Genomic DNA, 72,089 nt, shown 5'->3' with positions numbered 1-72,089 from the left:
CATCTAGAAGGCCATGGAAATATCTGGCACGATGGCCGCTGCCGGCGCCGTCCACCCCCAATCTTGGTGTTCCGTGCAATGCACGGGAATCTATGCACGGGAAATTATGTCGAACATGGCTAGTTGTAAGCAGGCTAGCCCTACAGCCATGATGATAGTGACTGCAGACGGTGAGGCTGACTATGGTATGCCGAACACGACGCCTATACTCAGGTGTCATCTCCGGCGCAGGATCTTGTCACTTCACTGTGAGGAGCAGCACATAATAATTTGACCAACGGGTAGTACAGTGCTACTACATTGGTAGTACTACTACTAGTACTACTAGCACCACCGTCTGGATTTAGGAGTACTACCACGTCCATCTGGATTTTAGTATTTGACTAGCAATATCTAGTAATGCATGTCACAAAAAATGTACTACTCCCTCTGTAGATAAATACATGGTGTATTGTTTTATTCCTATCGGCGAGAGAACTTAATGTCTTTTTGCTAATTAATAGGATTACATGCAATGAACTAAACACTGCATGTCATGTTTGGTAGTCTCAAGTTATTGAAAGCATGCATGGCCCACATCTCTCATTGGTTGATATGTCACGAAATAAGAAACAAGGAAGGATTTACTGTACCGTACCTAAGTGTTTTGGGATTATTTGGTTTTTGTAAGGTGACTTACACAACATTTTTGTTTACATGCATTAACATTTTATTAGTTAAATCAAAGGTCAAAACTTGGCACAAAATGCAAAGGGGACCAATAATCTAGTAAACATCAAACTTCTCTCATCTGGCCCCAACTAAAGGTCCGGTGAGATGACTATACTGCACCGACACGGAGAGGGGCGCAACTTCATTAACTTACTGCAACTGCCTTTGGGTGAATGACACGTGGGCCCAACGGCTGGCTGGCCCACTTGTCATATAGCCAAAGGCAAGTGCAGTAGAGGGCCAAGGAGTAGATGGCCAACACGCACCTGAATTCAACGCAGTCTACACTTCTCATATAAAGGCTCCCCGCCAGTCCAATCTAGTACGAAATCCTACACACCTACTCACGCTAACCAAGGGCAAGAGTGATCACTCGAATCGCAAGATCAGTTGACTAGAAGCTAAGCTAGACCCATGGAGGCAATGAGCGCGAGCATCAGCCAGTTGTGCCAGATGGTCCACGATGCCGGCCTGCGGCCCGGCACCAAGGAACGTCTCCAGGTAGTGCTTGAGGCCGCCAGGGCGAGGGGCCGCTTGGATGACAGCTTCGTCTCCTTGTTCGACGAGGTCCTCGTCGGTTTCCTCGACAAGTTCATCGTAGTCAAGAAGCTCGCGGACGACCTTGACGTACGCCTCCAGCCAACGCGCCCAGGCTCTGCGATGCCCACCACCCTCAACGGCCACTATGGTGACAACCTCTTCGATGCACTGGTGGCCCTGCGACTGCCCGCCGTCGCGCCGGAGAATGTCCACCTCGAGGTCGTGCTCGCCGTGCAGCGCCTGGCGCAGCAAGACACCATTGACATAATCACCCACGTCTACGCGCAAGTCATCCACGAGGACTACTACATGCAATAGGAGGACGATAGGACGCTAGCCTTCTTGGACTGCAGGGCAACCTTGGACGACATTGTTTAGAAGCACGTTGAGCTTGCCGCCAACGCCGGTGCTCCTCACACGTCGGTTGGTGAACCGGCGCACTAGGGCGTGAGGATGTCGTTGATGGATCCGTATGTATTTTTATCTTTTTGTCAAATCCATGTAGTAGTATATGGTACTACTAGTAATTATATTACCTTTCGCATCATAATCTCCGTATGTACTCCATGCATGAATCGCGCCAGAACCAAACTTCTCATTACTCTAGGGAAAATCGTTATTTCTATCTATTGGTCGTGCCATGGAGCAGAACCAAATTTTACAAGTTACAATTTCAAAAGGAAAAGCCTGCCATGTTCGCGTCGCACCCCCACACGGTTGGTCTAGCACGCCACTCAAGGGGGAATGCATGCGGTGTTGCATTTTCAATTACAAGTGGGACCGCAGTTGAGCAAACCGACTATCGGCAAACCCCCACCCCGCCCACCGCATGATGGCTGAGAAAACAGGAGGGAGAAGAGATGGTTGTAGCATAGACTCCAAGAAAATTGGTGTCGGATGGGACTCGTGTGGGTGGTGTGTGCCGTACTGCTAGATGTGAATGCTAGTTATGGCCCATGCCACCCCACTATATCGAGCCTATATCAAGGTGTTGGTTACGTAGAACAAATTTCCTGGAGTCCGTGCTCAGCCCTCGTCTATCTCTCTTCTCAGCCAGCCAGCGGACGCACGGAGCCCATCGTCTGTTTGCTCATATGCAGTCCCACATGTCAATGAAAACGCAAGAGGACCCACTGAACCTGCACATCTTTCACCTCGACGTGCTGGTGATGATAAACAAATCCAATAAAGATCTTCCGTGGCCGCTTTTGGAGTTACTCAAGAGTAGTAAGATTCTATTTACAGTTTAACCCAAGATGCACATCACGTGGCTTCAACTACCACTCTATTTTCTTGCATGACACGACCTGGATGCTGGATGTCCCACGTGTCGGCAAAAGGAGGAAGAACCCGACCAAATCTTGGGTTGTGCTATCAGATTAGACTAGTTGTGCTAACTTACTTTATTGTGTAGAATGGATGCAAGTTTTGGTATTGGGAAGAAGAGTACATCGATATATTGATAGAGCGCAATTTAGTAGATGTTCTAGCACTTTTAGCTAGCATAGAGGCTAGAGATGAGACTAGTGCACTTGTTGATAGAATAGAGGTTAGACATGAGACTAGATGCGAGGAAGCAACGTCTACTTCTTTACACTCTAAGAAGAAAGAAGCATGCAAGATCGAGCCTCCGCAGATCAACAATGAATGCATCGAGAAGGCACTAATCCAACTTACAGGAGCAGTTATGGAACTTGGATATCTTCTAAAATGTATTCTGGTGGTTCATGTTTTCTTTGGTCTTGCTTTTCTAGTCAAAATTTTGGTGATGTATTTCCATGTACCAAAAAATCAATGATGAAAGAATGATATGTGTTTGCAAAGAAAAATGTACGCGACCGGGATGCGTCCGCGAGTTCGGCGCACGGCCACCGCATCCGAGAAATGGCCCGGACACGACCCCATTGCCCTACCCAAACAAACAGAATCCGGGAAAAACTGAGGTCCGTTTGGGGTCGTGCGTTGGAGTTGGCCTTACAAGTGGGACCGCAGTTGAGGAAACCGACTATCCGCAAACCTCCACCTCACCCGTCGCGCGATGGCCGAGTTAGAGAAATGACGAGGTTGAAGAGATTGCTGTAGCATGGACTCCAAGAAATATGGTGTCAGATGGAAGTCGTGCTAGTGGCATGTGCCATACTCCTGGACATGAATGCTTGTTCTGGCCCATGCCACCATACTACTCCTACTACTTATAGTAGTAGTATCGAGGATTCGAGGTGCTGGTTACATACAGCGAACACATTAACATCTGGCCCACCTCACATTATGGCCAAATTTCCTGGAGTCTGTGCTAGGTTCAAAAGTGTTATTTGTGAGTGTGGGTGGCTGGTCTCATGTCTAAAATGTGTTGTATTACGTATATGTAGACGTAGAGATAGTGTAGCAGTTCTGGAAGTTTGAACCCAAACATGAGAATGCAATTTCTACTGGACTCATCCGAGGACCTAGGATGATGGGATTCGCAGCTACAGTAAAAACACCCGCCTGACGCATGAAGCATGTGAAGCTAGTACAAATAGTGTACTATTGTTGATTGGCCTCATCCGATAACCTGTTGCAATGCACGTACAATTATGTACTATATGCTCCTTCTCGCTCATCGGGAATCTATGTTCTTCCACTCTTTTGTTTAAGACATGAGCTTTGTTCATCCTTTTGCCGACACGCGGGACATCTATATGCCTCCATTTTAAAAAGCATACTATATGCCTCCATGACACATGGGACATCTAGCATCAAGGTGGCGTGTCATGCAAGAAAATGGAGATATGCAGTGCGTAAGTGAGTCGTGTTGGAAATATGCCCTAGAGGCAATAATAAAAGGATTATTTTTATATTTCCTTGTTCATGATAATTGTCCTTTATTCATGCTATAATTGTATTATCCGGAAATCTAATACACGTGTGAATACATAGACCACAACATGTCCCTAGTGAGCCTCTAGTTGACTAGCTCGTTGATCAACAGATAGTCATGGTTTCCTGACTATGGACATTGGATGTCATTGATAACGGGATCACATCATTAGGAGAATGATGTGATGGACAAGACCCAATCCTAAGCATAGCACAAGATCGTGTAGTTCATTTGCTAGAGCTTTTCCAATGTCAAGTATCCTTTCCTTAGACCATGAGATCGTGTAACTCCCGGATACCATAGGAGTGCTTTGGGTGTACCAAACGTCACAACATAACTGGGTGACTATAAAGGTGCACTACGGGTATCTCCAAAAGTGTCTGTTGGGTTGACACGGATCGAGACTGGGATTTGTCACTCCGTATGACGGAGAGGTATCTCTGGTCCCACTCGGTAATGCATCATCTTAATGAGATCAAAGTGACCAAGTGTCTGGTCACGGGATCATGCATTACGGTACGAGTAAAGTGACTTGCCGGTAACGAGATTGAACGAGGTATTGGGATACCGACGATAGAATCTCGGGCTAGTAACGCGCCGATTGACAAAGGGAATTGTATACGGGGTTGCTTGAATCCTCGACATCGTGGTTCATCCGATGAGATCATCGAGGAGCATGTGGGAGCCAACATGGGTATCCAGATCCCGCTGTTGGTTATTGACCGGAGAGCAGTCTAGGTCATGTCTGCATGTCTCCCGAACCCGTAGGGTCTACACACTTAAGGTTCGGTGACGCTAGGGTTGTAAAGATTTTAGTATGCAGCAAACCGAAAGTTGTTCGGAGTCCCGGATGAGTTCCCAGACGTCATGAGGAGTTCCGGAATGGTCCGGAGGTAAAGAATTATATATGGGAAGTCGAGTTTCGGCCATCGGGAAAGTTTTGGGGGTCATCGGTATTGTACCGGGACCACCGGAAGGGTCCTGGGGGTCCACCAGGTGGGGCCACCCATCCCGGAGGGCCCCATGGGCTGAGGTGGGAGGGGAACCAGCCCCTAGTGGGCTGGTGCGCCCCCTGCCCCCCCCCCCCTCTGCGCCTAGGGTTGGGAACCCTAGGGGAGGGGGCGCCTCCACTTGCCTTGGGGGGCAAGTTTCCCCCCTTGGCCATCGCCCCCCCTAGGAGATCCCATCTCCTAGGGCCGGCGCCCCCCGGGGTCCCTATATAAAGAGGGGGGGTGGGAGGGCAGCCGCACCTTGACACCTGGCGCCTCCCTCCCCCCCTTGCTACACCTCTTCCTCCCGTAGTCGCTTGGCGAAGCCCTGCCGGAACCCTGCTGCATCCACCACCACGCCGTCGTGCTGCTGGATCTTCATAAACCTCTCCTTCCCCCTTGCTTGATCAAGAAGGAGGAGACATCACGCTGACCGTACATTTGTTGAACGCGGAGGTGCCGTCCGTTCGGCGCTAGGATCTCCGGTGATTTGGATCACGACGAGTACGACTCCCTCAACCCCGTTCTCTTGAACGCTTCCGCTTGCGATCTATAAGGGTATGTAGATGCACTCCTATCTCTTGTTGCTAGATGAACTCATAGATTGATCTTGGTGAACGTAGGAAAAAAATTATTTTATGCAACGTTCCCCAACAGTGGCATCATGAGCTAGGTCTATGCGTAGTTCTCTATTGCACGAGTAGAACACAAATCTGTTGTGGGCGTAAATGTTGTCAACTTTCTTGCCACTACTAGTCTTAATTTGCTTCAGCGGTATTGTGGGATGAAGTGGACCGGACCGATCTTACACGTACGCTTACGTGAGACAGGTTCCACCGACTGACAAGCACTAGTTGCATAAGGTGGCTAGCGGGTGTCTGTCTCCCCCACTTTAGTTGGAGCGGATTCGATGAAAAGGGTCCTTATGAAGGGTAAATAGAAGTTGATAAATCACATTGTGATTATTCGTAGGTAAGAAAACATTCTTGCTAGAACCCTATTGCAGCCACGTAAAAGATGCAACAACAAGTAGAGGATGTCTAACTTGTTTTTGCAGCAATTGCTTTGTGATGTGATATGGCCAAAAAGTTGTGATGGATGATGAATGATATATTGTGATGTATGAGATCATGTTCTTGTAATAGGAATCACGACTTGCATGTCGATGAGTATGACAACCGGCAGGAGCCATAGTAGTTGTCTTAATTATTGTATGACCTGCGTGTCAATGATTTAACGCCATGTAATTACTTTACTTTATTGCTAAACCGTTAGCTATAGTAGTAGAAGTAATAGTTGGCGAGCAACTTCATGGAGACACGATGATGGAGATCATGATGATGGAGATCATGGTGTCATGCCGGTGACGAAGATGATCATGGAGCCCCGAAGATGGAGATCAAAGGAGCTATATGATATTGGCCATATCATGTCACTACTATATAATTGCATGTGATGTTTATTATGTTTATGCATCTTGTTTACTTAGAACGACGATAGTAAATAAGATGATCCCTCATAATAATTTCAAGAAAGTGTTCCCCCTAACTGTGCACCGTTGCTAAAGTTCGTCGTTTCGAAGCACCACGTGGTGATCGGGTGTGATAGATTCCTACGTTCACATACAATGGGTGTAAGACAGTTTTACACCTGCAAAAACACTTAGGTTAACTTGACGAGCCTAGCATGTACAGACATGGCCTCGGAACACAGAGACCGAAAGGTCGAACATGAGTCGTATGGAAGATACGATCAACATGGAGATGTTCACCGATGATGACTAGTCCGTCTCATGTGATGATCGGACACGGCCTAGTCGACTCGGATTATGTAACACTTAGATGACTAGAGGGATGTCAAATCTGAGTGGGAGTTCATTAAATAATTTGATTAGATGAACTTAATTATCATGAACTTAGTCTAAAATCTTTGCAAAATATGTCTTGTAGATCAAATGGCCAACGCTCATGTCAACATGAACTTCAACGCGTTCCTAGAGAAAACCAAGCTGAAAGATGATGGCAGCAACTATACGGACTAGGTCCGGAACCTGAGGATCATCCTCATAGCTGCCAAGAAAGCATATGTCCTAGAAGGACTGCTAGGTGAAGCATCCATCCCAGAGAACCAAGACGTTATGAACGCTTGGCAGTCACGTGCTGATGATTACTCCCTCGTTCAGTGCGGCATGCTTTATAGCTTAGAACCGGGGCTCCAAAAGTGTTTTGAGCAACACGGAGCATATGAGTTGTTCGAGGAGCTGAAAATGGTTTTCCAAGCTCATGCCCGGGTCGAGAGATATGAAGTCTCTGACAAGTTCTATAGTCGTAAGATGGAGGGAAATAGTTCTGTCAGTGAGCACATACTCAAAATGTCTGGGTTGCACAACCGCCTGTCCCAGCTGGACATTAACGTCCAGGACGAGGCGGTCATTGACAGAATCCTTCAGTCGCTCCCACCGAGCTACAAGAGCTTTGTGATGAACTATAATATGCAGGGGATGGTGAAAACTATTCCTGAAGTATTTTCAATGCTGAAGTCAGCAGAGGTAGAAATCAAGAAGGAACATCAAGTGTTGATGGTCAATAAAACCACTAAGTTCAAGAAGGGCAAGGGTAAGAAGAACTTCAAGAAGGACGGCAAAGATGTTGCCGCGCCCGGTAAGCCAGTTGCCGGGAAGAAGTCAAAGAATGGACCCAAGCCTGAGACTGAGTGCTTTTATTGCAAAGGGAAGGGTCACTGGAAGCGGAACTGCCCCAAATACTTAGCGGACAAGAAGGCCGGCAACACTAAAGGTATATGTGATATACATGTAATTGATGTGTACCTTACCAGTACTCATAGTAACTCCTGGGTATTTGATACCGGTGTCGTTGCTCATATTTGTAACTCACAGCAGGAGCTGTGGAATAAGCGGAGACTGGCGAAGGACGAGGTGACGATGCGCGCCGGGAATGGTTCCAAGGTCAATGTGATCGCCGTCGACACGCTACCTCTACATTTGCCCACGGGATTAGTTTTAAACCTCAATAATTGTTATTTAGTGCCAAGTTTGAGCATGAACATTGTATCTGGATCTCGTTTAATGCGAGATGGCTACTCATTTAAATCCGAGAATAATGGTTGTTCTATTTATATGATAGATATGTTTTATGGTCATGCCCCGATGGTCAATGGTTTATTCTTAATGAATCTTGAACATAATGTTACACATATTCATAGTGTGAATACCAAAAGATGTAAAGTTGATAACGATAGTCCAACATACTTGTGGCACTGCCGCCTTGGTCACCTTGGTGTTAAGAGCATGAAGAAGCTCCATGCTGATGGACTTTTAGAGTCTCTCGATTATGAATCATTTGACACATGCGAACCATGCCTCATGGGCAAAATGACCAAGACTCTGTTCTCCGGAACAATGGAGCGAGCAACCAACTTATTGGAAATCATACATACTGATGTGTGTGGTCCAATGAGCGTTGAGGCTCGCGGAGGATATCGTTATGTTCTCACTCTCACTGATGATTTAAGTAGATATGGGTATGTCTACTTGATGAAACACAAGTCTGAGACCTTTGAAAAGTTCAAGGAATTTCAGAATGAAGTAGATAATCAACGTGACCGAAAGATAAAATTCTTACGATCAGATCATGGAGGAGAATATTTAAGTCACGAATTTGGTACGCACTTAAGAAAATGTGGAATCGTTTCACAACTCACGCCGCCTGGAACACCTCAGCATAATGGTGTGTCCGAACGTCGTAATCGCACTCTATTGGATATGGTGCGATCTATGATGTCTCTCACCGATTTACCGCTATCATTTTGGGGATACGCTCTAGAGACAGCTACATTCACTTTAAATAGGGCTCCGTCTAAATCCGTTGAGACGACACCGTATGAATTATGGTTTGGGAAGAAACCTAAGCTGTCGTTTCTAATAGTTTGGGGATGCGATGCTTATGTCAAGAAACTTCAACCTGAAAAGCTCGAACCCAAGTCGGAAAAATGCGTCTTCATAGGATACCCTAAGGAAACCATTGGGTATACCTTCTAACTTAGATCCGAAGGCAAGATCTTTGTTGCCAAGAACGAATCCTTTCTGGAAAAATAGTTTCTCTCGAAAGGAGTAAGTGGGAGGAAAGTAGAACTCGATGAAGTAATACCTCTTGAACTGGAAAGTAGTGCAGCTCAGGAAAATGTTCCTGTGGTGCCTACACCGACTAGAGAGGAAATTAATGATGATGATCAAGGTACTTTGGATCAAGTTGCTACTGAACTTCATAGGTCCACAAGGACACGTTCCACACCAGAGTGGTATGGCAACCCTGTCCTGGAAATCATGTTGTTAGACAACGGTGAACCTTCGAACTATGAAGAAGTGATGGCGGGCCCAGATTCCAACAAATGGCTTGAAGCCATGCAATCCGAGATAGAATCCATGTATGAAAACAAAGTATGGACTTTGACAGACTTGCCCGATGATCGGCGAGCGATAGAAAACAAATGGATCTTTAAGAAGAAGACGGACAGGGATGGTAATATTACCATCTATAAAGCTCGACTTGTCACTAAGGGTTATCGGCAAGTTCAAGGGGTTGACTACAATGAGACTTTCTCTCCCGTAGCGAAGCTGAAGTCCGTCCGAATCATGTTAGCAATTGCCACATACTATGATTATGAGATATGGCAGATGGACGTCAAAACGGCATTCCTTAACGGCTATCTTAAGGAAGAATTGTATATGATGCAGCCGGAAGGTTTTGTCGATCCTCAGAATGCTAACAAGGTATGCAAGCTCCAGCGATCCATTTATGGGCTGGTGCAAGCATCTCGGAGTTGGAACATTCGCTTTAATGAGATGATTAAAGGGTTTGGGTTTATGCAGACTTATGGAGAAGCCTGTGTTTACAAGAAAGTGAGTGGGAGCTCTGTATCATTTCTCATATTATATGTAGATGACATACTTTTGATGGGAAATTATATAGAACTTTTGGACAACATTAAGGCCTACTTGAATAAGTGTTTTTCAATGAAGGACCTTGGAGAAGCTGCTTACATATTAGGCATCAAGATCTATAGGGATAGATCAAGACGCCTCATAGGTCTTTCACAAAGCACATACCTTGATAAGATATTGAAGAGTTTCAAAATGAATCAATCAAAGAAAGGGTTCTTGCCTGTATTGCGAGGTGTGAGATTGAGCTCGGCTCAATGCTCGACCACGGCAAAAGATAAAGAAGAGATGGGTGTCATCCCCTATGCCTCAGCCATAGGATCTATTATGTATGCCATGCTGTGTACCAGACCTGATGTAAACCTTGCCGTAAGTTTGGTAGGAAGGTACCAAAGTAATCCCGGCAGGGAACACTGGACATCGGTCAAGAATATCCTGAAGTACCTGAAAAGGAAAAAGGACATGTTTCTCGTTTATGGAGGTGACGAAGAGCTCGTCGTAAAGGGTTACGTCGACGCAAGCTTCGACACAGATCTGGATGACTCTAAGTCACAAACCGGATACGTGTATATGTTGAATCGTGGAGCAGTAAGCTGGTGCAGTTGCAAGCAGAGCGTCGTGGCGGGATCTACATGTGAAGCGGAGTACATGGCAGCCTCGGAGGCATCACATGAAGCAATATGGATGAAGGAGTTCATCACCGACCTAGGAGTAATACCCAATGCGTCGGGGCCAATCACTCTCTTCTGTGACAACACTGGAGCTATTGCCCTTGCCAAGGAGCCCACGTTTCACAAGAAGACCAGGCACATCAAGCGTCGTTTCAACTCCATCCGTGAAAATGTTCAAGATAGAGACATAGATATTTGCAAAGCACATACGGATCTGAATGTTGCAGATCCGTTGACTAAACCTCTTCCGCAAGCAAAACATGATCAACACCAGAACTCTATGGATGTTCGATTCATCACAATGTAACTAGATTATTGACTCTAGTGCAAGTGGGAGACTTTTGGAAATATGCCCTGGAGGCAATAATAAAAGGATTATTATTATATTTCCTTGTTCATGATAATTGTCCTTTATTCATCCTATAATTGTATTATCCGGAAATCGTAATACACGTGTGAATACATAGACCACAACATGTCCCTAGTGAGCCTCTAGTTGACTAGCTCGTTGATCAACAAATAGTCATGGTTTCCTGACTATGGACATTGGATGTCATTGATAACGGGATCACATCATTAGGAGAATGATGTGATGGACAAGACCCAATCCTAAGCATAGCACAAGATCGTGTAGTTCGTTTGCTAGAGCTTTTCCAATGTCAAGTATCCTTTCCTTAGACCATGAGATTGTGTAACTCCCGGATACCGTAGGAGTGCTTTGGGTGTACCAAACGTCACAACGTAACTAGGTGACTATAAAGGTGCACTACAGGTATCTCCGAAAGTGTCTGTTGGGTTGACACGGATCGAGACTGGGATTTTTCACTCCGTATGACGGAGAGGTATCTCTGGGCCCACTCAGTAATGCATCATCATAATGAGCTCAAAGTGACCAAGTGTCTGGTCACGGGATCATGCATTACGGTATGAGTAAAGTGACTTGCCGGTAACGATATTGAACGAGGTATTGGGATACCGACGATCGAATCTCGGGCAAGTAACGTACCGATTGACAAAGGGAATTGTATACGGGGTTGCTTGAATCCTCGACATCGTGGTTCATCCGATGAGATCATCGAGGAGCATGTGGGAGCCAACATGGGTATCCAGATCCCACTGTTGGTTATTGACCGGAGAGTAGTCTTGGTCATGTCTGCATATCTCCCGAACCCGTAGGGTCTACACACTTAAGGTTCGGTGACGCTAGGGTTGTAAAGATTTTAGTATGGAGCAAACTGAAAGTTCTTCGGAGTCCCGGATGAGATCTCGGACGTCACGAGGAGTTCCAGAATGGTCCGGAGGTAAATAATTATATATGGGAAGTCGAGTTTCGGCCATCGGGAAAGTTTCGAGGGTCACCGGTATTGTACCGGGACCACCGGAAGGGTCCCGAGGGTCCACCAGGTGGGGCCACCCATCCCGAAGGGCCCCATGGGCTGAAGTGGGAAGGGTACCAGCCCCTGGTGGGCTGGTGCGCCCCCCATGGGCCCCCCATCTGCGCCTAGGGTTGGGAACCCTAGGGGAGGGGGCGCCTCCACTTGCCATGGGGGGCTAGTTTCCCCCTTGGCCGCCGCCCCCTAGGAGATCCCATCTCCTAGGGCCGGCGCCCCCCCTGGGGTCCCTATATAAAGAGGGGGGTGGGATGGCAGCCTCACCCTGACACCTGGCGCCTCCCTCCCCCCTTGCTACACCTCTTCCTCCCGTAGTCACTTGGTGAAGCCCTGCCGGAACCCTGCTGCATCCACCACCACGCCGTCGTGCTGCTGGATCTTCATCAACCTCTCCTTCCCCCCTTGCTGGATCAAGAAGGAGGAGATGTCACGCTGACCGTATGTGTGTTGAACGCAGAGGTACCGTCCGTTCGGCGCTAGGATCTCCGGTGATTTGGATCACGACGAGTACGACTCCCTCAACCCTGTTCTCTTGAACGCTTCCGCTCGCGATCTACAAGGGTATGTAGATGCACTCCTCTCTCTCGTTGCTAGATGAACTCATAGATTGATCTTGGTTAATGTAGGAAACATTTTATTTTATGCAACGTTCCCCAACAAGTCGTGCACTTCGATGGAACCTAGTACTACTATGCAATATTTTTCCTCCTCGATGGCACGTGAATAGTGCACATACTCAATGACAGAGCACGGGATGGTAGCCATGGACATGGTCAACCCTTTTTGAAGAGAGTACTAATAAATAACTTTGATGTGTCCCATGAACTCGCAGAACAACGAGAAGCTTGCTTACCTTCTCCCTCGCCAACGCATGCATGGTGGCTCGCAGCACGAGGAGAAACTTTTGCTTACAAGCGGTGGACGTGCAGCAGTTCATTTGGTGTCAGATTGCCAGAACTACTACTATAGTACCATCATTATTGTTTGACTTCCGGAAGAGGAGAAGAGCCAAGCGCAAGGTCACCTACTAACCTAGTACAGTACTACTATAGCCAAAGCTGGTCCACCTTTTTAGAGCATGGTTAATTAATATAGGCGGCTCTTGCAGCGGCACATCATTTAGAGCAAGTACTCTCTTCGTAGGAACAAAGGAAGTGAAACAAAAGTTGGAGTGGATGCTAGATTGCCAATTAAAACATGATTACATATCAAAAAAATCCTATAGCATTCTATCCTATGAATCAAATGACCAATGTAGGAAAATTATGAGGTGGGTCTCTCCAACCGTGTTCCTAGGCTCGCACCTAGCATCACGGTGGTCGACCTTGGAGTCATTCATTTGGTACATGTGGCATATCAGATCTGGACACAAGGTGACGCGACCTCTCACTTCATCCGCCATTTGAAGTGGCGCGCCGGTGGAGGACTAGCATACTACAATATTAGGTTGGCTCTATGTGATGTGGCAACTTCATATACTAATCGGATGCTGGCTATACTACTATGGTACTCACACTCCAAGAAGTGACTCGAAAACCATTCATAAATTGAGTCTATGGCATGCATTTGCAAATGTACCATTCATTACAAACAATAAGTCATCAACACACAACGACAACGAGGATACATGTTGGATTATAGGTTATTTCCAACAAAGCATTCTAGTAAATACTGAAGTTTTCATCACACAACAAATAACAAGCAATGAAATAAACTTCAACTCAACCAATCCTTGGCGTTGGAAACACTTGCTTTGAACCATAGGTGCTCTGGGAAGGACCAACTATTGTCAATATCGAGAGCAACATAAGACTGATCATCTAGGCTGAAGCCGCATATATCAGGAGCAGGGTAGAGAACCACCGCAATGTCCGAGGTATAGATACAATTGCTTCTCATAAATGGTAGCAACATTGTGTCAACAGCAGCTGGATCGCCTTTAACCATCATTCGATTGTTTGGTCCAAGGAAGAGCAAGTTTTCTCCAAGACTGTCAATACTGAACCAGGGAGAAGGTGTTGGCGCTAGCACACTAGTATCCATCCTGAATACCCTGCAACGGGTGTTGGAATAGGTCCGGAGAGGGCGACCATGGGAGACAACACGTGCTCCCTCAGTAGTAACAATCTTAGTGCACGGTATACAGAAGAAGAGGTGATCCATCGGAATTAGTTGCCAGGTGCCACTGAGTATATAAGTCCTGCTCGTGATCATCACCATCGTCATCTCCCCCTTGGTTATAAATTTTTTCAAGTATAGGTGGTGGAATGTTCACAGGACCTTGGAAACACAAGAACAAGGTTAATTACTAAAGGGAAACTTGCTAACCCGCATGCATGTGGATGAAACAATTATAATTACGGTGGAAGACAAATGTACCGAAACCACGAGGATCCCATGCAAAAATAGTGCCATGAGTGGTGGAAACAAACACAAGATCCTCGTATTCAATTGCATCATAGTACTCATCATCCGTGTACAGAAACTGATTTTTGAGCAATATCCATGGACGAACCGTGGGAACGACAGCAACAAGCTTGTCGAAGATAGCAACAACTTCATAGTTCTTGTAATTCCAAGAGCGGTTGGGAACTCGACAAATTGCTATCTTCCATAAACGACAACCACCATGATCGTATTTGAACATACATAGATCATCTGTGTGCTCAACCTCAGGGCACTCTGAGATTTTTGGAAGTGGAATCCGCTGACGAGTGTACACATTCACAAGTTCCCACTCGCAATTGTACCCAATATAAACAACCCAATCTCCATTTGCGCCAACCCAGGCCTTACCCTTAAGCGATGGCATCTTGACATCACACGTATCATTATCAAGTGGCATCAACTTGCACAAGGCAAGGCCTTCGTCATCCGTGCCCATGCGAACAGGCTTATAGCGAAGAAGATAGGGAGATCAAACCGCTCCTGGACCCTTGGGTTCCTTGTAATGATATTATTAGTTGAGTCGAGAATGGTCTTGAACAAACCTGCCATGCTAGCCGAGGTGATGATGGCGCACCGATCAATGAGTTCCTCCACCACGTCATCTTTCAGATTGGGGCAAGAATAACAGGGTAGTTTCCGGCCTGTTCCCTCCATGGATAAGACGATCGAACAATGGCAGAAGGAAGGGTGAAGGGAAATGGAGGAGGGAGGAAGAGCGTGCGACAGCAGTTCCTAATCGAGAGGGAAAGGAGAAGAGTCGGTGGACGATTGCCAGTTTCCCACGGTACACGAAGAGGCTCCCCGGCCTACACGTCCATTCGGAAATACTAGTAGAAAAGGACTCGCCGTTGTCTCACTGACATGTTGGAACGGGACCACATGTCAACAAAACATTGTGTTTAATTTCTCGTGCAAAATGCGATCTGGCCGCGTTGGCCCGAGGTGCCACATTAGTTATCGACCTTTATTATTTTAGTGGTGTGCCGTTCAATTTTGAAGCACGACTAACTGGTACTGTATGCAGAGAAAATATAAACTACTCTACCACTACTCCACCTCTAGTACTAGTAGTATAAAAAAGATATATAGGCTGGAGCTTCAGTGCTTTCTTGCTAAGGGCTGCCCACTTGCTTCTCACACTATCACCCTCTTTCCAGATCTAAAAAAGACAGCCTCTCTCTCCCTCCTCACCGGTGGTCACAGATCCGCCGGGGAAGAAAAGGACGTGCAGCGTTGACGCACTCGTCATCGGCGAGCGAGGTCACGCACTGACGACAAGGCCATCCTCTCAGACCTTGCGCCCGTGCGGGATGGCCTCCGTCCCCAAGCTCGCTGCCGTAGTGTGTGTGAAGGACGACGACCCCACGAGCGAAGCCACTTCCCACCGACCCTTAGGTATGCTACCTCTTTTCGAACCATACCCTTGTTCTATTGCCCCATCTGCCACATCGCTGCATGTGGGTCTTTTTCCACTCCACCATCTTCCCAATTTGCTATCCTCTGCTCTACTGGTCAAGTAGGCGAAAACGTTAATTTGCACTATTAAAGGAAACCCTACTTCATGCAAACTAATCCATGTCTGGGTTAAATAAGTAAAGGAAGGGAGACTGTACTGTCCAAGAGAGTAGGCATCGAACCCGCATCTAGGTTGAAAAGGGGAAAATTAGTAGCTAAGGAATGAGTCTCGTGTCTCTTGGTTGAAGAAGGGTAGAAAGGCATGACAACGCCATAGAGAATGACCAGGTCGATCGGTTTGTTGTCCTCACATAGGAAAAAGGTGGCTAAAGAGAACAAAAATTATGCTGCCTGGATATTTGTTGCTCTGGGCAACCATACCTCCCTCACCACTCTATGCGTCTGTGGAGGTACATCGTACTGGTGCACCCACTGTCCGAATGGGCGTCCCATGATCTTATTGCCACTCTTTTGCTGTTAGTATAATGCCATCAGTCAAGTCAAGCAATGCTACTGCTAAAGTGATGCCACATTTAACTAATGCCGCACTTAGTCTAATGCCATCGATAAATTTAAGCAATGCCATTTAATGTCACTGGATTATTTTACGGTTAGCTGTCGATTGTGGATGTATTAAAGTTTTTTCAACTAAGGCATTCTAATGTTGTTGCACAGCCAGTATACCAACGATGAAACCTGTTACTACCTTCAGATTTTTGCACTGTTAATGCTTATAGATTACATACCTCACTTTCATGAGACAAGTTAATTCTTTTGTACAGTGTCACCAAAATGCCAAGGCGCTGATGTCATTTTATTTTGGTTAAATTGCACAAAAAAATATGAAGACAAGAGGAAAGGTCAAGAGTGGGCACCTCCTCCTCTGGTTGTTCTCTTGATTCATTCGATCACGTTTTTATGTTTGATCAATTATCAAGATTGGGATAGCAATTTTTAAGGTCCCCCTGAGTTCAAAATGATATTTACCTTGGAGGTACATGGTTTGCAATTTTTTATACTGTCATTAGTTAATAATGCTAGTTATCTTCAGACTTTTGTATTTGGTTTAATGCTCATGCACAGCTAGTATACCAATGCTGAAACTTGTTACCTTTACATTTTGTATTGTTAATTCTTATAGAAATCTTCCAGTGCTAGAGTTTATTGAAATCTGTTCAGTAAAACCATTGTACTGTACCCTGTAATAAAATAACTACTCTACTGTTGCACTAGCCACTGGATTATTGTATATTTGTAGTGTTCGAATGGTGTTGCATTAGCGTATGGACATAAATAAAGTGTGGCAAGCTTTCCCAGATATGTGCTCAAGAAAACTACTACCTATTTTTCTAAATACTAGACGTTTGGGTACTTTAAATTGAACTGCGAAAATGTCTTATATCAAGGAACAGAGGGTGTAGAGTTCACTCAAATTATCCCAGTAAAGCTAGTCACACCTTTGTTAAAATTAATGTTCATTATGTTATCGGAGGAGGTCTGTATGTTTGTCTCTAATGCCTGTCGACTACATACCTGACATCATGATGTAGTGTTAAGTCATTTCCTTTTGTACAGTGTCACTGAATTGTCAAGGCGGTGATGGCATTCTATTTTAGTTGAACTGCACAAAATATGCTTAAAAGAAGAGGAAAGGTCAGGAGTCGATCATTCTTTCAGAAAGAAATATATATGCCTTTCTGACAACAGCCGTTGTTGCCTTATTTATTCCTTCAAACAGGTGGTTAGAAATAGTCTTGCTACCTTTTCCCATTAAGAAATTGGAATGCTTATATTTGTGAGTCTATGCTTCAACTAGTGTCATTTTTACAGTAATCACTCGATTTTAGTGGAACTGCACAAAAAGCCCAACTGGTTCAACATTAGGAGCATGTTTTCTTCCAAACCTTTATATCCAATTGGTGGCACTATGAGATGTTCATTACAAAGGTACATGGTTTGCTACTATCTTGCTACTCTTTTCGTACTGTCATTATATAGTAATACTAGTGGTTTGCATGTGAATTTATTGGCAGGGTAGACCTACATTGGAGGTGCAGGACAAGATTGAATGATTGGATGCTCAATTTCGGTTGTATCGATTTCACCTCTTCCATCACTAAGAACATGGATATCCTTGGTATGATGAAGAATAGGCATTATATTTCTGCTCTGAACCAGCAAATCAATTCAGTATGAAATTGTCCAGGGCAAAACATGACTGTATCAAATTGTCTAGTGCAAAACATGACAGATGCTACGCGGAAGAGACATGTTTAAACCGAAAATACAAGGTGGGATATATGTTTACTAGCTGCTTGATATTTGTGCAGACAGAGATGTTTGCCCGTTGCTATTTGGCAAACAAACAAAGTGACCGCAATTTTGGTTGAACTGCACAAGAGAATAGTATAGTCACTGCATGCAGTGCCATTTGAAAATAGACATAGAAAGATTGGATAGTCACTTCATGGACTGCAGAAAAGTAGTATTGTACTATTTATTGGCCAACACTAGGTGCTTCATTGCTTTGGTGTGATTATACAATGGGCATCATTTTGCCTAAGTTAAAGTTTGTATTCCGAAAATAGTCTTGTCGTGTGATCGAGAGAAGACCAAATCATATTGCAGTGGATGTTCCTCCATCATGTGTGGTTCATTCTCATGGTTCCAGCTATTGGTGAAACCACTTACGTTTGCAGAAGGAATTGTAGACTTCACAAAAAAATTGTCTTTCAGTCTGTACTGAATGTTGGCCAAGAGAAGCATCCATGTTAGTAGGAAGAACAAATGTTTTTTCTAGATCTTTGCTTTTGGAGCTACATATTTGTATATGATCTGTGAATCATTCAGATGCATTAACATGTTGATCTTATGTATGGGAATCGTACTAGTTGGTTTTAGTTGCGACGCAAGATCCGAAGTAGCTGATCTTTGCTTTTGGAGCTACATATTTGTATATGATCTGTGAATCATTGAGATGCATTAATAGTTCCTTATTTCTGTTTGCTCAGTGTTTACAAGTTACTGATCGATCACTAGCTAGCCTACTAATGCGCTCCTGGCAGTTTTAGTTGCAACGCAAGATAAGAAGTGGCATTTTTTTGAATAAAAATGCCTACCTCTGAAGAAACTGACAAGCTCCTCTTAAGAAAATGCCATGCGAATCTGAAGAAACTACCAGCAAAAACGTTCGCAAATGCCTTATCTCCCAGCTAACGTTCATCAACTAATGCGATCGTACACGTACACCATCCAACCTACTCGGTCCTACACGTACACTATCCGACCTACTCGATCCTACACGGATAAATAGCGGATCACGCATGTACTACCTCCTTTCCAGTTTGCAGGGCTCAATTAAGAAACCACCTACTCGATCCTACACAAATAAATAACGGATCACGCATGTACTAGTACCTCCTTTCCGGTTTGCGGCGTTTAATTCAAAAATCTCACCAACCAAGGTACTCCCTCTGTCCGGGTTTATTAGTTTCATGAGAAAAGCAGCAAGACCAAGGCATGGCAATAATTAACTGCATACAGAAGTTTAAGCCTAATTAATTCCAGTGATTTAAGTGGCTGCATGCGTGCCCTCGGCTGCGACTCATTGCATGCTGCTCCGCGTACTGGCTGCGAGCGATTCTGAGTGCCTGCATGCAGCCGGCTGTAATTAAGGCAGCTAACTGATGCGAAAAAGATGTGCTTTAATTGTTGCGGGCCTTTTAAATCCATGGAATCACTATTGACAAGGAGGGAGATGATTCGAGTGCATGCTACCTCTTGAGCATGCGTTGGTTTTTCCCTTGAAGAGGAAAGGGTGATGCAGCAAAGTAGCGTAAGTATTTCCCTCAGTTTTGAGAACCAATGTATCAATCCAGTAGGAGGCTCCTCAAAAGTCTCACGCACCTACATAAACAAACAAGAACCTCACAACCAACGCGATAAAAGGGTTGTCAATCCCTTCATGGTAACTTGCAAAAGTGAGATCTGATAGAGATAATATGATAAGATAAATACTTTTGGTATTTTTATGATATAGATTAGAAAATAAAAGATGCAAATAAAAGTAGATAGAAAACTTATATGATAAAAGATAGACCCAGGGGCCATAGGTTTCACTAGTGGCTTCTCTCAAGATAGCATAATTATTACGGTGGGTGAACAAATTACTGTCGAGCACTTGATAGGAAAGTGCATAGTTATGAGAATATCTAGGCATCATCATGTATATAGGCATCGCGTCCGTAACAAGTAGATTGAAATGATTCTGCATCTACTACTATTACTCCACACATCGATCGACTCCTGCCTGCATCTAGAGTATTAAGTTCATAAGAACAGAGTAACGCATTAAGCAAGATGACATGATGTAGAGGGATAAACTCAAGCAATATGATATAAGCCCCATCTTTTTATCCTTGATGGCAATTATACAATACATGCCTTGCTGCCCCTGCTGTCACTGGGAAAGGACACCGCAAGATTGAACCCAAAGCTAAGCACTTCTCCCATTGCAAGAAAGATCAATCTAGTAGGCCAAACCAAACTGATAATTTGAAGAGACTTGCAAAGATAACCAATCATACATAAAAGAATTCAGAGGAGATTCAAATATTTCTCATAGATAAACTTGATCATAAACCCACAATTCAACGGATCTCGACAAACACACCGCAAAAAGAGTTACAACGAATAGATCTCCAAGAAGAGGAAGGAGAAATTTGTATTGAGAATCAAAAAGAGAGAAGAAGCCATCTAGCTAATAACTATGGACCCGAAGGTCTGTGGTAAACTACTCACAACTCATCGGAGAGGCCTTGGAGATGATGTAGAGGCCCTCCATGGTCGATTCCCCCTCTGACAAAGCGTCGACAAGGTTTTCGTGGTGCTCCTGGATTGTTTCGGGGTACGTAGATATATATAGGAGGAAGAAGTAGGTTGGTGGATGCTCGAGGGGCCCACGAGGGTGGGGGGCGCGCCCACCCCCTTAGGGCGCGCTGGGCACCCTCGTGGCCGCCTCATTCGTTGCTTGACGTCCACTCCAAGTCTCTTGGTTTGCATTTGTTCCAAAAAGATTGCTCCCGAAGGTTTCATCCCATTTGGACTCCGTTTGATATTCCTTTTCTTCGAAACACTAAAATAAGCAAAAAAACAGCAATTCGGGCTGGGCCTCCGGTTAGTAGGTTAGTCCCAAATAATGATATAAAAGTGTAAAGTAAAGCCCATAAACATCCAAAACAGGTAATATAATAGCATGGAACCATAAAAAATTATAGATACGTTGGAGACGTATCAAGCATCCCCAAGCTTAATTCCTGCTCGTCCTCGAGTAGGTAAATGATAAAAGCAGAACTTTTGCTGTGGAATGCTACCTAGCATATTTCTCAATGTAACTTTCTTTATTGTGTCATGAATGTTCAGATCCAAATGATTCAAAATAAAAGTTCATATTGACATGATAAACAATAATACTTCAAGCATACTAACAAAGTAATCATGTCCTCTCAAAATATCATGGCTAAAGAAAGCTATCCCTACAAAATCATATAGTCTGGCTATGCTCTATGTTCATCACACAAAGTATTTAATCATGCACAACCCCGATGACAAGCCAATCAATTGTTTCATACTTTAGTATTCTCAAACTTTTCAACTTTCACGCAATACATGAGCGTGAGCCATGGACATAGCACTATATGTGGAATAGAATGGTGGTTGTGGAGAAGACAAAAAAGAGGAAGATAGTCTCACATCAACTAGGCGTATCAACGGGCTATGGAGATGCCCATTAATAGATATCAATGTGAGTGAGTAGGGATTGCCATGCAACGGATGCACTAGAGCTATAAATGTATGAAAGCTCAACAAAAGAAACTAAGTGGGTGTGCATCCAACTTGCTTGCTCACGGAGACCTAGGCGTTTTGAGGAAGCCCATCATTGGAATATACAAGCCAAGTTCTATAATGAAAAATTCCCACTAGTATATGAAAGTGACAACATAGGAGACTCTCTATTATGAAGATCATGGTGCTACTTTGAAGCACAAGTGTGGTAAAAGGATAGTAGCATTGTCCCTTCTCTATTTTTCTCTCATTCTTTTTATTTGGCCTTTCTCTTTTTTTGTAAAGTCCGAAGTCTCATCCCGACTTGTGGGGGAATCATAGTCTCCATCATCCTTTCCTCACTTGGGACAATGCTCTAATAATGAAGATCATCACACTTTTATTTACTTACAACTCAAGATTACAACTCGATACTTAGAACAAGATATGACTCTATATGAATGCCTCCGGCGGTGTACCGGGATATGAAATGAACCAAGAGTGACATGTATGGAGATCATGAGGCTGGCCTTGCCACAAATACGATGTCAACTACATTATCATGCAAGAGCAATATGACAAACATGATGCGTGTCATAATAAACAGAACGGTGGAAAGTTGCATGGCAATATATCTCAGAATGGCTATGGAAATTCCATAATAGGTAGGTATGGTGGCTGTTTTGAGGAAGGTATATGGTGGGTGTATGGTACCGGCTAAAGTTGCGTGGCACAAGATAGGCTAGCAATGGTGGAAGGGAGAGAGTGCATATAATCCATGGACTCAACATTAGTCATAACGAACTCATATACTTATTGCAAAAATTTACAAGTCATCAAAAACCAAGCACTACGCGCATGCTCCTAGGGGGATAGATTGGTAGGAAAAGACCATCGCTCGTCCTCGACCGCCACTCATAAGGAAGACAATCAATAAATAAATCATGCTCCAACTTCATCACAAAGTGGTTCACCATACATGCATGCTATGGGAATCACAAACTTCAACACAAGTATTCCTTAAATTCATAATTACCCTACTAGCATGACTCTAATATCACCATCCTCATATCTCAAAACAATTATCAAGCATCAAATTGATCATAGCATCCAATTCACTTTCTATGATAGTTTTTATTATACCAAACTTGGATGCCCATCATTCTAGGACCAATTTTATAACCGTAGCAAATACCATGCTGTTCTAAAAGACTCTCAAAATAATATAAGTGAAGCATGATAGATCAATAATTTCTACAAAATTAAGCCATCGCCATGCTCTAAAAGATATAAGTGAAGCACTAGAGGAAAAATTATCTAGCTCAAAAGATATAAGTGAAGCACATAGAGTATTCTAATAAATTCCAAATCATGTGGGTTTCTCCCAAAAGGTGTGTACAACAAGGATGATTGTGGTAAACTAAAAAGCAAAGACTCATATCATACAAGACGCTCCAAGCAAAACAAATATCATGTGGTAAATAAAAATATAGCTCCAAGTAAAGTTGCCGATAGATGAGGACGAAAGAGGGGATGCCTTCCGGGGCATCCCCAAGATTAGGCTTTTGGTTATCCTTGAATATCTTGGGGTGCCATGGGCATCCCCAAGCTTAGGATCTTAACACCCTTTATTCCATAGTCCATCAAATCTTTACCCAAAACTTGAAAACTTCACAACACAAAACTCAACAGGAAATCTCATAAGCTCCGTTAGTGCAAGAAAGAAAAACCACCACATAAGGTACTGTAATGAACTCATTTTTTATTTATATTGGAGTTAAACCTACTGTATTAAAACTTCTCACCCCCCGATACTAGCCATAGATTCATCAAAATAAGCAAACAACACACGAAAAACAGAATCTGTCAAAAATAGAACAGTCTGTAGCAATCTGTAACTTTCGAATACTTATGGAACTCCAAAAATCCTACCAAAATAGGATTCTAGGAAATTTGTCTACTGATGTACAGCAGAAAGAATCAATGCAAAATCATGTTTCTGTGATTTATTGAATTTTTTCTCGTGAGCGCAAAGTTTCTGTTTTTCAGCAGAATCAAATTAACTATCACCCAAGGTTATCCTATAGGTTCTACTTGGCACAAACACTAATTAAAACATAAAACCACATATAACAAGAGGCTAGATTAATTATTTATTACTAAACAGAAGCAAAAAGCAAAGAACAAAAATAAAATTGGGTTGCCTCCCAACAAGCGCTATCGTTTAACGCCCCTAGCTAGGCATAAAAGTGAGAATAGATCTAAGTGTTGCCATCTTTGGCATTCAATTCTTCAACAGAACACTTATAACCCATTGGAGTTTCTTTCTTTTTAGTAATGATTAAACTATTAGGCAAAAAATTAAGATATTCATTTGTAGCAAAAGGTTCCTTAATAAGAGCAAAGAAATTGGAATGAACGCTTATTGATTTGAGATCCGCATTTTCCTTACTAGAAGATTCACCCTTATTTTTAGGAAAATACTTTAATTTAGCAATTTTTGCAGGAGGAGTTGGAGTATTTTTCATGGATGAAAAGGCAAACCCTAAATTAGTAATAATATCCTCAAGTTTACCGATTCTTGTGGAATCTTGATCTATCCTTTCATTAACTATATGTTCCTTCTTTTTAAAACTTTTCAAAGTAACTCCAACCTTAGATCCATATTGAGTAATTTGGTTGTGGATCTTTTTATCCAAATTTCAATTAACTCGACAGTAGCAACTTTATTTTCAATAATTTCAAGCCTTTGCATAACATGTTCTAAAGTTAAAAATGTTCCGTTAACCAAAAGAGGCGGTAAACCGAACAAATCTGCCATGGCATTATAAGCATCAAAAGTATGGCTACCCAAAAAATTCCCTCCGGTAATGGTATCAAGAATGTATCTATTCCAAGGGGTAATGCCTACATAAAAATTGCAAAGAAGAACGGAAGTAGATTGCTTCCTAGTAGATCTATTTTGAGCGTTGCAAATTCTATGCCAAGCATCTTTTAGATTTTCTCCCTCCCTTTATTTAAAATTAAGAACTTCATGATCGGGAGTATTAATGATGATAGGAGGACTAGCATGATAACGAGATAAACAACTGACACACGAGCACAAAAAAAGGCAAGCGAAAGAGAGAGGAGAACGGGAAAGAGAGGGCGAATAAAAGCGGCAAGGGTGAAGTGGGGGAGAGGAAAACGAGAGGCAAATGGCAAATAATGTAATATGAGGGAGATGAGTTTGTGATGGGTACTTGGTACGTATAAACTTGAGTGAAGACCTCCCCGGCAACGGCGCCCAAAATCCTTCTTGCTACCTCTTGAGCATGCGTTGGTTTTTCCCTTGAAGAGGAAAGGGTGATGCATCAAAGTAGCGTAAGTATTTCCCTTAGTTTTGAGAACCAAGGTATCAATCCAGTAGGAGGCTCCTCAAAAGTCCCACGCACCTACACAAACAAACAAGAACCTCGCAACCAACGCGATAAAGGGGTTGTCAATCCCTTCACGGTAACTTGCGAAAGTGAGATCTGATAGAGATAATATGATAAGATAAATATTTTTGGTATTTTTATGATATAGATTGGAAAATAAAAGATGCAAATAAAAGTAGATAGAAAACTCATATGATAACTCATATGATAAAAGATAGACCCGGGGGCCATAGGTTTCACTAGTGGCTTCTCTAAAGATAGCATAATTATTACGGTGGGTGAACAAATTATTGTAGAGCAATTGATAGAAAAGTGCATAGTTATGAGAATATCTAGGCATCATCATGTATATAGGCATCACGTCCGCAACAAGTAGATCGAAATGATTCTGCATCTACTACTATTACTCCACACATCGACCGACTCCTGCCTGCATCTAGAGTATTGAGTTCATAAGAACAGAGTAACGCATTAAGCAAGATGACATGATGTAGAGGGATAAACTCTACCAATATGATATAAACCCCATCTTTTTATCCTCGATGGCAACAATACAATACGTGCCTTGCTGCCCCTGCTATCACTGGGAAAGGACACCGCAAGATTGAACCCAAAGCTAAGCACTTCTCCCATTGCAAGAAAGATCAATCTAGTAGGCCAAACCAAACTGATAATTTGAAGAGACTTGCAAAGATAACCAATCATACATAAAAGAATCCAGAGGAGATTCAAATATTTCTCATAGATAAATTTGATCATAAACCCACAATTCATCGGATCTCGACAAACACACCACAAGAGAGTTACATCGAATAGATCTCCAAGAAGAGGAAGGAGAACTTTGTATTGAGAATCAAAGAGAGAGAAGAAGAAGCCATCTAGCTAATAACTATGGACCAGAAGGTCTGTGGTAAACTACTCACAACTCATCAGAGAGAACTTGGAGATGATGTAGAGGCGCTCTGTGGTCCATTCCCCCTCTGGCGAAGCGCCAGCGAAGGCTCCAAGATGGGATCTCGCGGATACAGAAGGTTGTGGCAGTGGAATTAGGTTTTGGTGGTGCTCCTGGATGGTTTCGGGGTACGTAGATATATATAGGAGGAAGAAGTAGGTCGGTGGACGCTCGAGGGGCCCTCGAGGGTGGGGTGGGGGGGGGAGCCCACCCCCTTATGGTGCGCCGGGCACCCTCGTGGACGCCTCATTCGTTGCGTGATGTCCACTCCAAGTCTCCTGGATTGCATTTGTTCCAAAAAGATCGCTCTTAAAGGTTTCATCCCGTTTGGATCCGTTTGATATTCCTTTTCTTTGAAACATTGAAATAGGCAAAAAAAACAGCAATTCGGGCTGGGCCTCCGGTTAGTAGGTTAGTCCCAAAATGATATAAAAGTGTAAAGTAAAGCCCATAAACATCCAAAACGGGTAATATAATAGCATGGAACAATAAAAAATTATAGATACGTTGGAGACGTATCAGTGCACCCGTTTGACCGTCATGCCGGCGTGCGTCCCAGCACGGACGGGATGGGACGGCACAGTCATAATTTCAGTTTCTCTAGTTTCCACGGCAAGCTGGCGCGCTAAGCCATGCCTGCTTATGCATTGAATTATGATGATTGTCGCTCTACCTTCTGCCTATAAGTATTGTTTCCCGGCCTTCTCCAGTGGCACTGTGACCCAACTCGCCATATCCTCATAAGCCCCCATCGGCCGGACGTTGCTCGCCACTTATTCTCGCTCTCGCCATGTCCGCTATGCCCCCGTCCGTCCGCGATAGGCGAGGCCGGAGGCGGTCACCGCTGGAACTAGTGTTCGGTTTTTCACCGGAAGGCAGACGAAGGGAGGAGGCATTCTATCGGTCTTTAGATGGCAATGCGGAGAACGAGGACTTGTTGGAGCGCGACCGCTTGGAGGAGGAGCAGGAGTTGTTGGAGCGTGACCGCCTGGCGGAGGAGCAGCGTATCGCCAATTTGCGCCGCCAGCAGGACATGGATCAGCAGCGCTCCGATGTTCTGAGTCGCGAGCATAGCGCCCGCAATAGGGCCGACTTCATGGAGGCCGACGCCCGGCAAATAGCCCTGGGGGCTGTCGGGCACGCACGCATTCGCGGCACCGATTTTTACTACCAGCTCGTCAAGTGGGTCTCCCGCTTAGAAGCCGAAGCTTCGGTGGACCACGCCGGCATGGAAAGGCCAACACGCACGAGCAACACGCCCTATCGCACCTCTGGCAAGTCCGAGGCGAGGCGGAGGACGCCGATGCCGGTGTTTAGCGTGTACCGCAGATGGCGGCCAGCATCGTCTAGTTAGCTAAGAGTAAGTTAGTACTTGTATGCTACTAGAGTATTAGTGGGAGTAGATAGTTAACTTGGCTATGATGGTTGTCAACGTGGAAGTTCAGTACTCTATATGTCGATCATACCTGTTACTTTGCTCTGAATGTTGAACTTTTCGTTTGAACGTATGGAATGGGCTGTTATTTTTTTAAATGGGTTGTATTTGTCTTCCAGTGGTTTAGAGGCTGACTTGTGGGCCTACCAAGTTGACGCGTACACAATCAGGAGATGATTGTGCATGGAGAGGATGACTGCTGGGACCCGCCAAGGTCATGGCAGTACGCAAGCAAGTGCATCCTTATTTCAAGCCAATAAAAAAATGGCTCCTCCTAATGGATTTCTGACATCTAGGTCCCATACCAATGTCAACATAGTCAATAAACGAGAGAATTGCACAACGAGCGGCTGACACCAGGGACCCAGCAGCTCGCCCAGTTATTTTTGTTTTGGGTTAATTTGATAAATGCCACTCCAAATCTGGTGTTTCCGAGAAATGCCACTACAATTTCCAAACTTTGAAAAATGCCATTTCCAGTGGCATTATTCGAAGTCTGGAGTGGCGTTTTTCAAAGTTTGCAAATTGCAGTGGTGTTTTTCAAAGTTTGCAAAAACTGCAGTGGCATTTTTGAAAGTTTGGAAATTGTAGTGGCATTTTTATGAATCGCCATAATTGGAGTGGCATTTATCTAATTTGCTTTTGAGACGGAAGCAGGGTGTCAACTGGGCTGTGCGGGGCACTCTGGCTTGTCTAGACAGCATTTTCTTTTATGTTTACCACAGATCAGCCCAGTAGTTTTCTTTCTTTCTGAAAATGGCTAGCCCAGTTTTTTTGTGATTTGTCAAGTAAGTCACTTTGTTAGGTCTGTTGGGCTTCAAATCTTTCAAGACGAGGAGAGTTTCATTCGGCTGGCTGAGAAAATGGCCTATCAGTAATGAGAAATAGGTTGTACATTTTTAAAACACATCAAACCGACAATTAGTTTCAAATTTCTTTTTTTATTTTGAGATTTTGAATTGCATTGATTTTTATGCGTGGACAATTTATTGGATTTTATATTATCTATTTTTAAAATCAGTTTGAATGTGACTCGAAATTTCGGGATTAAAAATAGTTCGGACCTCACCGAAATATGCAAACTTTCGTATAATTTTTTAACCGTGGCCACAATATGGGTTGTACTAACAAAAAGAATATGGGCTCCAAAAAACTTAGGAATTAGAAAATGGGCTGTAAATTATTAGAAATAATGGCAGATGGGTTGTATGTTGTTTTCCACAGATTTGAGGCTTTCCTTAAAAAAGGTTGACGCACAAGCAGTGATTGTTGGATGTCCATCCAACGGCCGTCGTGCTTCTTCAATCTCTGCTCTTCCTGCTCCAGCCACTCAAACAAGCGCCGGCGGGACTGCCTGCTCCCTCCTCCCCGTGGTCGGTTGTGCTATCACTCAGGCCTCACCGCCCCACCGTACTCCCATCGCTTGCCTAGCCATCCCTTTACTCACCCACACCTGCTATTATTCTCCGGCGATGGCACATGTACCAATAAACCCTCGTACAGTCATACTCCCCTCCGCGTGGGAAACAACTGCCGAGTCTTCCCTGGCTCCGTGTCGTTCCCTTCCTAGGCCTCGCCGTCGTCCACCGCCCTGGTGCTCTCGGCGCGGCGTGGTCAACGGCCGACATGCATCTGAAGTGGATTGTACATGGAGAGGCTGACAGCTAGGTCCACGACCGCACGCAAGGAAATGCCTCCTTATTACATGCAAAGTAATGATTCCTCCACCTGACATCTGGGACCCACCAAAAGGGCCTCTGTATTTCAAGAAAAAAATGTTACCGCCACTAACAGCTCGGACCCACCAGCTATATCTTCGCACGCAAGGAAGTGCCTCCTTATTACACACAAAAAAATGAATACTCCCCCTGCTAGCTGGGACCCAGTATAGTGGGCCTACTAAGTTGACAGGGACGGAGGGATTTGTCAACTTAGTCAATATGCACGATTCTAGCTCCAGTGACCGTATGATGTCCATCCAACGGTCGTAGTTCTTCTTCAACCTCTGGTCTTCTTGCTCCAGCCGCCCAAAGCAGCGCCGGTCATGCCGCCTGCTCCCGCCTTTCGTGGCCGGCTGTGCTGCCGCAGAGGCCTCACCCGCCCCCATACTACTCCCACCGCTGGCCAGGCCATCCCTCCACTCACCCACACCCTCTGTTATTCTGCGGCGATGGTAGCCTCACACCGCAGCCGAACCAGTGAACCCTCGTACTCCTCTTTGTGTGGGCATCCACTGCCGCATCTTCCCTGGCTCCGCGTCATCCCCTTCATAGGCCTCGCTGTCATCCACCATCGTGGTGCTCTCGGCGCGGCGTGGTCAATGTGGTCAACCACCGACTTCCATCGGAAGAGTACTATACGTGGATAGGCTGACAGCTGGGTCCACGGCAGCCAAAAGGAAGTGCCTCCTTATTACGCGGAAAATAATTATTCCTCCACCTGACAGCAGGGACCCACCGGATGGGCCACCGTATTTCACGAAAAAAATGTTTCCCCCCTGACTGCTGGGACCCACCGGATGAGCCACCGTATTTCACGAAAAAACGTTTCCCCCGCTGTCAGCTCGGACCCACCGGAAGTGCCTCCTTATTATGCGCAAAAAATAAATACTCCCCCTGCTAGCTGGGACCCACCTTGGTGGGAGGCTGACTTGTGGGCCTACTAAGTTGATGGGGACGGAGGGCTTTGTCAACTTAGTCAATATGAATGATTCTAGCTCTAGTGACCGTACGATGTCCATCCAACGGCCGTAGTGCTACTTCAACCTCTGGTCTTCTTGCTCCAGCCGCCCAAAGCAGTACCGGTCGTGCCACATGCTTTTGCCTCCTGTGGCCGGCTGTGCTACCGCGAAGGCCTCACCGGCCCCTACTATTCCCACCGCTGGCCAGGCCCTGCGACGACGACAGCCTCACACCGCAGTCGAACCAGTGAACCCTTGTACTCCTCTCCACGCAGGCTTCCGCTGCCGTGTCTTCCCCGGCTCCGCGTCGTCCCCTTCCTAGGCCTCGCCGTCGTCCACCGCCCTGGTGCTCTCGGCGCAGCGTGGTCAACGTGGTCAAGGAACCACTTCCATCGAAAGTGTACTGTACATGGAGAGGCTGACAGCATGGTCCACGGCGGCCGCAAGGAAGTGCCTCCTTATTACGCGCAAAATAATTATTCCTCCACCTGACAGCAGGGACCCACCGAACGGGCCACCGTATTTCACGAAAAAAACGTTTTCCCCTGACTGCTGGGACCCACCAGCTACATCTTCGCACGCAAGGAAGTGCGTTCGGGTAAAAAAACGATTCGCCCCCTGACTGTTGGGACCCACCATCTACATCTTCGCACGCAAGGAAGTACCTAACAGTCGAGACCCACCTGGTCGAAGCATACGTAGCATTGTCATTCTGGTCGCGAACGTGTATGTACATGCTGGTCGATGTAGACGTGCATGTGTCATAGTAGAGGCACACACGTAGCATGTACACGTACGTACAGTAGCCAGGGTGCAAGAAAGTAAACGGCCACATACGTACATACGGGCGGGGTCTTGAATGCCTACTCGCGCATACATACAGCCATGGCTCATGTACATGGTTGGGTCGGAACGGAGAAACTGCGTCGTCGTCGTCGTCGTGTTCATGGGGAGCCAACCGGCTGGGTCAGAACGGAATGCGTCGTCGTGTTCATCGAGAGGGATTGGACGGAACAGCCGATGGAAACGAGGCCTGGCATACAACACAATGGAGGAAACAACCTTGTGTTCGATCGGCCACGGTCGAAACGGGATCCTATTCATCGGGAGGGGTCTGGCGTACCACAAAAACAGAGGAAACGGACTTCTATTGGACCTCCTACGGTCGAAACGGGGTCCTGTTGATCGGGAGGGGTGTGGCGTACCACAAAACGGAGGAAACGGACTCGTGTTTGAGTGCTACGGTCGAAATAGGGTTCATGTTCATCAGGAGGGGTGTGGCGTACCGCAAAACGGGACTCCGCGGGATGCTATTCATCTGCACCGTCGACCTCCTCCAGCCTCCACGAGCTACTGTTCATCCATCGTCGACCTCCTCCAGCCTCCATCTACGACTGTTCATCCACGGGTTCCTGTTCATCCAGCCTCCATCGTGCGCTACTCTACCGGCTGCTGTTCAACCAACCCTCTCCACGGGCTCCTGTTCAACCACCCCTCCATGGGCTCCTGTTCAACCACCCCTCCACGGTCTACTGTTCATCCAGCCCTCCACCATCTATTGTTCATCCAGCCTTCCACGAGGTCATCCTGTTCATCCAGCCCTCCACGGGGGCCTGTTCATCCATCCCCAACCGGCTCGATCAATCGGGGTCATGTTCATCCAGTGGCAACCACGGGGTCCTGTTCATCCACCCCCACTGGGAACTGTTCATCCAAACTCCCCCAGCAACGCTCACTGTTCATCCAAACCCCCCAGCAACGCTCACTGTTCATCCAAATCCCCCAACAACGCTCACTGTTCATCCGGAGGCAGCATCAATCGACTTCAGTTAGCAGCAGTAGCGAAGGAATCACTCGGGTTCAGTAACGTAGCTAGTGCAATCGCTCGGGTTCAGTTAGAGCCCAATGCCTCGCACACACGCGCGTACGTGTATGAGAGAAACGCGCATCACTCGGCCCCCGACCACCCACCGTAATCGGGAACTTCCCGAAATTTTCCTCGCCCTCGCTTCTACCATGGGTTTTTCCGTCATGGACGGCCCAAAGAATGTCATGCAGATGCGTCTCTGGCCCGCCCAGGACGAAAAGCCCATTTTCTGTCATGAGTTTTTGTCATAGAAGGAGGAGCCCACCACATCTATGATGATACCGGGTTTTGTCACAATTATCGTCACAGAAGTGCCATAAGTACGACAGAAAAAAAATTCGTTCGGCCCAAAATGTCACATATGTGTATTTTTTTGTAGTGTAGATATTTGTAAAGTGCATACGGCTCTGAATATCGCAGATCCGTTGACTAAACCTCTTCCACGAACAAAACATGATCAACACCAGAACTCTATGGGTGTTCGATTCATCATAATGTAACTAGATTATTGACTCTAGTGCAAGTGGGAGACTGTTGGAAATATGCCCTAGAGGCAATAATAAAATGGTTATTATTATATTTCCTTGTTCATGATAATTATCTGTTATTCATGCTATAATTGTATTGACCGGAAACCGTAATACATGTGTGAATACATAGACCACAACATGTCCCTAGTGAGCCTCTAGTTGACTAGCTCGTTGATCAACAGATGGTTATGGCTTCCTGACCATGGACATTAGATGCCATTGATAATGGGATCACATCATTAGGAGAATGATGTGATGGACAAGACCCAATCCTAAGCATAGCACAAGATCGTGTAGTTCATTTGGTAAGAGCTTTTCTAATGTCAAGTATCATTTCCTTAAACCATGAGATTGTACAACTCCCAGATATTGTACGAATGCTTTGGGTGTACCAAACGTCACAACGTAACTGGATGGACATAAAGGTGCACTACAGGTATCTCCGAAAGTGTCTGTTGAGTTGGCACGAATCGAGAATGGGATTTGTCACTCCGTATGACGGAGAGGTATCTCTGGGCCCACTCGGTAATGCATCATCATAATGAGCTCAATGTGACTAAGGAGTTAGTCACGGGATCATGCATTACGGAACGAGTAAAGAGACTTGCCAGTAACGAGATTGAACGAGGTATTGGGATACCGACGATTGAATCTCGGGCAAGTAACATACCGGTTGACAAAGGGAATTGTATACGGGATTGATTGAATCCCCGATATCGTGGTTCATCCGATGAGATCATCGTGGAACATGTGGGAACCAATATGGCTATCCAGATCCTGCTGTTGGTTATTGGCCGAAGAGATGTCTGGGTCATGTCTGCATGATTCTCGAACCCGTAGGGTCTACACACTTAAGGTTCGGTGACTCTAGAGTTGTTATGGGAATTAGTATGTGGTTACCAAATGTTGTTCGGAGTCCCGGATGAGATCCCGGACGTAACGAGGAGTTCCGGAATGGTCCGGAGATGAAGATTTATATATGGGGAGTCCTTATTCGGTCGCCGGAAGTGTTCGGGGGTTTATCGGTATTGTATCGGGACCACCTAAAGGGTTCCGGGGGTCCACCGGGAGGGTCCACCTGCCCCAGAGGGTCCTATGGGCTGAATAACGAGGGGAACCAGCCCCTAGGTGGGCTGGGTGCCAAACCCCCTAGGGCCCATGCGCCTAGGGTTGGGGGGAAACCCTAAAGGGGGCGCCCCCTTGGCTTGGGGGGGGGGGGCAAGCCTCCCCCCTTGGCCGCCGCCCCCCTCTAGATCCATCTGGAGGGGGCCGGCCCCCTCTCCCTTGCCCCTATAAATAGAGGGGAGGTGGGAGGGCTGCCGCACCCTTCCCCTGGCGCAGCCCTCCCCCTCTCTAACACCTCCTCCTCCTCCGTAGTGCTTGGCGAAGCCCTGCCGGAGAACTGCAAGCTCCACCACCACGCCGTCGTGCTGCCGGAGTTGTCCCTCAACTTCTCCTCTCCCCTTGCTGGATCAAGAAGGAGGAGACGTCCCCGGGCTGTATGTGTGTTGAACGTGGAGGCGCCGACCGTTTGGCTTTAGATCCGATCTTCCGCGATTTGAATCGCTGTGAGTACGACTCCATCATCCGCGTTCTAGTAACGCTTCCGCTTAGAGATCTTCAAAGGTATGAAGATGCACATCCCCCCCCCCTCTTTCTCTTGTTGCTAGAATCTCCTAGATTGATCTTGGTGATACGTAGGAAAATTTTGAATTATTGCTACGTTCCCCAACAGATAGAGGCGGTAAAATACTACACTGTGGGTGCCCGTAGCGGCCGCATAGTAGTTTCTTTTTCTTATTTGAACTTCGGTCGACTGCACATGGGTGTTTTTTTTGTTTGTTGTTCCATTATATGTTGATAGTGGAATTAGATCTTTTCAAAGAATAGAATGGAAAAGTCTTTCGCTCGAAGATGTTAGCATGACAGAGTAAAAAGTGTAAAGTGTGGACAGAGATCCGGTGACACGGCGTAACATGGTTGTTGGGTAAAAATGGACAACCCAAACGAGTTAGCATTGTAGAGATGTACAGTGCAGGATCCCTGTAGTGTCAGGTATTGTGTTAACGCCATGCTCTTGCACTGTACCACGTGTGCTGTTTTACTTTGATCCGCCCCATTGATTCTCAATGGGACCGTCGAAAAGAGGGGGCATGCCACAGCATGTCCATCAGTGACATGCCTATGGCAGGTCACTGGATCTCAGTCCGTAAACTGTACTCCCTCTGTAAATTAATATAAGAGCGTTTAGATTACTAATGTAGTAAGCTAAATGTTTTTATATTTGTTTACGGAGGAAGTAGCAGCTAATATTAATTTTATGTTCATGTACTATGTTGGTAAAAACAGACAGACAGTATGGAAAAACTATGAAAATCACAAAGTCTAGAAAACCTAGGCTGCAGGAGCTCCCCAAGTCTTGGAATCGCCCGTCTCATGTATACTCCACTAGTGTAGTGGCAGTGTGCTCACACACTTGGCCAAGGATAATCCATGTCAAGCCAAGCCGCCGGTCCTCCTCCTACCAGCTACCGCTACCAACAACACAATCACAAAAGCCAAACGCGTAGCCGCAGGCCGCAGCAACACTCTCTCTCTCTCTCTCTCTCTCTCTCTCTCTCTCTCTCTCTCTCTCTGTGTGTGTGTGTGTGTGTGCCCCAGTCTCCCCACAGCTAGGCGAACAAGATCTTAGCTCCCCAGGGGCACGGGCCCTCCCCGAGATCCTCCGGAGCCGCCGCCGCCGCCGCGACCTCCAAAAAATGCCGGCGCCGATCGGGGGCCGGCGCCGGCTGTGAGGCTGCGATGGCGCGGTCCAGGCCTAGGTTCTGGCTCGTGGCGGGCTGCGTCGCCCTGCTGCTCTGGGCCTCCGTCGCGCAGCTCGTCGCCGTCGGCCGCCTCCTCGCCCTCTTCGGCCTCGCCGGCGGCGCGCCCGGCCCCTCGCCGCCGCCTTCCTCGCCCCCGCCCCCGCCCCCGCCCCCAAGTGCGTGCCTTTCCGCCTTATTTTTGTTGTTACTGGCTAGTAAATTTTATCGATTAGTTCTGTATCTACGAGCAAATACTCCGTAAGTGATAAAGTTATTCAATGGCGAAATGGTACATGTAAGAGTGGGTGCGTTTTTGTGATCACCCTTTCCCAAATTCATACCAATTTTCCTGCCAAAGAAAGAAATTCTTACTGGTACCAAATTTGTGAAGTTAGAGGGGCTGCTGCTGAAAGCTCAGCTGCCTTTAGCGAGAAAAATGGTTCGCTCTGGAAGCCTTGAAAATCCGAAATTGAAGCTCTACCTTGATGTTTTGTTGAGATACGTACTTATTTAAGGGCTTGCAAATATTTTGTCAAGATGTTACTATTTCAGTCAATCGCCACCAACAGCAAATCTGACTTTTTCTCCAGGAATCTACAAAAGCAATGGTTATCTGAAGATATCCTGCAATGGGGGTCTTAATCAGATGCGTTCAGAGGTCAGCTGTGTTTGCTTACTTCCGCTTTTCAATCCTAGCTTTCCCATTCTAACTCTTGCCGATGCGTTCAGATATGTGACATGGTGGCAGTGGCGCGTTTGCTAAACCTCACGATGGTTGTGCCAGTGCTTGACAAGAGATCATTCTGGGCTGATCAGAGGTTCATCCCATTTTCTTGAAGAGGTGCTCTATGTATTAACCAGGTTGATATCTTAAGCAACTAGTATTTTGTATGCTTTTCAGCAATTTTGGAGACATATTTGATGTGAGGCATTTCATTACCTCATTAAGAGATGAAGTGCGCATTGTTAAACGGCTGCCAAAGAGGTTTGGTCCAACAGATTCAAGCACTACACTTGACATGTCACCTGTGAGTTGGTCAGATGAGAAATATTACTTGCACCAGGTTTGTCAGCTTATCTGGGATCCACTCTTGCTTTCACGGTACATGCATTACTAGGCAAATTTAACAAATTTGACCTATAGACGGAATCAAATCATAGAATGAACTATCCGTGAAACTATTTCACGCGGCTGACCTTTTTGTGTGACGCCCGCCACGAAGGCGCCACACTACGCTGTGCAACGCCTCACAGATAGGCGCTACACGGCCAGCGTCGCACACATGTGATCAGAAAATTACTAAGTCGTGTGCAGCGCCTGAGAGCTAAGCGCCACACTATACAGTGCAGCGCCTAGCTCCTAGGCGTTGCACTAGTGCAGCGCCTAGCTCCCAGGCGTTGCACTAGTGCAGCACCTGAGAGCTAGGCGCCACAGGTCAGCCGCGTGAAATAGTTCTACGGACAGTTCATTCTGTGATTTAATTGCGTCTATAGGTCAAATTTATCAAATTTGCCGCATTACTATGTACTCTTCATAGTCTCTCACCTGTGCAGATCTTACCACTCTTCAGCAAATATAAAGTCATCCACTTTAATAAGACAGATGCTCGGTTAGCAAATAATGGCATCAGTACTGAGCTTCAACTTGTTAGATGCCGTGTTAATTTTCATGCTCTGAAGTTTACCCCTCAAATTGAGGCTCTGGGGAATAAATTGGTACAGAAACTTCGAGACAAGGGATCCTTTGTGGCATTGCATTTACGATATGAGATGGACATGCTGGCATTTTCTGGTTGCAATCATGGTCTTAATCCTGAAGAAGCTGAGGAACTCAAAAGAATGAGGTACAATTTTTTTCACCTAACGTCAAGAAATACATAGTAGCCTTTTGGAGATTGACTCAAGTAATTCCTAACAGAAGAAGGATAATGATTACTTATTGATTCTTGACTTATCTACAGATACTAGCAATGGTGACATAGATGCTGTATATATTAGTTTGTCTCCTGTGGTCCTGCATACATTTCTCAATTTTTTATTGCTTATGTTTAGAGCCGGATGCAGTGTAACATCAGTATCAGTCTCAACAAATGGCGCTTTTTCATACATTTCCCATTTCATGATGGATTCATGTCAATGGAATAGAAATTCAATTGCTCATCTGTTGTTAGCATATTCAAATTGTCTAAGTGCCATCTATCTTGGTCTTGCTGTTTTATTGAGCTGAAAACTGATGCACAAACTTTGAATCACCAGAATCCTACTTTTTCTTTCTATCAATCAGATATGCATATCCATGGTGGAGAGAAAAAGAAATTAATTCGAAAGCCAAGAGATCAGAAGGACTATGCCCACTTACGCCTGAGGAGGCATCACTGGTTTTGAAAGCCCTGGGCTTTGAAAAGGATACTCTCATATACATTGCTGCTGGTGAAATTTACGGGGGAGAAAAGAGATTGAAACCATTGCGAGCTGCTTTTCCAAAACTTGTAAGTGTGTCCAACACTTTGTCAACTACATTGGCTTCTTCATGTTTCATGGAAATAACTACAGTGCAATTCCTGACTATTCATTGCAAGTGAGATTTTGCTCGTTTCTGCCAGCACTGCTTGCAGTTTCTGACCTTCCATGCCATGTGTCCAAAGTGTGATACTCCCCCTGTATGGACCAAACCTGCTAATATAAGCAATACCGATTATCTTTCAGGTAAGAAAAGAGATGCTGCTAGATTCAGAACCTCTGCGCCAGTTTCAAAACCACTCTTCTCAGATGGCTGCACTCGATTTCATTGTATCCACTGCTAGTGATGTTTTTCTTCCTACTTTTGATGGTAACATGGCGAAACTTGTTGAAGGCCACAGAAGGTATCTATACAGCAAGATTTCATCTTATAGAAACAATCAAATAGCTTTTCAGGATATAGTGTGTAGATATAGCCATCTTCTGCAACAAGATTCGTACCAGTTTACTCTTTATAAAAATAAATAAATAGTATCATCTGGTCATAATTATCTGGTTGAATTTTCATCTTCAGGTTCCTGGGTTTCCGAAAAAGCATGTTGCCAGACCGGCGAAAACTAGTTGAACTTATAGACTTGTACAACAGCAAGACAATTTCCTGGGAGAATTTTACATTTTCTGTCCAAGAAGTTCATAGAGGCCGTGTAGTCCAACCATCTTGTCGGCGAAAACTCGAAAACAAGCCAAAAGAGGAGGATTATTTCTACGCTAACCCCCACGAGTGCCTGGCCAATTCAAGCCTGTGCAGTGGAAGCAAGGATACAGTCACTGTAAGGTGAGCACATTTGCAGCCTCGCCTGTGCAAGTTACTGTTTGTGATGATCCGCGGACTGAAGCCGGCAAGCAGGCAGAGTCGCCACGATCGTTTAACTGGCGTTCCCAGTGTTCTGTTGTATAGGCCAGGTTTTTCTTTTTTCTTTCTATGCTGCAATCCATTCATTTATTTTCAAGCTAGCCAAAGTAGGGATGCTGTGTGTAAATTTTTGTTGGTCGTTTGCGCTATTGTTCACCGGTGATTAAATTCATGATGATATCGGAAGGGATATACAATTGCCACGGTGACCAATTGAGAGACATTTTGGTTCCATCAAGTGTTGTTATTTTTCCAGAACTCCTCATTTCCTGTCATTATCCATGTGAAGCTTTCTCTACCTATCCCAGCCAAAAAGATATACTGTATATAGAAAATGAATGAAACTAAGCCACACTAAGCTACAAGATCAGCGGCTGGATTTCAGGCGGCCGGCGCCACCGCGCCGGCGGCCGAGCCTTGTCCTCCTCTCGTCGGAGAGCTGCCTGGCGAAGCCGGCGAGCGCGTCGGCGTTGCTCCCGGCCCCCTTTATCTCCTCGTACCTCCCGGTCTCCACGTTCACCCTGGACACCCTCTGCGCCAGCATCCGCTCGCCGATCCTGAGGAGCTCCGCCATGTTCTCGGGCGTGGCGGCGTCCACCGTGGCCGCCGGGCCGTGGAGCGAGTTGTCCTGGATGCGGAGGTAGTTGGCGTCGCTGTGCAGCGACTGGAAGAGCACGGCGGCGTGGATGTCGACGAGGTCGGAGCTGGCCGCCATGAAGATGTCGATGATGGGCGCCATGCCCTTGTTGCGCAGCCAGCTGATGATGCCCCACTGGGAGCACTGCTTCGCCGTGTACAGCCCCTGGTCGGACGTCGAGCCGGTCCCGACGGACAGCACCAGGAACTTGCCGCAGTCCGACGGCTCCACCGGGTACAGCTCCTCCCTGTCCTTGCCCATCATCTTCTTGGTGATCTGCGTCATCGCCACCATCGTCTGCATTTCTCACAGCTCAGTTGGTCAGTGTGCTCGGGTCGGGCAAGCGTGTCTGAACATCTGACCGACGGGCAGACGCTTGATTGGTTACCGGATTGTTGGCGGCGACGCCACCGTCGATGAGGTTGTACTCACGCTCCTTGCCGTTGCCGTCGTGGGTGTGGAAGTGGTGCGCGGGGAGGCAGGTCGGAGCGGCCGAGGTGCCGATGCAGACGTCGGCGAGCCGCGCGTTCTTCAGGGGCATGCACCTGGCCTGCACGGACGACGCACGCATGATCCATCACGTTTTTAGCCCCATGTCTGTCTGATCCATGATCCAAGGATGGATCGATCTGATCATCACATTAGTCCTCGTATAAAATTAGCATACGTCGTATGTGGAGAAGATGATGGGCTGGAGAAGCTTGACGTCGAAGGTGGGGATGACGACGTCGGTGAGCGCGTCGCACAGCCTCGTCTCGCCGAGCATGCTCCTGATCTTGCCGTGCAGGTACTTGCCGTTGTACCTCGGCCGCCTCAGCGACGCGGTCACCGCGGCGAGCGCGCACCTCCTGGCACAACTCAATGCAATTCATACATCAATCACCAGTTCAGCGCGCATGATCCATGTCCATGAGATGAGATCGTTCGTGCTCTCACCTTTGCGGGAAGATGTAGGGCCCGTTGTCGAGGTAGAAGCGGTTGACGTCCTTGGCGGCGAAGAGCGGGCGGCCGTCCTTGCCGGGCGCGGTGATCATGGCGGTGATGAGGCCGCCGGTGCTGGTGCCGGCGATGCAGTCGAAGTAGTCGGCCAGGCGCGCGCCCGGCCCGTCCAGCTCCTGCAGCTTGGCCTCGAGGAAGGCGAGGATGGTGCCCGGGATGAGGCCGCGGATGCCGCCCCCGTCGATGGTCAGCACCGTCACCCGCTGCCCCGGAGCCACCGGCTGGCCCACCACGCTGCCCGCCATCGCCCTCGTGCTGCACGACTCGCAGGGGCGCCGGCACCAGTAGCTTGCCATCATCGACCCGGCGGCCACGCACGCGCGCGCGCGTCTGATCGATCAGCCGCCGTTGCAAACTGACGGCACCTCGGTTGACAATCAAGAGGAAGAAGAAGACGAGATCGGTCGCCGCACAAGAGGGTACCCAGATCGATGGTAGTAATTGGTGGATTTGCTAGCGGCGAGCGAGTGGCTGCAATGGCTTGTGCCGTAGCGCGCGCTCGTCTATTTTTGGACTGAGAGAGGGTACAGTAAACAGATGCGGGTGTGGTTAACTGAAGACATGCAGTGGAAGAAGGAACCGGTCGGTCTTGGCGTAGACAGTGCGAGAGCGCGGTCCACTCTCTCACCAAACTGAGGACGCCCCATGTTGAGTTCACTGCAAATGGTTCCCGAATAGTTGCTTAAATCCCATATCGACTGTGGTAGGAGGCAGATCTTAATTCTTAAACTTACTGGTTGGAAGGAGAAATGCATGTCTTCCGGAGATAGAGGTTCTAATTAAGTCCATTGCTCAAGTTATACTTAAAAAAGTTTGCAAAAGGAATTACAGATGCGGTATCTCGTTTTTTGTAGGGTGATGATGCCACATAAGAGGTTGCATTGGTTTGCATGGTGGAACATGTGTATTCCAAAGAAGAAAGGTGGCATAGATTTTAGAGATACCCGTTGTTTTAATCTTGCTCTCTTGGCTAAACATGATGGAGGCTCATTGACAACCCAGATTCATTATGTGCCTCGATCCTTAAGGCAAAATGCTTTTCGGATGGAGATCTTATCGATGCAACTTCGAAAAAGAAAGTTTCTTACACATGAGAGAGTATTATGGCTGGAGTTGAAACATCGTGACGTGGACATATTTGGAGAGTTGGTGATGGTGAGAAAATGAAGATATTGGAAGATTCTTGGATGCCGCATGGCCCCTCAAAAAAGGTTATAACACCTAGAGGAAATCATCTTCTGACTAGGGTCAACGATCTTATTAATTCATCAATGGAGAATTGGGATGAACAATTAGTAAAACAAATGTTTTGGCATGTTGATGCTCAAAGGGTTATGGCTATCCCTCTTCCACTATATGAAATGATAGATTTTTTGGATGGAATTTGACAAAGACCGGTGTTTTTAAGGCACGTTTGGCCTATCATGCAGAATGAGAGTTCCAAAGTTCCAATTCGGTCATAAGCTGGAGGCTACGTCAGGAGCCTCTAATCGAACAGGCATGTAGGACTCAGTTTGGAACTTAACCTGTCCAGTTAAGATTAAAATCTTCATCTGGAGGGCTCTCCATAGCGCAATTACCTGCCATGCTATTCTGGCGAACAAACATTTGACGATAAAACCCGAGTTGCCCTGTGTGTGACTTGTGCCCGGATACCATAAGACACTTATTGTTTGAATTCAAGGCGGCCGTGGGGTTTGGAAACTCCTTAGGATCAATGAGATCATCATAAAGGCGTTGCTGGTCGACATGGCAAGTGAAGTGATTTTGGAGCAGCAGTTGTGCCTTCTAGAGTAAGATGCCCAAGTGCTTGAGCTACCAAAGTTGAAAGAAATGGTGGCAATGGTAGCCTGGTACTTGGGGTATGAGCGCCATAAGTTGACACACGGAGAAGAAACGCAAACGCTGCTCAAATTAATATAGCAGTAAGATGTTTAGCAGCTAACTGTACCATCTGATACATTCCTAGGGCCAAAGTGAGATCGGGCGCTTGGTTGAAACCAAGACATGGCAAAGTTAAAGTAAACGTTGATGCGGGTTTTGATGTGGACACGCTCTCGGAGCAGTCATCCGATATCATCATGAAAAGTTCATTCCAGCCGCCAATGAAAAGATAGATATTTTCTTTCACTCATTCACAGTGGAGGCAGTTGCAGTGAGGTTTGGAATGAACCATGCAAGTTCCGTTGGATGCTGTAAGATCAAGGTCAACTCTGATAGTGCGGAGGTTATTGTTGCCCTAATCGATGGTTACTCTTCTTCAGTAGCTTCTGCTATCTCTGATGACTGTTATTTTATGTCACTTAATTTTTCTCATATCATCAATGATCATTGCACTAGTGGAAAAACGGATAACCACAACTTTCGTTGGTGGCACGCCATTTTCCATCAACGCCAGCCCTATTTTCTACAAATAGTGAAAGCACAAGTGCTCCCTGGGTGATTTTGAAAATTCATGACAACATATCTCTTGTTGGACTAACTCTTTTATCCAGTATATCTCAGATAAATTCAACAGTGGAGTGGCATGGGCAAGAGGATGTGGAACCCCTTCTAGATGCTAAGGACAAATGATTGGCTCAAGCTCAAAGCTCAGGACTCTACATTTTCTATTTCAGTGATCCAAGATCACATTGAGTCTATAGGAAAGCCAATACTATTAAAAGGGGATGAGGTGTTGCTTAATGGCTTGCTTGCTCAAAATGCTTAGTGATATGCTCCAAAGCCCTCAACCACTTTCTCATATCCACATATGTCCCAAACCTAAAGTCAAACTCGGCCCCACCGATTTGATCTATCCGGCGCCACCGAGTTCATTTGACATAGCCACTGCCAGAAACCCTAGTCTTTTCGGTCTCACCGATAGGGATCTCGGTCTCACCGAGATGGGATTGAAAACTCTCTGTTTCCCTTTGTAACATTTCGGTCCAATCGAAATACGCGATCGGTCCCACCGAGTCTGTAATGCAAACTCTTTGTTTCCTTTTCGTAACGCTTCGGTCCCACCGAGACGAGCGAATCGGTCCCACCGAATTTGCCTGACCAACTCTTTGTTTAGCTTATTACCAAAGTCGGTCCAATCGAGTTTGAGTAATCGGTCCAACCGAGACTATGTTATGACCTAACCCTAATGATATCGGTCCTACCGAGATGCATGTCGGTCCCATCGAAATTGTCCAACGGTCACATATGAACTGAATCGGTCCGACCGAGATTTGTGATCCAGTCCAACCAAGTTTGGTGTAATGTGTGTAATGGTTAGATTTTGTGTGGAGGCTATATATACCCCTCCACCCTCTCCTCATTCGTGAGGGAAGCCATCAGATTATGCCTACACTTCCATTATCCATTTTCTGAGAGAGAGCCACCTACTCATGTGTTGAGACCAAGATATTCCATTCCTACCATATGAATCTTGATCTCTAGCCTTCCCCAAGTTGCTTTCCACTCAAATTAGCTTTCCACCAAATCCAATCCTATGAGAGTGAGTTGAGTGTTGGGGAGACTATCATTTGAAGCACAAGAGTAAGGAGTTCATCAACAACACACCGTCTATTACCTTTTGGAGAATGGTGTCTCCTAGATTGGTTAGGTGTCACTTGGGAGCCTCCGACAAGATTGTGGAGTTGAACCAAGGAGTTTGTAAGGGCAAGGAGATCGCCTACTTCGTGAAGATCTACCCTAGTGAGGCAAGTCCTTCGTGGGCGATGGCCATGGTGGGATAGATAAGGTTGCTTCTTCATGGACCCTTCATGGGTGGAGCCCTCCGTGGACTCGCGCAACTGTTACCCTTCATGGGTTGAAGTCTCCATCAACGTGGATGTACGATAGCACCACCTATCGGAACTACGCCAAAAACATCCGTGTCTCCAACTGCGTTTGCACACTCCAATCCCATCCCTTTAGTTTGTTACAAGTTGCATGCTTTACTTTCTGCTGCTCATATACTCTTTGCATGCTTGCTTGATATGTATTGTGAATGGTTAAACTCGTGCTTAAACTCTACCTAAACTTGAAAAACTGCCAACTTTGTGTGTTAAGGGTCTATTCACCCTCCCTCTAGACACCTCTTCTCGATCCTTTCAATTGGTATCAGAGCTTTGGTCTCCATTGCCTTGGTTTAAACACCATTGGAGGAAGATGGATGAGTCTACTTTGGGGAGTCTTAGACATAGTGCCTATACTTGATGGAGAGTATTTTCATGAGTGGAAAAATGAGATGCTTGTGATTTTCAATGAATATCATTTGAACAAGTACATTACTAGCCCTTGTGCACCTCATGTTGATCCTATGCATCCTATCCTTGATGAGTCCATTGACATGATTCTCAATCTTAGAACTGTTAATCTTATCACTAGAGGTTTGCCTAGAAACTTGATTGGTTTCTTGCCTATTGAGGGAGTCCTGGATTAGGGGGTGTCCGGATGACCGGACTATGACCTTTGGCTGGACTCCCGGACTATGAAGATACAAGATTGAAGACTCCGTCCCGTGTCCGGATGGGACTTTCCTTGGCGTGGAAGGCAAGCTTGGCGATATGATATGAAGATCTCCTCCCATTGTAACCGACTCTGTGTAGCCCTAGCCCTCTCCGGTGTCTATATAAACCGGAGAGTTTTAGTCCGTAGGACGAACAACAATCATACCCTAGGCTAGCTTCTAGGGTTTAGCCTCTCTGATCTCGTGGTAGATCCACTCTTGTACTACCAATATCATCAATATTAATCAAGCAGGAGTAGGGTTTTACCTCCATCGAGAGGGCCCGAACCTGGGTAAAAACATCGTGTCCCTTGTCTCCTGTTACCATCCGCCTAGACGCACAGTTCGGGACCCCCTACCCGAGATCCTCCGGTTTTGACACCGACATTGGTGCTTTCATTGAGAGTTCCTCTGTGTCGTCACCTTTAGGCCCGATGGCTTCTTCATTCATCAACCACGACGCGGTCCAGGGTGAGACCTTTCTCCCCGGACAGATCTTCATATTCGGCGGCTTCACACTGCAGGCCAACTCGCCTGGCCATCTAGAGCAGATCGAAAGCCACGCCCCTGGCCATCAGGCCAGGTTTGGAAGCTTAAATTACACGTCCGACATCCACGGGGACTTGATCTTCAATGGATTCGAGCCACGGCCGAGCGTGCCGCTTTGTCCCGATGGGCATGATCTAACTCTGCCGCCGGACAGCGCCCAGAGTGCCGCTCAGGTGTCCGCTCCGATCATTAGCTCGGAGCCGACTGCGCTAGTCGGGGATGGACGGTTGGACGCCACCCCGGGAGCCACAATCTCTACGGTGATAGAGCCGAATACCAGCCTAGTCCTTTGCAGGGCCCGTGACTCCAAGGTGCCGGACTCCGCTCCGGACTCCGTATATTCCGCACCTCTCCCGATCAAACCCGATTGGGCTCCAATCATGGAGTTCACCGCCACGGACGTCTTTCAGCACTCGCCCTTTGGCGATATCCTGAATTCACTAAAGTCTCTCTCTTTGTCAGGAGAGCCCTGGCCGGATTACGGTTAGCATGGTTGGGATGCGGACGACGAAGAAATTCGAAGCCCACCCACCACCCACCTCGTAGCCACTGTCGACGATTTAACCGACATGCTCGACTTTGACTCCGAAGACATCGACGGTATGGACGCCGATGAAGGAGACGACCAAGAACCAGCACCTATAGGGAACTGGAAAGCCACCTCGTCATATGACATATACATGGTGGACACCCCCAAAGCAGGGGATGGCGATGAAAAAACGGAGGACGGCCCCTCCAAGAAGCAACCCAAGCGCCGACGTCAGCGGCGCCGCTCTAAATCCCGCCAAAGCAAAAACGGCGATTCCGGCACCGGAGATAACAACACACTGGACAGTGCCGAAGACAATCCCCTCCAGCAGGATTCAGTGTAGGAGGATGAAGGAGCCAGCCCTCATGAGAGAGCGACCGACAGAGAGGTCGAGGACAACAATTATATGCCTCCCTCCGAAGACGAGGCAAGCCTCGACGACGACGAATTCGTCGTGCCAGAGGATCCCGTCGAACAAGAGCGTTTCAAACGCAGGCTTATGGCCACGGCAAGCAGCCTCAAGAAAAAACAGCAGCAGCTTAGAGCTGACCAAGACTTGCTAGCCGACAGATGGACCGAAGTCCTGGCGGCCGAAGAGTATAAACTCGAACGCCCCTCCAAGAGCTACCCAAAGCGCAGGCTGCTACCCCAACTTGAGGAGGAAGCAACTAAACCTACATCACCAGCGTACGATGCGCCCGATCGGCCACCCCGTGGCCGCGACAGAGAGGCCTTCAGGCCCTCGACCCAAGCCGCACCCCGGCACCGCTCAAAACATACCAGAGTGCGGGGAGACGCAACAGACCTGCGAGACATATTGGAGAATAAGGCAAGGCAAACAAGATCGATCTACGGATCGCGTGGGCGCCCCGCTTCACGTGACGCTAGCCGTCACGCCGGACATGATAAATACGGCCAGGCCGAATACAACAGACCAAGCTCATCCGAGCTGCGTCGTGATATAGCCCAGTACAGGGGCGCCGCACACCCACTATGCTTCACAGACGAAGTAATGGATCATCAAATCCCCGAGGGCTTTAAACCCGTAAACATCGAATCATACGATGGCACAACAGATCCTGCGGTATGGATCGAGGATTATCTCCTTCATATCCACATGGCCCGTGGTGATGATCTACACGCCATCAAATACCTCCCGCTCAAGCTTAAAGGACCAGCTCGACATTGGCTTAACAGCCTGCCAGCAGAGTTAATTAGTTGCTGGGAGGACCTGGAATCCGCATTCCTTGACAACTTCCAGGGCACTTATGTGTGACCACCAGACGCCGATGACCTAAGCCACATAATCCAGCAGCCAGAGGAATCGGCCAGACAATTCTGGACACGGTTCCTAACCAAGAAAAATCAAATAGTCGACTGTCCGGACGCCGAGGCCCTTGCAGCCTTCAGGCACAACATCCGAGACGAATGGCTTGCCCGGCACCTAGGACAGGAAAAGCCGAAATCTATGGCAGCCCTCACGACACTCATGACCCGCTTTTGTGCGGGAGAAGACAGCTGGCTAGCTCGTAGCAATAACATAACCAAGAGCCCTGGCAATTCGGATACCAAGGACAACAATGGCAGGTCACGTCGCAACAAGCACAAGCGCCGCATTAACAGCGACAATACTGAAGATACGGCAGTCAATGCCGGATTCAGAGGCTCTAAACCTGGTCAGCGGAAGAAGCCATTCAAAAGAAACCCTCCGGGCCCATCCAGTTTAGACCGGATACTCGATCGCTCGTGCCAGATACACGGCACCCCCGAACAGCCAGCCAACCACACCAACAGGGATTGTTGGGTGTTCAAGCAGGCAGGCAAGTTAAGTGCCGAAACCAGAGACAAGGGGCTGCATAGCGATGACGAGGAGGAGCCCCGGCCGCCGAACAACAGAGGACAGAAGGGATTCCCCCCGCAAGTGCGGACGGTGAACATGATATACGCAACCCACATCCCCAAAAGGGAGCGGAAGCATGCTCTCAAGGACGTCTATGCGTTGGAGCCAGTCGCCCCAAAGTTCAACCCATGGTCCTCCTGCCCGATCACTTTTGATCGAAGGGACCACCCCACTAGCATCCGTCACGGCGGATTCGCCGCATTGGTCCTAGACCCAATTATCGACGGATTTCACCTCACCAGAGTCCTAATGGACGGCGGCAGCAGCCTGAACCTGCTTTATCAGGATACAGTGCGAAAAATGGGTATCGATCCCTCAAGGATTAAACCCACAAAGACAACCTTTAAAGGCGTCATACCAGGTGTAGAAGCCAGCTGTACAGGCTCGGTTACACTCGAAGTGGTCTTCGGATCCCCGGATAATTTCCGAAGCGAAGAGTTAATCTTCGACATAGTCCCATTCCGCAGTGGCTATCACGCCCTGCTCGGACGAACCGCATTTGCAAAATTCAATGCGGTGCCGCACTACGCATATCTCAAGCTCAAGATGCCAGGACCTCGCGGAGTCATCACGGTAAATGGAAACACCGAACGCTCTCTCCGAACGGAGGAGCACACGGCGGCCCTGGCGGCGGAAGTACAGAGTAGCCTCTCAAGGCAATTCTCCAATCCAGGTGTTAAACGTCCGAACAACGTCAAGCGAGCCTAAAGTAACCTACAACAAATCCGGCTGGCACGTTCCGAGCAAGCATAGCAGTGCGGCCCCAACCCCAGCCCTCGCCAGATGGTGATATCGGTACCACGCGTACATAATTACGCCTTAGAGATACCATGGGCATAAGGGGAGGGGCACAACTACGGCACGCCCAGAATGCGGCTCAACCGCACTAAGGGGCTCCCTATTCCGCCGTTTCCTTTTTATACACTTTCAGGACCCAACTATTCGGAAGGCCTGTCTGGCAATACACTCGCCGAACACACGATGCAACAGCCAGGGAGAGAACAAGCCGCGTCAAATGTCCAGGTGGTCTCTATAACGAGCTTAATACCTGTTTTACTTAAAGTCCCGCAGCTTGCCCCTGGAGGGGGACATGTCAAATAATCCCATCTCTTGCTTATCGCACTACTTGTATCGTTCTGCTTTCATAGCAGCCCTTTTTTAATAAACAATACATAGCTCTTATCTATTATTGTACTCATCTATTTTTATATACAAATATGTTCAGTCATGACATTCTGCAACCGTACACTTTGGTACGGCCAATACACCAGGGGCTTAAGCACCCCATAACATGGTGTGAGAAGACCGAACACTCTCATGAGTGCGGCACCCCGAACTTATAGCACTATATGCATCGGCTCCGAATCATGTCTTTGGTCAATAGTTGGGTTTGCCCGGCTCCCATGTTTTGGTACCTTACGTTCCGCAATGTTGGCTAAGGTAGCGCTGGGAGAACTACTGCGATTGTGCCCCAGTTGAGCTGGGTTAACACCTCAGTAGAGAAAGCTAAAACTGACCGTCATGATAGTGCGAGAGACCGGTCGCTGTTCGCGAGGTTTTTCGAGTCCTTAAAGACTTATGCCGCTTAGAGCGAGGAGCCGGACTTATCCGGCCTAGGCGTGGATAGCGCCCCGAACTCGGTCTTCCGAATACTAGGGGCTTCGCCGAAATTTAAAATTATAGAATTCTATGGCTAAGTGAGAGTGATAAAGCATTATAAGTCCGATGGCCTGGTTCGTTGTGCTGAGCGCCTCCCTAGATGGACCCAAGAATGGGAACAAGAGCGCTCAGGTTTATCCCGAACACCCCAGCACTCGTGGCATGGGGGTAGAAGCCGACGACTTGCATCTCTCAGATTTGATAAACGGCCGCACAGAAGGTAATATTTTAAATTAACAAAGCGTTGCTTAACGCATATGAACAAAGTTTTCAGCGTACAGGATAACAGATGCGAGTCTACTCAAAAATTACATCTTTGGAGCATTCGTCCGCTATAAGGCGGGCACCCTTCAGGACGCCCTTATAATACATCTCGGGCGTGCGATACTCCTTGCCCGGCGGTGGCGCGTCCGTCAAAAGCTTCTCAGCGTCCAGCTTGCCCCAGTGCACTTTAGCACGGGCAAGGGCCCGACGGGCACCTTCGATACAGACGGAGCGCTTGATGACCTCAATCCACGGACACGCGTCCACCAGCCGCCGCACCAGACCGAAGTAGCTCCCAGGCATGGCTTCTCTAGGCCACAGCCGAACTATGAGGCCCTTCATGGCCTGTTCGGCCACCTTGTGGAGTTCGACCAGCTGCTTCAGCTGGTCGCTCAGGGGCACCGGATGTCCGGCCTCAGCATACTGAGACCAGAACACCTTTTCCGTCGAGCTCCCCTCCTTCGGCTCGGTAGAATGCGGCAGCATCAGACACACTACGGGGCAGATCGGCGAACGCTCCTGGAGAGCTCCGGATTCGGGTAAGTAACAGATAATTTACTTTTATATTCTTGCTTTGCATAAAGAATGCCTTACCCGCCGCTATCTTCTTCATCGCCTCGATCTCCTGGAGGGCCTTCTGGGCTTCGGCCTTAGCGGTCTTGGCACTCTCAAGAGCCAAGGCGAGCTCGGACTCTCGAGTCTTCGAGTCACGCTCCAAACTCTCGTGTTTTTCCACGAGAGCCTGGAGCTCTTGCCGCACCTCCGCCACCCGCGCCTCCTGCTTCTCTCGCTCGGTGCGCTCCAAGGCCGCACTGTTTTCGGCCTTGGAGACCGCCTCCTTCAGGGTCGCCACCTCGGCCGTGGCCCCTGCAACATTTACGTTGGTCCTGTCATTTTTTGGAACCATGTATTTCTATATACATTTACCTGCGGTATTACATACCCTCCTTGACCTCGAGCTGCTTCTTGGCACGCCCGAGCTTGTTCTCGGACCGCTCGAGGTTCTCCTTCAACACATTGACCTCCGCAGTCAGTGCGGCAGAGGTTAGCAGTGCAGCCTGCATTCCCATATTGACATATTTTTGTTAGACTCCTGCGTATATCTTTTTAAATCCTCAGCTTGGCCTTTCTTTCCGAACGCCGAACTGAGCATCAGGGGCTACTGTCTATGCGGTAACATTTTTATATGTTTTTGAACATATACCTCAAAGCCTGTTAACAGACTTGTACAGGCTTCTGTCAGCCCCCTCTTGGCGGACTGAACCTTCTAAATCACCGCACTCATAACATTGCGGTGTTCCTCGTCGATGGAGGCGTCGTTAAGCACCTCCAGCAAATTGTCCAGCGCCTCCGGATGGACGGAGGTCGCCGGCATCGTAGGCTTGCCCTTCTTATGAAGGCGCCGCCTGTCGGACTCCGGAACCATTGATGGTTCCGGAGCAGCGTCCGGCCCAGGGCCGGACTTGGATCCCTCCGGGGCTTTACCCCCTTTGGGCCTGGAGTCCGGGAGGTCGCCTTGCGGCGCCTCCAGGACCACCTCCTCCTGGTTTAGTCCCTTTCGAGACTCCACCTCGGCGTCGTCCGTAGGGAGAGGGGAGGAGGCCGTCGGAAGTGAAGCGCTATTCACATCCGACGAATCCAAGGAGCCGCTCGTCGAATCGTCGAGCTGAGCCTTGGGCGGACTGCATGATCAAATTCGGCGTCAGGAAATGCCAAATAATGGAGGAGCGCCATAAGTTATTCGGATATCCGGACACTTACGATCTTGCCAGGGGCTTGACCCTGGACGGCCATTCCTCCCCGCCGTCTTCGGCACCGGAGGCGTAGTCCGGCAGAAGGGTTTTCCCCTTCTTGGACCTTCCGGTCTCCCCAGTTGGGGCGGCCTTTCTTTTCTTTCCTCCCCCCGTCGGAGGGGGAGAGGCTTCTTCTTCTTCCTCCTCCTCGTCTTCAGAGGCAGAGGGTGCTTCGGGGTTGTCGGGCGATGAAGCCGACACCACCAGGCGTCGGGAGCTCTTGCGAGTCTTCGTGGCCTTCTTCTTGGCCTTCTTCTCCGGCACCACGTGAGGTGCCGAAACTAGCAGCCCTGTCAATTGGGCGTCCGCTGGGTCTTCTGGTAGGGGAGCCGGACAGTTCACCTGCCCGGATGTCTTCAGCCAGTCCTGTCAAAGGAAAGGGAGGTTAGACCCCACATAGAGTCAGACTATGAAAGACAAGAGTCCCGTAAAGGGTAGAGTAGCTTACCTCGCTGGCCTGACGCCGCGAGCTGAATCCGCGATCTTCGGTAGCGGATGCGGGTGCCTCAGCGCCCTTAAACAGCACCTTCCAGGCATCTTCGTACGTAGTGTCGAAAAGCTTGCTCAAGGTTTGGTGCTGTGCCGGATCAAACTCCCACAATTTGAAGGCCCGTTGTTGGCATGGGAGGATCCGGCGGATGAGCATGACCTGGACTACGTTGACAAGCTTGAGATTCTTGTTCACCAGCTTTTGGACGCAGGTTTGAAGTCCGGTCAGCTCCTCCGAATCCCCCCACGTTAGGCCTGTCTCTTTCCAGGAAGTGAGTCGTGTGGGGAAGCCAGATCGAAATTCGGGGGCCGCCGCCCATTTGGGATCGCGCGGCTCGGTGATGTAGAACCACCCCGATTGCCATCCCTTTATTGTCTCCACGAAGGAGCCCTCGAGCCATAGGACGTTGGCCATCCGGCCCACCATGGCACCTCCGCACTCCGCTTGGCGGCCGCCCACTACCTTCGGCTTGACATTAAAAGTCTTCAGCCATAAGCCGAAGTGGGGCTGGATGCAGAGGAAGGCCTCGCATACGACGATGAACGCCGAGATGTTGAGGATGAAGTTCGGGGCCAGATCGTGGAAGTCCAGGCCGTAGTAGAACATGAGCCCCCGGACGAACGGGTGAAGAGGAAAACCCAGTCCGCGGAGGAAATGGGGAAGAAAAACAACCCTCTCATGGGGCCTGGGGGTGGGGATGAGTTGCCCCTCATCTGGAAGCCGGTGCGCGATGTCGTCAGACAAGTATCCGGCCTTCCTCAGCTTTTTGATTTGCCCCTCCGTGACGGAGGAGGCCATCCATCTACCTCCCGCTCCGGACATGATTGGAGAAGGTTGAGGTGGGAAGTGCGGGCTTGGGCGTTGGAGCTCGAGCGCGCAGGGACGAATAAGCAAAGGAGGAAGAAGGCGTAAATGGAAAGGGTAGATTCTTATCCCCTTATATGGGCGGCCGAAACTACGAGCCCCCACCGGCCTAATAAAACTCGCTTATCTCCCAAGCGCCGCGGTTAATGGCGCGGTTGGGTTACCCACGCCCGTATTGATGAGAATCCCGGAATAAGGGGACACGATCTCTGCTTTGACAAGACGTGCCAAGGAAACCGCCTCGCTAAACGCGCTGAGGTGGAACAGTAAAATGATTCGAATAAAAGCCTGGCCGTGGCGTGATGTCACGCTGCGGAATACGTCAGCAGATTAGATTGGTGCAAATATTATTCTCTCTACGGTGGCATGTGGAACTTATTTTGCAGAGCCGGACACTATCCTTGTGTTCAACATCTTCTATGAAGTATTTGGAGGAGGAACCCGCCTTGCAATGCCGAAGACAATTTGCGCGCCGGACTCGTCGTCATTGAAGCCTGGTTCAGGGGCTACTGAGGGAGTCCTGGATTAGGGGGTGTCCGGATGGCCGGACTATGACCTTTGGCCGGACTCCCGGACTATGAAGATACAAGATTGAAGACTCCGTCCCGTGTCCGGATGGGACTTTCCTTGGCGTGGAAGGCAAGCTTGGCGATACGATATGAAGATCTCCTCCCATTGTAACCGACTCTGTGTAGCCCTAGCCCTCTCCGGTGTCTATATAAACCGGAGAGTTTTAGTCCATAGGACGAACAACAATCATACCATAGACTAGCTTCTAGGGTTTAGCCTCTCTGATCTCGTGGTAGATCCACTCTTGTACTACCCATATCATCAATATTAATCAAGCAGGAGTAGGGTTTTACCTCCATCGAGAGGGCCCAAACCTGGGTAAAAAACATCGTGTCCCTTGTCTCCTGTTACCATCCGCCTAGACGCACAGTTCGGGACCCCCTACCCGAGATCCGTCAGTTTTGACACCGACACCTACTCTCGAGTGTGCCTACACCATATGGAAATTTCTTGAGGAACGATTTCCAAATTATTCCTTGCAAAATCTAGATGAAATTATCCATAAGTCTATTGCCTTGAGTAAGATGAATTCCAATGATCCTAAGTTTGGTGATTGTCTATTTGAGCTTACAAATCTTATGCGTGCCAAAGGAGAGGTTGGAATCATTAGTGATATTATTTCCGAAGCTATTAGAATTCATAAAGATGACTATTATCAAAATCATTTGTCTAACGAATCACCCTCTCTAGGAATTGATCCACCACATGATGATATTGAGCATGGATACTATGATGAGGATGACGTTAGTGACTATGATCTTGATGATGCAATGAGACACTTTGGTCTTATGGAAAATCTTTGGGGATACATGGCAGGAGAAAAGGAATGGGTCCTTGACAGTGGATGTACCGATCACATGACCGGAGATAAAGATATGTTTGGTGAGCTTGCTGAAAATGACGGCCCTCGAAAGTACGTCACTTTTGGTGATAACTCAAAGGGTAAGGTGGTTGGCCTTGGTAAGGTGGCCATCTCACATGATAGCTCCATTCAAAATATCATGCTTGTTGAATCCCTTGGCTATAATCTGCTTTCTGTTTCGAGACTAGCTGACTTTGGCTTCAATGTCCTATTTACCAAAGTAGATTGCCAAGTGTTTTGTAGAGATAATCATAAAATGGTCTTTACCAGTATATGCAAAGGTGATCTATACATTGTTGATTTTACTAAAAAGGCTCAACCTAGAACTTGCTTAATTGCTAAATCTTCTAAAGTTTGGTTGTGGCTGATATGTCTCCAACGTATCTATAATTTATGAAGCATTCACGCTATATTATTATCTGTTTTGAATGATTACGGGCTTTATTATACACTTTTATATTACTTTTGGGACTAACCTACTGACCGGAGGCCCAACCCATATTGTTGTTTTCTTGCCTATTTCAGTGTTTCGAAGAAAAGGAATATCAAATGGAGTCCAAACGGAATGAAACCTTCGGGAACGTTATTTTTGGAACAGATATGATCCAGGAGAGTTGCAGTTCAAGTCAGAGAAGCTTCGAGAAAGCCACGAGGGTAGGGGGCGCGCCCCCTACTAGGCACGCCCCCTGTCTCGTGGGCCCCTCAAGCGTCCCCTGACCGACTTCTTTCACCTATATATCTCCATATACCCCGAAAACATCGAAACAGAAGATAGATCGGGAGTTCCACCACCGCAATCCTCTGTAGCCACAAAAAACCAATCAGGACCCTATTCCGGCACCCTGCCGGAGGGGGGGGGGATCCCTCACCGGTGGCCATCTTCATCATCCCGGCGCTCTCCATGACGAGGAGGGAGTAGTTCACCCTCGGGGCTGACGGTATGTACCAGTAGCTATGTGTTTGATCTCTCTCTCTCTCTCTCTCTCTCGTGTTCTTGATTTGGCACAATCTTGATGTATCGGGAGCTTTGCTATTATAGTTGGATCTTATGATGTTTCTCCCCCTCTACTCTCTTGTAATGGATTGAGTTTTCCCTTTGAAGTTATCTTATTGGATTGAGTCTTTAAGGATTTGAGAACACTTGATGTATGTGTTGCCGTGCTTATCTATGGTGACAATGGGATATTCACGTGATTCACTTGATGTATGTTTTGGTGATCAACTTGCGGGTTCCGTGACCTTGGGAATCTATGCATATGGGGTTGGCACACGTTTTCGTCTTGACTCTCCGGTAGAAACTTTGGGGCACTCTTTGAAGTACTTTGTGTTGGTTGAATAGATGAATCTGAGATTGTGTGATGCATATCGTATAATCATGCCCACGGATACTTGAGGTGACAATGGAGTATCTAGGTGACATTAGGGTTTTGGTTGATTTGTGTCTTAAGGTGTTATTCTAGTATGAACTCTATGATAGATTGAATGGAAAGAATAGCTTCATGTTATTTTACTACGGACTCTTGAATAGATAGATCAAAAAGGATAACTTTGAGGTGGTTTCGTACCCTACCATAATCTCTTCGTTTGTTCTCCGCTACTAGTGGCTTTGGAGTGACTCTTTGTTGCATGTTGAGGGATTGTTATGTGATCCAATTATGTTATTATTGTTGAGAGAACTTGCACTAGTGAAAGTATGAACCTTAGGCCTTGTTTCCTAGCATTGCAATACCGTTTACGCTCACTTTTATCATTAGTTACCTTGCTATTTTTATAATTTCAGATTACAAATACCTATATCTACTATCCATATTGCACTTGTATCACCATCTCTTCGCCGAACTAGTGCACCTATACAATTTACCATTGTATTGGGTGTGTTGGGGACACAAGAGACTCTTTGTTATTTGGTTGCAGGGTTGTTTGAGAGAGACCATCTTCATCCTACGCCTCCCACGGATTGATAAACCTTAGGTCATCCACTTGAGGGAAATTTGCTACTGTCCTACAAACCTCTGCACTTGGAGGCCCAACAACGTCTACAAGAAGAAGGTTGTGTAGTAGACATCAAGCTCTTTTCTGGCGCCGTTGCCGGGGAGGTGAGTGCTTGAAGGTATATCTTTAGATCTTGCAATCGAATCTTTTTGTTTCTTGTTTTATCACTAGTTTAGTCTATAAAAGAAAACTACAAAAAAAGATGGAATTGAGTTTGTCTCGTACGCTTCATCTTTTTAATATCTTTCGTGAGAATGATGGTAAGGAAAATTGTGCTCAAGTGCTAGAAGAAGAAATCTATAAAATATTTGGCACTAAATCTATGAATGATGAGCATGATTGCAATGTTATTAGTATGAATTCTTTGAATACCCATGATTCTAATGATATGCAAAGCCACAAGCTTGGGGATGCTATGTTTGATGAATATGATATTTTTTGTCCCCCAAGTTTTGATGAGCAAATTTATTTTGATGATAGCATGCCTCCTATTTATGATGATTATATTGATGAAAGTGGGTTTGGAAGAGTGTCAACTTTAGGAAGTAATGATCCCACTATTTTGGAGGATGTTGAATACTATTGAGATAATTATAAAAGTGGAATTGGAGAGGTCATGACTTTATTTAGTGATGAAATCCACTATTTCGGAAGAGGTTCCAATTGATTATGAGAACAAATTTGCTATCTATGATGATTATTGTGATGACTTGTATGCTATAAATAATAATGATAACCATGAAACTTTTCATCATGATTTTAGTTTTCAATAGGATTACGCCTCACATGATAGTTATTTTGTTGAGTTTGCTCCCACTATTATTTATGAGAAGAAATTTGCTTATGTGGAGAGTAATAAAAATTCTATGCTTGTAGATCATGAAAAGAATGATTTATGTGCGGGTTATATTGTTGAATTAATTGATGATGCTACTGAAAATTATTATGAGGGAGGAACATATGCTTGTAGGAATTGCAATAATATCAAGTTTCCTCTCTATGTGTTGAAAATCTTGAAGCTATGCTTGTTTTGCCTTCCTATGCTAGTTGATTATTGTTCCCATAAGTTGTTTGCTCACAAAATCCCTATGCATAGGAAGTGTGTTAGGCTTAAATGTGCTAGTCATATGCTTCATGATGCTCCCGTTATGTTTCACTTCTTTTTATGTGAGCATCATTGTCATCATCATGCCTAGCTAGGGGCGTTAAATGATAGCGTTTGTTGGGAGGCAACCCAACTTTATTTCTGTTCTTTACTTTTTGTTCCTGTTTAGCAATAAATAATTCATCTAGCCTCTGGTTATATGTGGTTTTATGTTTTAATTAGTTTTTGTGCCAAGTAGAACCTTTGGGAAGACTTGGCTGAAGTCTTTATGATCTTGCTGTAAAAAAAAGAAACTTTAGTGCTCACGAGATTAGCTGTAATTTGTTACCGGAGAGTGCTTTTAGGTTGATTATTTTTGCAGATGATTAATATACAAATTCCTCAGGTCCACCAGTTTATTTCAGAATTTTTGGAGTTACAGAAGTATACGTTTGATTCAGATTACTACAGACTGTTCTGTTTTTGACAGATTCTGTTTTCTATGTGTTGTTTGCTTTTTTTTGATGAATCTATGAGTAGTATCGGAGGGTATGAACCATTGAGAAGTCGGAATACAGTAGGTTTAACACCAATATAAATAAATAATAATTTCATTACAGTACCTTAAAGTGGTGGTTTGTTTTCTTTTACTAACGGAGCTTACGAGTTTTCTGTTAAGTTTTGTGTGGTTGAAGTTTTCAAGTTTTGGGTAAAGATTCGATGGACTATGGAATAGGGAGTGGCAAGAGCCTAAGCTTGGGGATGCCCAAGGCACCCCAAGGTAATATTCAAGGACAACCAAGAGCCCAAGCTTGGGGATGCCCCGGAAGGCATCCCCTCTTTCGTCTTCGTTCATTGGTAACTTTACTTGGAGCTATATTTTTATTCGCCACATGATATGTGTTTTGCTTGGAGCGTCATTTTACTTTGTTAGTATTTGCTTGCTGTTATTTAGAATAATGTTTTGCATCTCTATTTTCAATAAAAATGTCAAGGATATCCTTTACCATGCTTATTTTGCTAGTATACATGTTGCTGTTTGAAAACAGGAAGTTTACCGCTGTTGCAAAAATTCCTTAGAAAAGTCAGAGAGTGATATAATGTTGAATATTTTTGCATATTGAGATCTGATAAATATTATACAGTGTAGTATTTTTCTTATAATTGTTTGAGTTAGGGAAGTATGATGAACCTTGCATTCTTTACAGACTATACTATTTTGGCAGATTGCTGTTATGTTTGCATTGTTTGCATATGCTTGCTTGTTTAATGATTCTATTTTAGGATAGGAGTATTAAATATGCAGAGACATTTAGTATGAAATGTTGAATAATAATTTTAGTAATTTGTTATAGTAGAAAATGATAAGGTTTTTTGCATTGTTTTATACTAACTTATCTCACGAGTTCTTGTTGAGTTTGGTGTGAATGAAGCTTTCGAGATTTAGGAAACCGTGATATAAAAGGAATTAAGGAGACACAAAAGCTCAAGCTTGGGGATGCCCAAGGCACCCCAAGATAATATTTCAAGAAGTCTCAAGCATCCAAGCTTGGGGATTCTCTGGTAGGCATCCCACCTTTCTTCTTCAACAACTATTGGTTAGTATCGGTTAAACCTAAGTTGTTGCTTCTTCACATGAGTTGTGCTATCCTTGCAATGTCATTTTATTTTGTTTTGCTTGATGTTTGAATAAAATACCAAGATCTGAAATTCTTAAATGAGAGAGAGTCTTCACATAGTTGCATAATTATTTAACTACTCATTGATCTTCACTTATATATTTTTGGAGTAGTTTGTCATTTACTTGTGTGCTTCACTTATATCCTATGAGTAAATGGTTGAATGAGTTGAATGTCATAAATCTGAAATTATATATGTTTCATTTGCTTATCCCATGGGGAGTAATGACTTCACATCTAAGAAGTAGAGGTTGTAAATTTATTGAAGGTTAGCAAGCATTGTATTGGTTATTTGAACAATTCTTGAAAGAATATTGATGGAAGAGAGATTTCACATATAAATATACTATCTTAGACATCTTTTATAATTGTGAGCACTCATTAAGTATGACATGCTAAAGAGTTGATGTTGGACAACGAAGACAATGTAATGGGTTATGTTTTCTCACATCTCAGTTAAAGTATATTGTCATGGATCATTCAAACATGTTGAGCTTGCCTTTCCCCCTCATGCTAGCCAAAATTCCTTGCACCAAGTAGAGATACTACTTGTGCTTCCAATATCCTTAAACCTAGTTTTTGCCATGAGTGTCCACCATACCTACCTATATGCGGTATTTACCTGCCATTCCAAGTAAATTTGCATGTGCCAAACTCCAAACCTTGAAACAATAATCTGTTTTGTATGCCCGAATCTCTCATGTAGCGACTAGGGGCTGTCAGTATCTTCCATGCTAGGTGGGTTATTCTCAAGATGAGTGGAATCCGCTCATCATTCACGAGAAAAATGGCTGGTAACCGGGATGCCCAGTCCCATGATCAAAAAGATCAAAATCAAATAAAAAACAATTGCAAACAAAACTCCCACGGGACTATTGTTGTTATAGACGGTACCCCGTTGTTTCGGATGGCCGTGGAGTGTGATTGCTGGTGGATGGGGAGTAAAATCTTTACCATTCTATTTGGGAACCGCCTATAATGTATGTAGTATGGAAGATATTGGGAACTCTTGGTTGTTATGTTGACAATGAGATCATACTTCTCAAAATTATTTATTTCTATTTCAAAATCGAGCTCTGGCACCTCTGCAAATCCCTGCCCTCTATGAAGGGCCTATCTTTTGCTTTTATGCAAGAGTCAAGGTGATCTTCACCTTTCTTTTTTTCATTTTATCCTTTGGCAAGCACCTCGTGTCGGAAAGATCCTGATATATATATCCAATTGGTTGTAAGTTAGCATGAACTATTATTGTTGACATCACCCAAAGGTGAATACGTTGTGAGGCAACACTATTAGACCCTATCTTTCTCAGTGTCCGATTAAAACTCCATAACCACAATATTGCGTGAGTTTTAGCAATTGTAGAAGACTATATGATAGTTGAGTATGTGTAGTTTGCTAAATCAAAGCTCTGACATAGACCCTTCCTGAAAATAAGATGAATTGCAATTGTTTGATGACTAAGAATGAAGTTTGCTAGTTTTCAAGAAAGTTTATGGTCTATGCTTTAACATGTGAATAGCTTGTTACTTGATCTTGAGAAGTTTTATGAGATGAACTACTGTTATGACATATAAACATGCTAGAAAAGGTGATTGAAATTATCATCGATCAAACTTGTGCACCTGCTAGCATTCACACTTCATAAATTCTTTCTTTTATCATTTACCTACTCGAGGACGAGCAAGAATTAAGCTTGGGGATGCTGATATGTCTCCAATGTATCTATAATTTATGAAGCATTCATGCTATATTATTATCTGTTTTGAATGATTATGGGCTTTATTATACACTTTTATATTACTTTTGGGACTAACCTACTAACCGGAGGCCCAGCCCATATTGCTGTTTTCTTTCCTATTTCAGTGTTTCGAAGAAAAGGAATATCAAACGGAGTCCAAACGGAATGAAAGCTTCGGGAACGTTATTTTTGGAACAGATGTGATCCAGGAAACTTGGAGTTCAAGTCAGAGAAGCTTCGAGGAAGCCACGAGGGTGGGGGGTGCCCCCCCTACTGGGCGTGCCCCCTATCTCGTGGGCCCCTCGAGCGTCCCCCGACCGACTTCTTTCACCTATATATCTCCATATACCCTAAAACATCGAAACAGAAGATAGATCGGGAATTCCGCCACCACAAGCCTCTGTAGCCACCAAAAACCAATCGGGAGCCCTGTTCCGGCACCCTACCGGAGGGGGGGATCCCTCACCGATGGCCATCTTCATCATCCCGACGCTCTCCATGACGAGGAGGGAGTAGTTCACCCTCGGGCTGAGGGTATGTACCAGTAGCTATGTGTTTGATCTCTCTCTCTCCCTCTCTTCTCTCTCGTGTTCTTGATTGGCACGATCTTGATGTATCGCGAGCTTTGCTATTATAGTTGGATCTTATGATGTTTCTCCCCCTCTACTCTCTTGTAATGGATTGAGTTTTCCCTTTGAAGTTATCTTATCGGATTGAGTCTTTAAGATTTGAGAACACTTGATGTATGTCTTGCCGTGCTTATCTGTGGTGACAATGGGATATTCACGTGATTCACTTGATGTATGTTTTGGTGATCAACTTGCGGGTTCCGCCCATGAACCTATGCATAGGGGTTGGCACACGTTCTTGACTCTCCGGTAGAAACTTTGGGGCACTCTTTGAAGTACTTTGTGTTGGTTGAGATGAATCTGAGATTGTGTGATGCATATCGTATAATCATGCCCACGGATACTTGAGGTGACAATGGAGTATCTAGGTGACATTAGGGTTTTGGTTGATTTGTGTCTTAAGGTGTTATTCTAGTACGAACTCTTTATTAGATTGATCCGAAAGAATAACTTTGAGGTGGTTTCGTACCCTACCATAATCTCTACGTTTGTTCTTCCGCTATTGGTGGCTTTGGAGTGACTCTTTGTTGCATGTTGAGGGATTGTTATATGATATGTCTATGTTATTATTGTTGAGAGAACTTGCACTAGTGAAAGTATGAACCCTAGGCCTTGTTTCCTATCATTGAAATACCGTTTACGCTCACTTTTATCATTAGTTACCTTGCTGTTTTTATAATTTCAGATTACAAATACCTATATCTACCATCCATATTGCACTTGTATCACCATCTCTTCGCCGAACTAGTGCACCTATACAATTTACCATTGTATTGGGTGTGTTGGGGACACAAGAGACTCTTTATTATTTGGTTGCAGGGTTGTTTGAGAGAGACCATCTTCATCCTACGCCTCCCACGGATTGATAAACCTTAGGTCATCCACTTGAGGGAAATTTGCTACTGTCCTACAAACCTCTGCACTTGGAGGCCCAACAACGTCTACAAGAAGAAGGTTGTGTAGTAGACATCAGTGGCATAGACGGTTAGGTCATGTGGGCATGCGAAACCTTGAAAAGCTTATTAAAGGTGATCATATCCTTGGAGTTAAAGATGTCATATTTGATAAGGATAGACTTGCAGTGCTTGCCAAGCAGGAAAACAGGTTGGAGGAAGCCATCCCATGAAGAACATCATGACCACACGGAGAGCGCTCGAGCTACTTCACATGGATCTCTGTGGTCAAAAGGCTTACAAAAATCTCGGTGAAAACTCATTTGGTCTTGTTATAGTTGATGAGTTTCCAAGATTTACGTGGGTGTTCTTTCTCGATGATAAATCGCAAGTCCAAAAGATCTTCAAAAACTTCGCTAGGAAGGCCCAAAATCAATTTGAAGGGAAGATCAAGAAGGTTCGCAGCGACAACAGAACGGAGTTCAAGAACGCAAATGTGGACACCTTTCTTGACAAAGAAGGGATTTCATATGAGTTCTCGGCTACATACACACCTCAACAAAATGGAGTTTTTGAGAGGAAGAACCGGACACTCACTGAAATGGCGAGAACGATGCTTGATGAGTACAAGACGCCAAAGCACTTTTGGGCGGAAGCGGTTGAGACAACTTGTCATGCAACAAATCACTTGTATCTTCACAAGCTACTCGGCAAGATGGCATACAAGCTTCTCACCGGTAACAAACCCCAAGTTGGATACTTTCGAGTATTCGGCTCAAAGTGCTAGATTCTTGATAAGCATCGTCCCTCTAAATTTGCTCCTAAATCTCATGAGGGATTCCTACTTGGTTATGGCTCAAACTCTCACACTTACCGTGTCTACAACAATTTCACCCGAAAGGTTGAAGATGTTGGAGATATGCCCTAGAGGCAATCATGTATGATGATATTTCCTATGTGTTTATGAATAAAGATAGTCCTTGGACATTATCAATGATGTGTATTAGCAAGTACATGACTTGTTTGTGGGACTATGCATTGCATGATGACTGTCCTAAAAGGTCCCTAGTCGAAAGGGCTGTGTGGACGCGCAGCCGACTAGACTAGCATATGACACGGTCGATGGCTCGGTCTCACTAGCCATGGAGCATTGGATGCTAACCGGATAATATGGACTTGGAAAGGTCTGGTCGGATTCGACGTAGTTGGATCCGAGTCGAGATAAGGTCCAACTTGGACAGACCCAACTATGAGACGCAGCGATGTGTCATCTGTGAGTCTCTAGTACAACATACATTCTATGTCCTAAGACCTGAGCTGACGCATGTACTCGGGATGGTGTCAGACTTGCTTTGGGCCGACCAAACACTATTCCATGACTAGGTAGTTACAAGGGTAGGTTTCGGGTTTGTTCAGACCCATGCTGCAAGACATGGTCGAGCAAGATGGGATTTGCCCCTCCGGTCAAGAGAGATATACTCTGGGCCCCTCATGTGATCCGACCAGAATAAGCATGGCCATGCAAGAAGGATTATGAGATAATCCGGTTTGTGGTCGGTATCACTAGAACGAGAAAGAGGTCGGGCTAGCACAAGGATGACAGTCTCGCCTTGAGCCCGACAACATATATCGTGCGGCAAAGGGAACATAAGTGTGATACATTGTACAGGTTCACCTAACCAGCTTCATAGTCTGCTTGGTGGTCGGCACGCCTTTCTAGAGGCCGCTACCAAGCGTGCATGTCGGAGGTGATCCGAACTGTGACCAAGCCGATTTGAACCTAAGGGGTCGCGCGCTTAAGGGAAGGAACCTACGAGGTCGGTTCATAGGACACTGGTCGGATGTGATCTGAACTGGACTAGGAACGTGATCGAGTAGACTTTGGGCTTTAGGGTCTGTGCGAGGCCCAAGTGTTGAGCCTGTGACGGACGCCTATATAAAGTGGAGGTGCAGCACACTCATGGGGTTGATCGCTTCGGCTCCGTCGTTAGGTTTTGCATGTGTTGCAAATAGCCACCTCCACTCGCCGCCGACTGTGTGATCGGACCTAGCAGTCCACCGCACGATGTTCCTCCTGAACGCGCGGATACCATTAGAGGCGGTGCACTTGTGCCGCTCCGGTGAACTTGTACGTGGGATCGGACGACCGACTATTCGAGGGAGATTGGACGAGGAGGAGACGATCCATGCGGACGCGCTGCCCCAACTCTTCTTCCGCTGCACGACACTGTGCGTCTAGTGGTAACAAACTGTGATCCATCTCCCGTAGCATGTTCTTGGTTGTTCTGCCCGTAGGAAATTTTAAATTTGCAGTCGACGCACCCTACCGTAGAACCCAACAGAAGAGACGGTAGATGTGAAGTTTGATGAATCTACCGACTCGTAAGTAGAGCAATTTCCAATTGATGTAGGAGATAAAGATCCTTTGGAAGCAATCCAAGACTTGTCTATTGGCAAGGTTCGTCCAATGGAGGTGAAGGAGAGTACCTCATCCGTCCAAGTGGAAGCTTCTACCTCACGACAAGGTGAACCAAGAGTTGATATGGAAGCATCCACAAGCGGGACACACCAAGATGAAGAAAACGAGGAAGTACACCAAGATGAACCGCATCAACCTCCTTCTCCACCACGAGGAGAGAACGACAACCTCAACAACAATGAAGTCCAAGAAGAAGAACAAGATGATGAAGAAGATGTTCCACCCCGATCAAAGCAAAAGCTCTCACGAGTTCGAGCAAGAGTTGCTAGAGACCATCCCGTCGAGCAAATCTACAATGATATCCAAACCGGGAGAATCACACGCTCTAAATCTTGTTTGGCTAACTTTTTTGAACATTATTCATTCATCTCTAGCATTGAACCTATGAAGGTTGAAGAAGCATTGGAAGATCCGGATTGGATAAACGCCATGCACGAAGAACTACACAACTTTGAGAGAAACCAAGTGTGGACATTGGTCGAGAAGCCTGACAACAACCACAACATCGTCGGTACCAAATGGGTGTTTCACAACAAGCAAGATGAAGATGGACAAGTGGTTCACAATAAAGCACGTCTCATCACCCAAGGCTACACTCAAGTCGAAGGTATGGACTATGGTGAGACATATGCCCCCGTTGCTAGACTTGAATCCATCCGCATCTTACTTGCCTATGCTAATCACCATGATATCACTTTGTACCAAATGGACATTAAAAGCGCTTTTCTAAATGGTGAAATTGAGGAGGAAGTTTATGTTAAACAACCTCCCGGCTATGTTAATCCTAAGAAACCCAATCATATTTACAAACTTCAAAAAGCTCTTTATGGTCTTAAACAAGCTCCTAGAGCGCGGTATAAATGCTTGACCAAGTTCCTTATTGAAAAAGGCTTTGAGATTGGAAAGATTGATTCTACTCTTTTCACTAAAAGGGTTAATGGAGAATTATTTGTGTGCCAAATTTATGTCGATGATATTATATTTGGATCAACTAACCCTCATTTTACTGAAAAGTTTCGGAAGCTAATGTCGGAGAAGTTTGAGATGTCTATGATGAGTGAACTCAAGTTCTTTCTTGGTTTGCAAATCAAGAAAACCAAGGAAGGCACCTTTGTCTCTCAAACAAAGTACACCAAAGACTTGTTCAAGAAGTTCAATAGCAAGAATGCAAAGGTATGAGTACACCCATTCCTACTAGTGGACATCTTGACTTGACTAAGGACGGTGAACCCGTTGATCAAAAAGTTTATCGCTCTATGATTGGTTCATTGTTATATCTATGTGCCTCTCGTCCCGATATTATGCTAAGTGTGTGCATGTGTGCATGATTCCAAGTGGCCCCTAAGGAATGTCATCTTAAGGCCATGAAAATGATAGTGATATACTTAATTCATACACCAAACTTTGGCATTTGGTATCCTAAGAGGGCCTCTTTTAATCTTGTTGGTTACTCCGACTTGGACTATACTAGAGACAAGGTTGATAGAAAGTCCACTTCGGGTACTTGTCAATTTCTTGGTAGATCTCTTGTATCTTGGTCCTCCAAGAAACAAAACTCGGTATCCTTATCGACCGCCAAAGCGGAATACATTGCCACTGGGTCATGTTGTGCTCAATTACTTTGGATGACCCAAACTCTTAAAGATTATGGGATATATGTGAAACATGTTCCTTTGCTTTGTGACAATGAAAGTGCTATTAAGATTGCTCACAATCCCATGCAACACTCTCTAACTAAGCATATTGAAGTTCGTCATCATTTCATTCGAGATCATGTTGCTAAGGGTGACATTAACCTTAAGCATGTTCGTACTGAAAAACAATTGGCCGATATTTTCACTAAACCACTTGATGAGAAAGTGTTTTGCAGGTTAAGTGGTGAATTGAACATCATTGATGCTTCAAACTTGGAGTAGGGACTCCATTTGGATACATGCAATACATGAGTCTATGACTATTTCCATGATATTTCTCTTATGATGATAACCATATATCTTGGATACATTTGCACCCTTGCATGCTATCTAACCCTTGTAGGTACTTGGATGGATCTAAATCTATGAGATTGCAAATCACTCACATCTTGAGTAATCTCTACATCACCAAGTCTCTACATTACGGTGGTTGAAGACAAGGAAGCATGAAACCCTTCAAATATATCCTTTGACATATTTCTATATCAAATTATGCAATTGTCATTTTGGATACACAAGTGTTGTTCCTTGCAATGCTAACTCAAGTAGGAAGATGAACTTCACTTACAAGTGGTGCTCCAAGTGAACTCCGACAACATTGAGCATCCCACACAAGTTTAACTACATGATCAAATTCAACACCACCACCCTAGGTAAGTTATTCCATCTTAGAGAAGCTTTACCCCAAGACATGGGTCAAAGCAACTCAACAAGATGTGAATACATCAAGATGCTTAAACAAAAAATGGCAACCCCATTTCAAGCTTAAACGATGAGTATGACCTATGGTCAAGTGTCCTCACTTGACTCGTAAGTCAATATACTCTAACATAGGTGACTTTGTCACCGACCTAGTCTAGATGAAGTTCTCTAGTATTTCTCCTTGTTATTGCATTGTGTCTCATGCATAGTAGTTCCTCTTTCAAAAAAAACTTCATCTAGATTTCTTTTCTTTTGTTTTCTGTTCTGCATTTCTCTGCATCCTAATTCATTGCAAATCCTTATGAGATCGTACTTGCTTAGTGAGCTGAGGTGGCCAGTGTTCTCTCTATGATGAACTCGGACAAACCAGTTTGCTTCTTTCGGTTAAACCGAAACTTTTTGGTGCCACCGAAATAATCAACTCGGTGTAACCGATTTCAGTGTTGTGAAATCACTCAGTCACTTGCATTCCGCATCTTGATCCAGCTCCACTCGATGATTCTTATCCTCTATCAGCATCATACTCTATGTGCTGCTTTGCTCTATGACTCAAGGACCAAACCTATTTTGACTCACACTCTAGAAGACCCTTCTTGGAAATTGATGTCAAAGGGGGAGAGGGAGTTCACATCAAAGCTTAATTACTCCAACATGGAGAGAGAGCAATAAGGGGAGAGAGACATTCTTTTCAAGAAAAAGACCCCAGTTGCTTGATATTCAAAGAGGAGAGAAGTTGCATGTCTTCATAGGGGAAAGACATGTTCATATTGTGTTTTATGTTTGCTTTTCTCTCATTTTCTTTTCCCTATATTCTCCCAATATCCTTTATAAGATTCAGGGGGAGCAAGACCTCTAAGGGAAGAAAATCTTCAAATTATTTGCATATCTTTCCCTTTGGGGACATGTCTTCACTCAAATAGAGTACCTAGTACTCACTCTACACATGTCATCCCAAATCTTCGTACTCTTGTGGTTTACTGCTCTTGCTCTGCTTAGTAGATGTCTCTGTGTTGTCTAACCTTGCTTACTCAGGTTCATCTCTTCCAAAGCTAGTTCAAGATCACAAGGTAAGTATATGCATCACACTCATGTGCATGAAGATCTCTTGCTGTTGTACATATTGTTTGCAAGAAGGACTCATGAGCATGAAGGTACATTTCCCATATTCACATCATTTGCTCTAATGCATATAGCGAAGATACATGTAACTCATTGCTTGCTCTGTCATGTTTATGCACTCACTTGATCTTATGTTCCATATTCACATGATTGCATACATGTAGGGGGAGCCTATGCATGTTACATGTCCTTCCAAAGCTTTACTTGCTTTTCTCTATATCTCTATCTAAAGCTTTGATGTATGTTGTCATCAATTACCAAAAAGGGGGAGATTGAAAGCACAAGTGCTCCCTGGGTAATTTTGGTAATTCGTGACAACATATCTCTTGTTGGACTAACTCTTTTATCTAGTATATCTCAGATAAGTTCAACAGTGGAGTGGCATGGACAAGAGGATGTGGAACCCCTTCTAGATGCTAAGGACAAAGGATTGGCTCAAGCTTAAAGCTCAGGACTCTACATTTTCTATTTCAGTGATCCAAGATCACATTGAGTCTATAGGAAAGCCAATACTATTAAAAGGGGATTAGGTGTTGCTTAATGGCTTGCTTGCTCAAAATTCTTAGTGATATGCTCCAAAGCCCTCAACCACTTTATCATATCCACATATGTCCCAAACATAAAGTCAAACTCGGCCCCACCGATTTGATCTATCCAGCGCCACCGAGTTCATTTGACATAGCCACTGCCAGAAACCCTAGTCTTTTCGGTCTCACCGATAGGGATCTCGGTCTCACCGAGATGGGATTGCAAACTATTTGTTTCCCTTCGTAACATTTCGGTCCAACTGAAATACGCGATCGGTCCCATCGAGTCTGCAATGCAAACTCTCTATTTCCTTTTCGTAACGCTTCGTCCCCACCAAGACGAGCGAATCGGTCCCACCGAGTTTGCCTGACCAACTCTCTGGGTAGCTTATTACCAAAGTCGGTCCAACCGTGTTTGAGTAATCGGTCCAACCGAGACTACGTTATGCCCTAACCCTAATTATATCGGTCCTACCGAGATGCATGTCGGTCCCACCGAAATTGTCTAACGGTCACATATGAATTGAATCGATCCGATCGAGATTTCTGATCCGGTCCAACCGAGTTTGGTGTAATGTGTGTAATAGTTAGATTTTGTGTGGAGGCTATATATACCCCTCCACCCTCTCCTCATTCGCAAGGGAAGCCATCAGATTATGCCTACACTTCCATTATCCATTTTCTGAGAGAGAGCCACCTACTCATGTGTTGAGACCAAGATATTCCATTCCTACCATATGAATCTTGATCTCTAGCCTTTCCCAAGTTGCTTTCCACTCAAATCAACTTTCCACCAAATCCAGTCCTATGAGAGTGAGTTGAGTGTTGGGGAGACTATCATTTGAAGCACAACAGCAAGGAGTTCATCAACAACACACCGTCTATTACCTTTTGGAGAGTGGTGTTTCCTAGATTGGTTAGGTGTCAGTTGGGAGCCTCCAACAAGATTGTGGAGTTAAACCAAGGAGTTTGTAAGGGCAAGGAGATCGCCTACTTCATGAAGATCTACCCTAGTGAGGCAAGTCCTTCGTGGGCGATGGCCATGGTGGGATAGACAAGGTTTCTTCTTCGTGGACCCTTCGTGGGTGGAGCCCTCCGTGGACTCGTGCAACCGTTACCCTTCGTGGGTTGAAGTCTCCATCAACGTGTATGTACGATAGCACCACCTATCGAAACCATGCCAAAACCATCCATGTCTCCAATTGCGTTTGCACACTCCAATCCCATCCCTTTACTTTCTTGCAAGTTGCACGCTTTACTTTCCGCTGCTCATATACTCTTTGCATGCTTGCTTGATATGTATTGTGAATGGTTAAACTCGTTCTTAAACTCTACCTAAACTTAAAAAACTTAAAAACTGCCAACTTTGTGTGTTAAGGGTCTATTCACCCCCCTCTAGATACCTCTTCTCGATCCTTTCAAATAGTGGCGGCGTTGGCATTTTTGGTGCGGCATTATTAAAACCATATTGGTGGCATTGGAAAATTGTTGATCGCCACTTATAGGTGGGACCCACAGTTGGTACACAGTGTAATATAGTGGTGATGTGGCGTAACATGGAACGTCAGCACTATTATGATTAGTTGTGGCGGTGTCATAGTTGCCGTCAGCACTACAGGACACAGGGTCTATTTTTTGGAATTACTTTTATTTGTTTTTATTTATTCTTAATTAATTAAAATGTGTTTAAGTATTTATTAAATATTTTAGTGATAAATCCAGGACTTACATTTATTAAATTAGTAATATTATTTTGTAATGTGCATATTTTTTGCATTTTTTATTTTTTAAGTGGTGACCATTTTTTATATTATATGTAGTTTATTTTTATTAAATTTTGAATATTTTAATTGGAAATTGTGATCATTTTTATATTATATTGTAGTTACTTTTATGAAAGTAAGAATATTTGAATTGGAAATGCTGACATTTAAAAAACAATATTTAGTCTTTGAGTTGTTTTTGTTAAAGTAAAAATATTGTTTTGATTAAAGTAAAAATATTGTTTTTAATTAAAATAAAGTTCTAATATTTTTTTAGTCTTTTTAATAAATTCAAATAGTAATAATTATTATTCCGCTATATTTTACTAAATGCTGACATTCTTCGTGTTATATTTTGAGTCTTTAATTTGTTTTTAGTAAAGTAGAAATATTGTTAATTTGTTTGCTTTTATAAAAGCAAGTAATTTATTTATTTTTAAAATGGCGTATTGGACCAGCCCAAAAATGCGTTGGAGGTAGCAGGTCAAAACCAAGGTGGCAACGGCCTCCTCGCCCCACCTCACTTTCCCTCTCTACTCGCTTTCCTCTGTGCCTTTCTCGGACCGCTTTGTGTCGCCGCTCTTCGCCGATCGATTCCCACGGCCATTTCCGGCTGGCTCCAGTGCCGAGGTAATATCTATAACTCTCTCTCTCTCTCTCTTTGCCCTATCTCTTGACCCATTTCATTTGATTTCATTTGATTTGCATTGCTAGGCTTTTCGGCGATGGCGATGAAAACAACGGGCTGCTAGGGTTTGGTTTGGCACGACATCGACTACAAATCGTTTGTGAGTTCTACCCCTCCCACCTTCTTTCTCCTTTGTACAAAATCATCATGAGTTCATCCCCTCCCTATTTGATTTGCATAGCTAGGGTTTCCGTTTGCTAGTGAAGTGAGTAGGCAAAATTAGTTTGTCTGAGTAGGCAAAATTAGGAGTTTGAATAGGTGGACAATTTGTATGGCAGTGCTGGGAAGTGCCATGTGTTTGTATGACAGTGCTGCAACTACATAATTAGTATGGCAGTGCTGCAACTACAAAATCAGTATGCCAGTTTGTATGACAATGCTGAAACTACAAAATTAGTTTGGTTCTAGCCACACCCAAGGCAAGAATTTGAGCAACTCAAGTAAGACAAGTGTTGTCATATTCGTACTAAGTTTTATGGTTAAACTCCAACTCACGCGACTTGAAAACTACCTTAGTAATTACTTGTAGATCTTGCATCTAGTCTTGTGCTTCTATATATTCTTAATAGGATGGGATGTGAACCTAATTTATTACTTA

The 72,089-nt window shown here is 45.6% G+C and overlaps 2 protein-coding genes across 3 annotated transcripts; one reads left to right on the top strand and one right to left on the bottom strand.

Moving 5' to 3' along the window:
- The first annotated feature begins 35,326 nt into the window (after positions 1-35,326).
- LOC123093304 (rhamnogalacturonan I rhamnosyltransferase 1) lies at positions 35,327-39,139 on the top strand. Of its 2 annotated transcripts, none has more exons than XR_006445238.1 (8): positions 35,327-35,708; positions 36,123-36,190; positions 36,262-36,350; positions 36,434-36,596; positions 37,087-37,376; positions 37,817-38,021; positions 38,136-38,396; positions 38,567-38,726. XR_006445238.1 is itself a non-coding variant. In XM_044515226.1 (8 exons), exons 1-8 carry the CDS (start codon positions 35,531-35,533, stop codon positions 38,829-38,831), a joined length of 1,416 nt encoding a protein of 471 aa, XP_044371161.1. In that variant the 5' UTR covers positions 35,339-35,530; the 3' UTR covers positions 38,832-39,139. The 2 variants fall into 2 exon arrangements, 1 of the variants encoding a protein (XP_044371161.1); XM_044515226.1 differs by having other exon boundaries at positions 35,339-35,708; positions 38,239-38,396; positions 38,567-39,139.
- On the bottom strand, positions 39,140-41,091 carry LOC123093305 (patatin-like protein 1). The gene is made up of 4 exons (XM_044515227.1): positions 40,479-41,091; positions 40,210-40,390; positions 39,931-40,092; positions 39,140-39,839 (listed from the first exon to the last, which is right to left on the bottom strand). The coding sequence occupies exons 1-4, from the start codon at positions 40,838-40,840 to the stop codon at positions 39,273-39,275; spliced, it is 1,272 nt and encodes a 423-aa protein (XP_044371162.1). The 5' UTR covers positions 40,841-41,091; the 3' UTR covers positions 39,140-39,272.
- Between the last annotated feature and the right edge of the window lie 30,998 nt (positions 41,092-72,089).

The sequence above is a fragment of the Triticum aestivum genome, chromosome 4B (genome assembly GCF_018294505.1).
Source record: "Triticum aestivum cultivar Chinese Spring chromosome 4B, IWGSC CS RefSeq v2.1, whole genome shotgun sequence".
Classification (NCBI taxonomy): Eukaryota; Viridiplantae; Streptophyta; class Magnoliopsida; order Poales; family Poaceae; genus Triticum; species Triticum aestivum.
This window is presented reverse-complemented; position numbering and strand designations above follow the sequence as displayed.

Coding starts and splice junctions, on each gene's coding strand:
- LOC123093304 (XM_044515226.1), top strand. CDS start 35,531: ATGGCGCGGTCCAGGCCTAGGTTCTGGCTCGTGGCGGGCTGCGTCGCC. Junction 36,597..37,086: donor AGAAATATTACTTGCACCAG/GTTTGTCAGCTT, acceptor TCACCTGTGCAG/ATCTTACCACTCTTCAGCAA. Junction 37,377..37,816: donor GAGGAACTCAAAAGAATGAG/GTACAATTTTTT, acceptor TCTATCAATCAG/ATATGCATATCCATGGTGGA.
- LOC123093305 (XM_044515227.1), bottom strand. CDS start 40,840: ATGATGGCAAGCTACTGGTGCCGGCGCCCCTGCGAGTCGTGCAGCACG. Junction 40,391..40,478: donor CCCTACATCTTCCCGCAAAG/GTGAGAGCACGA, acceptor GAGTTGTGCCAG/GAGGTGCGCGCTCGCCGCGG. Junction 39,840..39,930: donor GCGTCGCCGCCAACAATCCG/GTAACCAATCAA, acceptor TGAGAAATGCAG/ACGATGGTGGCGATGACGCA.